Consider the following 62963-nt stretch of genomic DNA (forward strand, 5'->3'; position numbering starts at 1 on the left):
AATTTAAATGATCAAGGAGTTGCTGAATTTGAGCACTTGTGAGCCCCGTAAGGGCTGCTTCATCAGATGCAGTAGCAACCGTCCTTTGCGATGGCTAAGAACCAGGCTGTCCACCTGTTTTGTTTGCCCGAGCAGGAGGAGCAGCTCCCCCTACCCCTTCCACCTGTGCGGCCTCCACCTTGACCAGCTGACGCACCGCCACAGCCTGGTCCACGCCCCCCTCGAGGAAGATCCCCCCACTACTCAGGGAATCCATGAATTTGAAAGCACCCCGATTCGTTATGGCCTTCCCTGTTGCAGTGATTACAGAACTTATCACTATTGTCAGTGCGAGATTTGCTTCCCTGCAACTTAAAAGCCACGACATTGGTATGGTCTTCATTGGGAGTAGGCACCTCCCCTCCACGTAAACGGATCCATCAATGAAGCCATATTTTCTCTTCGCCTTCAAGGAAGTACGCATTGCTCTCACCCATTCATCATAATTGTCACCACGGAGTTGAATAGGGGTAATTACATTCCCCAAAGCATCACTGGAAACAAGATGAAACGTCAAGTCCACCTTTGGTTTGCCTCCATCACCACCACCAGTCATGATTAATTATTTCACAAAAGAAAAAAAAAATGCAAAGCAGTAAACTCCCACCCTCACACAAATTGTACGTAAATAATGAATATCACGCACAAAAAAAAAAAAAAAAAAAAAAAAAAAAAAAAAAAACCGGATTTCACTCAGGCTCTTGATACCATGCTAAAATATAATTGGATAATTATCTTTGTAATTCTCATTGATCAACATCGGCCGCATACAATATTTAATTAGGTATACTTGGAGGACAAGGCCAAATATCCTAAGATAAATCACAATATCACAATATATTATAAGATATCTTTTCACAATATTCACAATTATCATATCTCCTAAAATATATCCCAATAAAATCCAATTCTACCCTTTTCTTAAAAAAAAAAAAAATCTTTAGTTTGTAGGATATATTGAATTCTTTGTATATCATGTGATTTTATTTGTAAAATGAATTTTAGTATACTCCGTACTTCGTATTAGATTTCCTGTGCATGCATATCTCTGCACTTATAATAAAAGCCTAATGCATGATCAAAGAAAGGTCTTCTTAATTAATTGCCACAATTAGCACATAAAGAGAGAGTAGATGTTGGCCTTTCTTGCATTTTCTTCTACAATTAATCCTTAAGATTAAAATGGCATGCTTCTTTTGTAAGACATGTGCATATAATTTATGAATGCATAAAATTATACTATCGAGAATATTTGAATATGTAATGAATTTCCAACACCAGCATGTACGAAATGTACCTTCATTAACTCAATGTACTACATAGGTCCTTTCCTACTTCTAATTCCAAACACATAATAAATGAAGTATAGAATATTATTATTACATCAATTAACCACGTATTTAATTAATCACTAGCTAGTAGTATGTGCTATAAATAAAGTCGGCTGTCTTTAACATGACACGACATAATATGATACGACACGATAACATATTCGAAACTAACACAATACCACAAAATTATTGTGCAAAAACACAAAGTTAATACGACACAAAACCAACCTGTATGTAACTCGCATTGATCGGTCATCATAGACTCATAATATGTAATTATCCTATATTTTATATAGCTTTGATAAATTTTCTGAGCATAATAAAATGTATACGACTTATACAAGACCAAATAGAACAAAATGCCACATAGCACATTTGCCAATTCTATTTAAAAAAAATCATGCAACATATATACATCAAAACATGCATTGATAGATTTCATATCTTATTTCTTTTGAGTTTTGAACTGTGTTCTATTCATCTGATTTCCACTTATTTGAATTTATCTTATTTTATCTGAATATATCTGAATTTATTAGACCTTATCAGCAAAACTTATTTTAATTGTAATTTGTACCTGGATAACCCTTATTAAAACTTATTTTTCCTGAATTGAACTTATCTGAACTTATTACATCTTAAATAAGTGAAAATAAGGTGAACAGAACAGACCCTTAGTTTTGAAGTACTTCGGCAATCCCTTGGTTTCATATTACATACCCCGTGTTACCTTGTAACATTGTAAGTGAACTATACTTGTTATGCACATAGATTGTTACGCAATAAGACTCCGAAGAATAACGTTATGAGTAATTTTAAGTCATACTCTACTTCTTAAGTTCAAAACCCGACATCTCTACACGTAACCAACTAAATTAGTTGATATTTACTTGTAGCAATTGAGAATGTGAAACTCCATACACCATATGTGAACACAATAAAAGTTAAAGAAGAGGCAATTTACGGCATGGGAGCAATGCAAGGCGCTAATTGAGCACATAATTACATGGCTTACGAGACTAGAATTCGACATTTGACTGTTTATAAGCCAGACAAGTGGACACATGCATTTTTCTTTTATTATATTTATTTGATTTATATTAATATTTTAAATTTGTATGCTGAAAAAAGGTAGTTCACGGATTAGTCGGTCCAAGAAATATTTTACAAGATGCTCTCCTTTTGACTCTGGGTCGGACACACCTTTTTAACGTAGACCTATTCCTTTTTATTTGTTATTTATTTTTATTTTACCTCTCTTTTCTCTTCATTTAACTACCACTAACTACTTTTTATGAAATAAATTAAATTTCAACTAACTACTTTATTTATTTTTATAACAAAATCTACTAGGCTACCACTAACTATTGCACTACACTACTACTCTACGTATCAGTTTGAATTTTGGTTTTATTATCTACATATATAGACTTACCATATGAATATAGTTGGGGATAAATCAAAGTCATGCGGCTCAATGCCATAATTATATATGAATATGTGTATGCAAAGTTTTGAGTCATAATGTTGTCTAATTTAGTCTAAAAGAAACGATGATATGAACTAAAGACTCGGATTCGAGTCACATATGTTGGCTATAATATTTTCTTGCTCATTACGTGCTATCCATTAGTTAAATCTTTTATTGGATTTAAAATTTTTAACAATAATGTGTATTTGTGTATATATAGTGTAGTAAAGCTTGAATTTGTAACCTTTGTGACTAAAGATCAGAAAAGAAAGTTTAAAATTTATTTCATTACATGGTGCCATTCTTTCACAAATTAAAAACACAGTAAATATATATATTTATACGTCTTAAAAAAGAAGTATACGTAATAGGAAAACAAACCTATTACGACTCAATACACCGAGATATTATCGTCTAATTCAATACTTTGCCTAGACGTTTGTGTACATGCGTGGAGTTCTTAACAAAATCTCGAATTACTGTTTGAGCTACGGATGACATGCTTAATGTTTTGCGATTTGAATTATTAATTTATACATAAAAGTCAAAAAAAAAAAAAAATGAAAAACTACTATTTTGCTAGGCAAATTAGCGTAGCATTGAATTTGACCCATATTATATGGTAACTCCAAAAACCTAATCTAGAGTGACATATTTAAAGATGTCACAGAGTTTGAGCACCGATAGATGATGGATGAGGTTTAATGGTTATCAGCTTATCGTCGTTGCACAACTTGAATACTTTAGTATATGGACTGCGCGCCTCACCGTCAATTTATTAATCTCAAATTTTTCGCCTGCAATTTTTTGCGCAAACTTAGGAATAAGGTGACGATTTTGAAATATATACGGCCATATAGTCATATACCATCCCATTTTGCTGCACGAATTGGTACCAAAACTATATGCTAACAATTAACAATTTCATTTGTCCAATTGCATTGGTTAGTGCTTCCGTCGCTCTCTTAGCTTCCTCAGGTGTAGGGGTTCGATTATCATAGGTGAATTATGAAGGAAAACCGCAATGGATAAGGGATACTGAGCACGTTGTAGAAATATGTTGCTTAATGCCCCGTTTGGTGGATGTAAAATGTTTTCATGGAAAATGATTTTCCCATCATTTTCCATTTATATTTTTATATTATTGGTTGTGCTTCCGTCGATCTCTTAGCTTCCCCAGGTGTAGGGGTTCGATTTTCATAGGTGAATTCTGAAGGGAAATCATAATGGATAAGTGATATTGAGCACGATGTAAAAATATGTTATTTTAGTTTTACGTACTTTCTCAGGATTTTTGGCAATTAATATTGCAATAAGTACTTTTTATTTATCACGCAAACTCATTACTTCAAGTATAAATTAGGGGGAAAAAAGTTCAAACCGAAATCAAAACATATCATGAGATTCATGTTAGATCACTTTTTTTATTTTTTTTTTTGATTTTTTTTATTATATAGCTTTTACTTTTTTGATCTTCTTGTTGTTGCTTTTAACATCATATCTTAGAACTTTATTAATATGGGACTCAATCTTAAGCAATCCTTGTCCCTTGAGCATTAATTAGTGTCACATCATTAGGTCATTGTACTTTCAGTTGAGATAATAATAATAATAATAATAATAATAATAATAATAATAATAATAATAATAATAATAATAATAATAATAATAATAATAATAAAATAATAATAAAAAAAAAATAATAATAATAATAATAATAATAATAATAATAATAATAATAATAATAATCATCATCATCATCATCATCAAATTACAAATTGAACAATCAAATTTCAAATTGAACCTTTATCTATAGATTAATTCTTTTGAAATTTTTGATTCTTTAACAAATAACACAAAAAAGAAAATTAAAAAGAGAGGAAAAAAACAATAGAGACAGTTTACAAATTACAAAGTGCATGTGCAAGTAGGACCCTGGACCAGAAATCTGACGTTAAGCAGTTTGGCCTGGTAAGTCTACTTGGGACAACTTCCATGTGCAAGATTCAACCTTGCTAAAACAAATCCCTTTTCTTAACTAAACTAAATCATAAACTAATCAAGATTACTATACTACTATATCACATGAAATTTTTTATATTTTATGGGTTGGCTTACTCTTCAATTTAGGTATTTAATTTACCCCTTTACTATTTTTCCTCAATTTAAGTTGGTGCTATTTTTTAATCAATTAATTCATTAATTAATGGTGATTTTGTCATTTTGTAATAGGTTAGTTAATCACTACCCCACATAACCTATAGCCTTGAGGATTCTATATAAGTAAAACCTTTTACCATTCCCTTACCACAAAGCAAATAGCTTTCTAGTCATTTTTCTTTCAAACTCTCCCTTCTCTTTTTCCCTCTCCCTCCCAAAATTAAAACTCTTGTTCTCTAAGAATATATGGCTTCTCCTACCATGTTGGCCTCAACCCTTTTCGTCTTTGTCATTAATCTATGCCTTTGCGGTGTCTACGGTGATGGCGGTTGGACAAATGCCCATGCTACATTTTACGGTGGAGGTGACGCCTCTGGTACAATGGGTAGGTTCACATATATACTGTCTAAACATTATACCTTTAGCATTTTGTTACATAGTCATGTACACAAATTCCTTACCAACACTCATAACCAATGTTGTTGTTCAGAATTAATTGTCACATTGTCGCAAATTGACTTTTATGGTTATGTACACATATTAAGAAGTTATTAGTCACTCCACTAGTCCACTGGTTACCAAAACTGACAAATAAATTAGTGTTACTATAAAAACAAGTAATATTGTAAAACCAGTACAATATGACATGCGATAGTTAAGTACTCCGTAACTAAGTAGTGAAATAATAAATAAATGTAGACTGTACTCACTATATATAGTTTTACTACAACAATAATTAATTTGGGACAGAAGGAGTACGTAGTTTATGTTTATAATTATCTAATTAGTTAGCGTAACGAAAATGCAGGGGGAGCATGTGGGTATGGAAACTTGTACAGCCAAGGGTACGGGACCAGCACGGCGGCACTAAGTACCGCGTTGTTTAACAGTGGAATGAGTTGTGGAGCTTGCTACGAACTAAAATGCAATGACGACCCAAAATGGTGCATAGCAGGAAGCATTATAGTGACTGCTACCAATTTTTGCCCACCAAACTATGCATTGTCTAATGATAATGGTGGATGGTGCAACCCTCCTCTACAACATTTTGATTTGGCTGAGCCTTCTTACTTGAAAATTGCTCAATATCGTGCAGGAATTGTCCCCGTTTCATTTAGAAGGTACAATTTTTTTTTTCCCCTTATGTACTCGCTATTCTCTCTAATGTTATTGTTCGTCTTAATTAGAATCTTTTCGTGAGATAAATTAAATCTAAGTGGGTAAAACAAAAAGAATTAGAGAAAATGTTAATAATGCGAAAGTATTTTTCTTTAATATTTTCAATTGATAGGTGTTAAATTGTTAAATGTTTTTTGAAAAGGAAGCTACAGTCATATGGTTAAGTTGAATTTTGGATGCAAGTAGGGACTAGGGACATTCTTGTAAAAAGAAAACAAAAAATTGGAAAAGAAAAGTCATGACACTTAGGCCCTTTTTTCTTCATTAGATTTTAAATGAACTTTTATATATATTAATCGGTCGTTGTTATCAAATGACTTAAAACAAATTCATTAATTACTTGTAAATATTTTTTACGGGCAAAATAATTTTTTACTGATTAAAACTAATTTTTATTGTTGTTTTTTTTAAATGACAAGTCTCTTAGATAGGGTCATATTTGGTATTTAAATAATTTCATAAAGGGTTATTTAAGCCAATTGTTTCTTGGGGTATATAATTCTAGTAGTCTAATATGGTATGCTATGAATTTTCAGGGTACCCTGTGTAAGAAAGGGAGGAATAAGGTTCACAATCAATGGACACTCCTACTTCAACTTGGTCCTAATCACTAATGTTGCCGGTGCCGGTGACGTCCACTCGGTGTCGATCAAGGGTTCGAAAACCGGGTGGCAAGCAATGTCAAGGAACTGGGGACAAAATTGGCAAAGCAATGCTAACCTCAATGGGCAAAGCCTCTCATTCCAAGTTACTTCTAGTGATGGAAGGACTATTACTAGTAACAACATTGTTCCTGGCAATTGGCAATTTGGTCAAACTTTTGAAGGAGGACAATTCTAATTACAAAAAAGAAAAAACCAACAAAAATTTTAAGGAAATGAAATTATTTCCTAAGAAAATTTTCTTCAAGAAATTAGGAAGAGAATTTTAGAATTAAGAGGAGTTTTTTTCCCCTTAAATAGATTATGGTCAATATTTTTGCTGTGGTGCCTATATTAGCACCCGCTAAAGGCCATTTTATTTATAAATAGATACATAGGCTCTTGTGTTTTTTTTTTTTAATTTTGGGAGTCTTTATAAGGAATGATGTTTTTGTTGCCTGATTTTAATGGGCAAAAACATCGGTTCTTTTTTACTCGCAACATCTTGATTTTAGCAAGCGTTGTAACTCTGTTTTACATCCTGTAGTATGAATTTTTTATCAAGGTAATACGAAAATCTTTCAGTTCAGCTGACTTCTTCTTATCTCTTTATTTTTGTGTGTTTTTGTGTTGAACGCTAATAGAATGACTCATTAAAAAAACACACATGAAAACTATCATAAGAATCTGCTTAGGATGCCATATAAAAACCATTCCAAACCGTAATTGAAAGAGAAAATCAAGTAAAGAATACTATTAGTCGGCAGCGGCAACACACACGAATCCTCTTCTAGTATCTTGAAAATGTGAAATAAACTAATTTAAACATGTCTGATTGAAAGACCTGCAAAAGATCAAAACATCTTGCAACAATAATACGATAGTCATGTTATTGTAAAAGCATAACTAAAAATATTATAAATGCTTAATTATAGCCCGTCAAAAAAATTTAGAAGTTCAAGTTGCACCCTTATGTTCAAAGTCCGCCCAAAATTAGGCAGGATTGGACCATCTTGATCACCTCTAGGATGAAATATAGAGGTCATCAACTCAATGAACTTTCAACTTCATGTAAAGTAGAGTATGTTATTTTCCAATTCCTTCAACCTTTTAAGTAAGTTTCTAGTTAATCTTTATTTAAAGGGATATTTTTTGTGTTAGGTGTACAACTCACTGAAGGGTTTTTAATACTTTTTACCTATCATTGTAATAAATAAAAATAAACACATTTTGATAGTTCGTATCTTTAACAGAGATTCACCATAGAAATATCCCAATAAGAAAATCATCCACAAAATGAATCATATGGAAGGTATGTTAGACTATGAAATTCACCTCATTAAGGGTTTTTTTTTTTTTTTGGTTTGATCTTCTCTAAATTGTTAAGTTTATAATTTTTCCGAGAGTTTGGTTTACTATGATCTGAATAATATTTTGGATTTGGTTAGATTTAAATTTATATTGTTCTCAATCGTTTTCGGTATAATTTTGTCTGAATTAATTTTCTAGATTTGTATACTGGCCTAATTAAATTATTCTACTCTAATATGATATGGCTTGATTAAGTAATAATACTATAAAGTGGAGAAAACAAAGCCTAATTGAATTTGATCTTCAAAAATCTTTGTATAATTGTATAAAACCAATTGGTAATAACATGTGGGGTAATCCATGTTATTTATTTTTTTCATCAGTTGTTCATTTTCCCTATTCTTCTATATTAATTGAAAATTCTCCAGTTACATACTCCCTTCGTCCTTTTTTGTTCTACATACTCACTTACATTTTATGAGGTCTTCAACATGTATGTTTGATCAACTATATCTTTAATTACGTACTAAGGTAACTTATAAAAACTTGATATTTGGATACACATTGAAACAATCCTAATAAGGTCACAAATGATAGTTTTAGATTTGCACTTAAGTAGCAATTTACCGCCTATTCAAAGTGTTTTTTTTTTTTTTTTTTTTTTGACCCAATGAATAGTAGGTGAGTAGGGAAAAAAAAAAGTAGTATAAAATTCTTAACAGTCCTCTATTAGACCTTAGTTTAATCCTAATTGAAAAAAGAAAATATTTTTATTGAAACAAATAGATAATCTATGACACCAATAATAATAATAATAATAATAATAATAATAATTATTATTATTATTATTATTATTGTAAAATTGTAAGGATAATAAAATAACCAATTAAACACAAAACATAATACCTTGATCATCAACCATGATTTAGAAGTGCATGTGGAGATGGGACCAATTTACTTAAGCAATTGAGAAGTCCTACCATGTGCATTCATTAAGTACTCAAATACGTGATATTGGCCTACCTAAATCAAATATTATGTCATTGAATTTAATTTAATTAGTCATATTGAGGCATTGCAAGCTAAGATAGTCATTATCATTTATAGACAACTTTAATTTGCTCATACTATACATAACCCTACCTAATGCCTATATAAATCATACCTTACTCGATAATGTACTACCAATCATCACTTAATTCATCCCCTACTTTGTTTCTAATCCCTAGCTAGTCTACCATTAAAGCTAATTTTGTCATTAACAACGACATAATGACAATCCCGTCAACATTATCTGCTACTTTACTTTCCTTCATTTTGATTAATCTATTATCGCTTTATGGCGTTTTCGCAGACTTAGGTCATGCTACTTTTTATGGCGGAGAGGACGCATCCGGCACAATGGGTAAGCCTAATATTATCTAATTAGAATGCTACATTTTACCTAATTAATACTTAGTACATACTGGTGGTTTAATTTTCAGTCAATTAGTCCATTATCCATCGTTAGTTTTATTGGTCATTACTCTACATCCACTACAATACCAAAAAAAGGTTATATATATAGAAAGTGAAACAAAAAACTTAAAGAAAGAAATATAATTAGGGCTCTTTACGAACAAATTGATTCCATCGCCATTTATCATGAGTTAAGTTAGTTGAAAGTTAACTTATTGGTTGTTGTCTTCAATTTTTAGATTTTAATAGTTTTCGAATTTCTATTAACTCAAAACTGCCTAAGAAACACGCCGTATGTTTTGTATAAAATTGCAAAATAGGAACAGTACACACCATATGTTTTGAAGACTAACGTGTCATTTTTTTACTAGTTCATTATTTTATTCATTATATTGGAATATGTAGGGGGAGCTTGTGGATATGGAAACTTGTACAGCCAAGGGTACGGGACTAGCACGGCTGCCCTAAGTACCGCGCTATTCAACAGTGGATTGAGTTGTGGCTCGTGCTACGAACTTACATGTAACGGAGACCCGAAATGGTGTCTTCCAGGGAGCATTATTGTGACAGCTACCAATTTTTGCCCCCCAAATTATGCCTTATCTAATGATAATGGTGGATGGTGCAATCCCCCTCTTCAACACTTTGATTTGGCTGAACCATCTTTCTTGAAAATTGCCCAATATCGCGCTGGAATTGTTCCCGTTTCTTTCCGAAGGTAATTTTATGACCAACTATTACACAAGTAATTTATTATACAAAGTAACTAAATACTTCGTATATATCATATTTAACTAACGTTTTCATAGGAATTTCCTCGTATTATATATAGAGGTTTTTATACATAGACCATTAGTGCATGATTACAAATTATAGTTTCCTGTACTACATGTTGGCTAATTTTTGATAATTTTGCTAATTATTGTAATTCTTTGTTAAAATGTCTTGTTAAGAATACGTTCATGTGAAATTGTCTTATTTCATTTGACAAAGAAAATCTGAGAAATACGAAGTAATGAAATAATTGAAGTGAAAAAGACAACAAGATAATACAAGAGTACGTTTTTGAAAAGTCGCACGTGAACACTTCATTTCCGGCCCTACGCTCTTAATCAAAGTTGGTTGTAATTACAACAATTGTTCGGTAAGACGGTTATTAGCTTAATTATTAGAAGATGCTTGTACGAAATCTTTTGTGATTTTCGGGTGTACACTAATTTTATTGTGATATCACGTATTATGTTAAGGTTTAAGTATCAGTTTAATTGTTAACGTGTTTTGACTAATCTTTGTAAATTTAACATTTTTACCGTAATTTTACAAATTACACTCATCTTATATTAATTACTGTACAACTGCCTTAATTAAGAGTTTGTGATGCTTTTAAAAGTATAAGATAACCAATTTAGTAAATTAGTTTAATTATAACATTAAATAAAAATAAATAAATAAATAAGGGTAAGAACTTATGGCCTACCTTTGAATTTGTGTTGCTTACCCTCTAACTAAACACTTTGACAGGGTACCTTGCGTGAGAACAGGAGGAATAAGATTCACAATCAATGGACATTCCTACTTCAACTTGGTCCTAATCACCAATGTAGCCGGAGCCGGTGACGTGCATGCGGTTTCAATCAAGGGTTCAAAGACCGGGTGGCAACCCATGTCTAGGAATTGGGGTCAAAATTGGCAAAGCAATGGTTATCTCGACGGCCAAAGCCTCTCTTTCCAAGTTACGGCTAGTGACGGGAGAACAATCACTAGCTACGATGTTGCTCCTGCTAATTGGCAATTTGGCACGTCTTATGAGGGTGGTCAATTCTAAAAAAATAAAATCAATTTAATTAACAATTGATAACAAGGAATCGATAATATTTAAAAGGAGAACTCGAGTTGATTTTATCTACGTCCAAATTAAGTTGCCAGACTTGCCTCATAAGTATTTCATGCTAAATTACGAATGTCACAATTAAACACGGACGGATACAATAGCTTATAATTGCCGTGGTGTATATTGCCTCCCGCAAAAATTCTTGTCAACTTACTCCTTGAACATTAGATAGATGCTTAGGCAAGCTAAGGTGTTCTTTTTCTTGTTTTATTTTCAAAAAGCTTATTTTGCCTGATAGAAACTGAATTAATTGGCATTAACAGCCAAGATTTTCAATCAGTTTCAATATATATACACGATTAAAGCCTTGTAACTATGATTATCATGAATGAATTTGATTGAGCTTGATATTTTTGGAGTTCAAATTAAAGAACAATATCTTTAATTTTTATTTTCTTTTGTTGGATTTTTAAGGAGCCACTTGGTACAATATGGTCATGGAATTTGGTTACTTATTTTGTATGGTCTATTTAAAGTTTTCCAAAAGTTATAACAATTAATTGACATTTTGGATTGTTTTACTGGTCTAAGCCACAGGGGAAATAAATCAATAATGCAAATGACGGGATTTGAATCTATTTTTCTATTTTACACACGCACGTTCTCAGTGTTAAGCACTAGGTCAAAATTTCATTGATAAAATTTATGCGGAGTATTATTGCTGTAACTTTGTCATGCGACATTGTTAATCCATCTTACCCTTAGCATAGAAAATAATTTTAAAAAATAAATATAAAGTACGCGATAAAATGAATAAAACTTTATAGCATTTGTTTGTTTGAAAAAATTGTGAACTCTAAAAGTTACATCATTTTCCTAATGTTAGTAAAATATGAGTTATAAAAATATAGGGAAGGTATGTTTAACATACTTATGTTTGGCGTTTAGAAACATAATGATGGTATGATTAGCGTTTGGTATAAGGGAATCAAGATTAGCTGATTAAAGACTAGGATAGGGATTGAGAATTAGTTGTTGGATATTCATAAAAATATATCACTGACTTGCAATTGTTTGGCAGTAAATGGGAATGTATAGGGAATTTGTAGAAATACTATTACTAACATTTTTTCTTATTTATTTTCATAATGGCAATACTGTCATTTTAATTTCCAATTCCTATCCCACCCCTAAATACTACCCACCATGGATTATTTTCATCGAGATATAAACATTTTATTCCCATTTCATTCCCCTTAACTTTTAATCTCATTTTTAGCTAACAAACATAGGATTATGTTAAAAATAGAATTAAAACCCCCATTCAATCTCATTTCATATTCCCGCTCAGTCGCTTACCAAACCAAACACCCCGACCCCTTAGTATAATTTAAGTTTAAATAATCTCATAACTTATTGCATTTATGATAAAGGAATAAATTACTTAATTTTTTTTTACATCGAAGTAAAACTTTTCCGTCAAATTAAAATTCTTTTAAATAAGTTCAAAGTTTTATTTTCATGACAAATGATATTTTAATAATAAAATTAGTTTGAAATTTGAAAACATACGATTAATTATTATTTATGATTACTTTCCGTGTTCATGTTTGACAAGAGGAACCTCTGGTTTTTTAAAAAAAATAATGAAATAACAAATCTAACCTTCATTTATTAAGTGAAATGATAAAATTATCCCTCATTTATTAGCTTAAATGACCGTATTATCCCGATTTTGTAATTTATTACATCAGACTTATAAATTTTATTTTTCTGATTTGATAGGTGGGAGTGATGGGGTGGCATGGGCAAAGGGGAATGAGAATAGGAGCCCTTTATTTCACGAAAATAATACCTAGGGGCAAGTATTATAAGGGAATAGAAAAAATTAGTAAATGACCAAATTGTCATTAATGAAGAAAATAATTATGTTTGTAAGGGTATATTTGTAAATTATTGTTTATTCCTTATCTACTTCATCCCATCCAAACGTAGTACTCCCTTCGTTTTTTTTTATTTGTATCACTTTTTTTTTATGGGTATTTTTTCTTTAAATGCATCGCTTCTATATTTGGTAATTTTATATTATCATTTCTCTCTCTTCCATAGTCGCCACTTAAATAATAAAAATATCTATCCTCTTTCACATACTTTCTCTTTCATGGTCCCATCTTACTTTTACTATAATAATTTATTCACTCATTCAAAATAATATATTACTCTCCTAAAACTCCGTGCAATCCCAAGTGATGCAAATAAAAAAAAAATGGAGGGAGTTCTATTCTCAAATCTCAGTTTCACCCTCTAATCCACTAATCCCCCAATTTCACGTGCCAAACACCCTGTATATAGTTATTATGTTTTGAACATCAGAAGTTTTTCAAAACCCATTATGTAATTAAACGTTTTAATATGTATGGTATAGATATTATATTTATGATAATATTTGTCGTAAATTAGGATAATATTTGTATATTTTTTGTATCCTTATCGTACTAAGTTTCCTAACAGGATTAGGACTAGTCTTGTAAAACTCTATATATATTGATTAATGGTACACACTCCAATTTGAAGAGTTTTCTCGAAATCTAACATGGTATTACAGCTTAGGTTTTAGATCTCAATTTTTTTTTTTACTTTTTTCTAAGAGTTTTTGTTTTTATTTGGGATCTTCTTTACGCCTACTTCAAGCTTCTGCTCTTTTTTCACTTCATTGATTTCGGTTTCACCCCAAGGGTAAGGACTCTGAAACACCACCGCCTCCACCTCCTCCACCTACAACGGAATACCACCCAGCTCTTTTCTTTAATAATATAAAAAAAAATGAAATCAGTTTGCAAAAACTAACGATACTCCCTAATGTATAAGACTGAGTGAATTTGTATGGGTTATTTCCCCCAAAATTTTCAGACTTTGGCGGACCTTAATTTAGTTTAATAAAGTGTCTTTCCGTCTTTCTAAAAAAATAATAATTAAAAAAAATAACTACTACGTATTTCCAATGTTGAAAAAAAATAATAAAAAAAAAATAATAATAAAGTCTAAAATAAATAGAAAAGAGTCTTGCTTACGACTTTGTTATGTAATACGCTCACTGTCCTTCGAAAAAAAAAAAAGTAATAAGCTCACTTAGCACAATAACTTGGATAAGTAGTAACCAACTAACCACTAACCACTCTTTCAATCCTTACACCTTTCAAGTATTTCTTTGCTTGGGTCATTTTCTTTATGTTTGCTCTTTTGTTTTCTTTAAGTTCTTAGGCACATCCGCACATGGATGATGCTTTCTAATACCCTTCACATTTTCAAACAGTTAACAAAGTGAAAAATAAAAATAAAATGAAATAAAAAGTGTTAAGTGCCCTTTTTGAAAGCTTATCTTAAGATTCTTAACTAAGATTTCCAACTTTTTTTTTTTAGGCAGATTTACATACAAGCACCATGCCTTCCTTTATATCACTACTCGTATATATAAGGGCAAAGGTCCGAGGTATTAAATTTTGACTTGATTGGCTTGATTCGAATAACAACCGATTCAGACTTTAAATCATATAGAGACAATAATTTAACATGACTTTGAAATAAAATCAATTCAATCCAAATCTCATCAACCCTGACTCGAATACTCGAATTAACACCTCTTCAAAGGTTAGGACATACCATAGAGAGAAGCATGTTGCTTCCTTCTATCCATTACACCGTTACACTGTTATAGTGTACATGTACGTAGTATATAAAAGGTCGAGCTTGAGTTATAAACGGTGATTAACTAATTTTGATGGTGTAGCACTGTCATGGTAAAATTCTTCCTAAGACCATAAGTTACTAAATAATTACTCTGCACTGTATATGAAATAAAGTAAAAAAAAAAAGTCAAAATTGCAACAAATTACTCAGTACTACATAATTGCAAAATCTGAAATCATCATTCTCATAATAATTGATTGACTAAATCAGATTACTACAGAGTACAAAACACTCGAGCAATCACTCTAGTCTTTACATACAGAAGAATATGATATAATCCAAAAGCTTTATAATATAGCTATTTGGAAAATTCATATTTTCATAAAAATATCTAATTAACTAATTACTCACTTAAAAATAAAAATTACCAAAAACAAAATAAAGGGCTTTAGCGGGTGCCAAACATTAGGCACCACAGCAACTCCAAGCCACAAATATGGCCAACCACCTTTCCCTATCAATTTCTCTCTCCTCTTTCCAAATATAATTACAAATTTTAATTTTTTTTAATTTTACACTCTTCAAAATATTTAATATTTTATAGGAAAAATAGGCAATATGTTTTAATTAACTTAACTAATTTAATTAAAACTGACCACCCTCAAAAGTTTGTCCAAATTGCCAATTAGCAGGAACAACATTGTTACTTGTAACAGTCCTTCCATCACTAGCTGTAACTTGGAATGAGAGGCTTTGCCCATTCAGTAAAGAATTGCTTTGCCAATTTTGGCCCCAATTCCTTGACATAGGTTGCCACCCGGTCCTCGAACCCTTAATCGACACGGAGTGAACGTCGCCCGCACCACCAACGTTTGTGATTAGGACTAAGTTGAAGTAAGAGTGTCCGTTGATTGTGAACCTTATCCCTCCTTTTCTAACACAGGGTACCCTGCCAATTTTTCAACCATGTAACGTATTAGTGTACTACTCGACTACTCGTATAATTGTAAGTACCAAAAAAAAAAAACGTTACAACATAAAAAGTCTATTTACCTAATTAGTTAAGCACTTCGGCAATTTAAAAACGTCTAAAACAACATTTTTTTTTTTTTTAACATCCACTTTACAAGTTAACAGTACTCCATGTTACTTTTATACGAGTAGTTACTGTTAACTTTTTACTCGATTTGAAACCGAGCAAAAAGTGATGAAAAATCAAGTACGTGTCAATTTTTGACGATGTAAAAAGTATCTCGTTTGATAGGTGGAAATAAATGAACACGACATTAAAGTAATATACCTTCGGAAGGAAACAGGGACAATTCCAGCACGGTATTGGGCAATCCTCAAGAAAGAAGGCTCGGCCAAATCAAAGTGTTGAAGAGGAGGGTTACACCATCCACCATTGTTATTAGGCAAAGAAGGGTTCGGAGGGCAGAAATTGGTGGCAGTCACAATTATGCTACCAGGGCGACACCATCTCGGGTCGTCATTGCATCGGAGTTCATAGCATGAACCACAGCTCAATCCATTGTTAAACAACGCGGTACTTAGTGCCGCGGTGCTAGTCCCGTACCCTTGGCTGTACAAGTTTCCATACCCACACGCTCCCCCTGCATTTTCATCATAATACAATTAGACATGTATCACCACGGGACATAATTATGTGTCGAAAACTACTCCCTCTATTCTAAAATAATTGTTATTACCATTAAAAATATAATGTGTGACAATGTAACAACTAATTATGATTAATTGGTTAACAAATTAGCAAAATGCTAAATGTATAACGTTTAAAACACGTAAGTGTACGTGTCTAATGTTATACTCTGCAGTTGTGAACTTACCCATAGTGCCAGAGGCGTCACCTCCACCGTAAAATGTGGCATGAGCATCCGTCCAACCACCGTAACCGGCATAAGCGCCTAGTACGCAAACATTGATCAAAATGAGAACCAAAGAAACTGAGAATGTAGGATTAATTGCCATTTTTTTCTTGTAGGAAAAAATGAGAAATAAAGAAAGGCGGAGGAAAGTAAAAAGAGTGGAGTATTAGGCTAAGTGTTGCAAATGAATTTTGATGTTTTGAGTTGGGAGAAGTGTTACTTTATATAGGGCAAGCAAAGGAAGCAATTGCAAATGTGGTAACGACTAAAGAGAGTTGTAAAGGAATTGACCACTCAGAAAATGACAAAGGTTTTTAGCCTGCAACTGTTTCAACTTGAACAACTGCCGAGAAATTAATATTATTCAAAAAAAAAAAAAAGACATTAAATTTACGGAGTATATCAATACTATATTTGATGTATGCTCTTTCCTTATTATTGAAGGGTCTAGTATGTTTTAGAATGTATTGGGCTTAGAAGAGCTTAGGTTCGGGCTTTTTAACGAGTGTTCATATTTTTTTTTTTTTTTTTTTTTTTTGACATCTTACATTTAGAGAGTTAATGTACTCCGTAATAAATAAAGAACATTTTCATAGTTAAACATTTTCAATGTTAAGAAATTAAATAAACTTCCCTTTTGGCTTCACTATGTTAGTTTTACTTGTAGGCCATTTATTTAATTCTTTGCCATTGAAAATAAGTACATTTTTATTCAAACAAGTGATGTCTTGCAATCGTTAGAAAGACTTACTAGTAATTTGAATCAAATTTTCTATTGTAGATTCTCCAATTTTAATCTAAGTATAATTCACATTAAACTTGATATAAACGACCCGATTGTTACCTCTTCTTTGATGTCCTTATTAGATGCCTATGAATGTGACTATAGAATCAGCTAATGTAGCTTGCATATGATATGAGTAATAGAGAAATGGAACTACCAACTGTTTAAGCCATGGACCCCCATCGGCACATGGCAATTCCCAACCGTCTTGATTTTATTTTTCAATATCATCAATTTATCAATTATATATATAAATTTCCATTTATTTATTACGTGGCTCTTTTATCTTCTTTTAATTTTAATTTTAATTTTAACTTTAATTTCTTTTTCATAATAATAAATATTGATAATTTACTACGAGGACTACGTATTCATTGTACCTAATACTACTAGAGTCTGTTAGATATAAGATATATCACACTTCACACCTACCAAATTTTGCAATTGAATATTTGAGAAGTATATTCATTTTTAACAAGCAACAATTTGTGCCTGAATTAGTGTTTCCAATTTCCCTATCAACAATTACTTCTTTATTTTATGGTAGGTAGCAATTAATGTACATGATACTGTAAGAAAATTTAATAAACGAAGTACTTACAAATTTATTTTTTTGACATAATTTCCTTAAATTGTGTCCTCTTATAATCTGATTTCATCCTCACCTCTAGTAACTTTATTCAATACAGTTCCATATTAATGGTTTAAAAAAAACATATTAAAATATATATTATGGAAGATTGAAATTCGAGTATGTAAGTTTAATTCAAAAATTGTCTTAAGGGCTGCATATAGGATAATAAAATCGGTGTTATTTCTATGTGGCTGGGCACACCGTGTGGCCGGGGTTATTATAGAGATTACTTATTTAGGGATTACTTAATCAATAATTACTCAGTCGGTTAGGGGTTACTTATAAGGGTTACTTATTCAGGGTTACTTAGTCGGTCAGGGATTACTTATAGGAGTTACTTATTCATGAGTTACTCAGTCGATCAGGGGTTACTTATCCAGGGGGTTACTTATTCAGGGGTTAATTATAGGGGTTACTTATTCAAGGGTTATTCAGTCGGTCAGGGGTTGCTTAGGTTACTCAGTCGGTCAGGAGTTACTTGTAAGTAACTCGAGAATAAGTAACCTCGGCTATACGGTGTGGCCAACCACATATAAAAATTTGTTAATAAAATATTTATTAGTGATGATAAAAATTATCTTTTTTTTTTTTTTCTGTATGCATCATTGTTTGACTATCCTTGTAGCAATGCATTTTTGATTGAAAACAACATAATTATCACCCTATTTTGTGAGAAATTTTCATGCACATGGAAAGTCCGACTATAATATGTGCATTTTTTCAATTTTATTAAACTTTGACTTGAACTTTGGTGTATTTTGGACTTTAACTACTCTTATCTATTCAATCACCGTCAGGTTTAATATTACACAAGTTAAGAGTAATTCAACATACTTGCACAGTTGTATATAAGAAATTCTCCAGTACGATTTTAGTAACCTATGGTTGTAAGCGCACGATACACCCCCAATATACCTTCGACAATTGTATATAGGATTCTAACTGTCTATAGTAATTCAACATTCTTTACTCATAATCCATAATTAAAAATACCTCACACTTTAAAATGGCGAATGAATATAAATTGAACAATATATTAAGAAAAATTTGCAAATTACCACCCACAAAATATGCCAATTTCGAGATAACCACAAAAAAAAAAATATTTTAAAATACCACCCATTAATTTAAAAAAACACTAAGATGACCACCCAACCCATTTAGCAATTCCGGTAGAATTTCCGTCAGTGGGCCCACTTTTTTTTATTTTTTTCCTTTTTTTCTGGCTTTCTCACTCTCTCTCCCCGATTTCACTCTTCTTCTTCCTACCTTTTCCTTTCTTCTTCCCAACCACCACCCCTACCATTGCTCCCTCACCCCAATCTCCCCCATTTTCTCTCTTGCTTTGCTGCCCAGTTGCCCCTTGCCCCCATTTCTCTCTCTTTCCTGCTTTTGCTCCTCCTCATCCTCACATCTCCTGATTTTGCTGTGAGCGGGCTGTGAAGTAGAGAAGCAGAGCTGGGTTGCGGTGGCGTGGTTGCTGCAGCGGTGATGGTGGCTGTGATGTGCGAAATGGTGGCGATGGTGATTCAGGTTGCTGTAATGTGACGCCGCTGAAGATTCTGGGTTGCTGCTGATTGTTGCAATTGGGGTGCTGATTGGTGGCAGCGGGTTGATGTGGCTGCGCATGCCGGGCTGCAATTTGATGTGGTTGGGACGGTTTGTTCGCCGGGGAAGGGGATGTCGTGGTGGTTGTTGGGGTTTTTCAATTTTGTTTGCTCGAAATTGATTTTTGATTTTGATTTTGATTTTTGATTTTGATTCAATTTTGGGATCTGATTTTGATTTTGGTTGGTGTTTGATTGATTTTTGGTTGTTTTTTTGATTGATTTTGATGGGGGGATGTTGAATCGTGGGATTTTAAGAACCCTAAGTTGGGATTAATTTGTTGCTTGATTTGATTTGGATTAATTTGGGGTTTTTGTTGTTCTTGCTTTGAAGTTGACGAAATGCCCAGATTTGATGGAGGAGAGAGAAAGTGGGGGAGATTGGGGTGAGGGAGCAATGGTGGGGGTGGTGGTTGGGAAGAAGAAAAGAAGAAGGTAGGAAGAAGAAGAGTGAAATCGGGGAGAGAGAGTGAGAAAGCCAGAAAAAAAAGGAAAAAATAAAAAAAGTGGGGCCCACTGACGGAAATTCCACCGGAATTGCTAAATGGGTGGTCATCTGAGTGTTTTTTTAAATTAGTGGGTGGTATTTTAAATTTTTTTTTTTTTGGGTGGTTATATCGAAATTGGCATATTTTGTGGGTGGTAATTTGCAAATTTTCTTATATTAAATACTTCGTAAAAAATAATTAATCTAAGTTTCAAAGAAAAAAACTTTCTTAAGTTGGGAGTTGACTCTGAGTTCACTCTAAAGTCCACTCCTCACCATTCATCAATCAACCATTTTACATCAACCATACCAAACACGCAAGCCCTAGCTAGAATTAGTTAAGCATTAAATTACGGAGCCATGACTCATTAATTATCTTAAAATACTCTAAATAACAAGGGGTTAATAATATGTACATAACTAACCCCAAGTTTCTTTTTTATACCCAAAGTCTAATTATTTTTAAATTTTTTTTAATGGAGGTGGTTTGTTAGTTGTATCTAACATGGCACCACACCAAAATTCAAGGTCAAAATTAAAGCATGTAAACCAAATAATATGCACGATATCCTTGGGCATCCAATTTGTGTGCTTTGAAGTAATTAGTCGTGATACATGTGGGAAATCAAAATGCTTAAAAGTTAAAACAACAAAAGACTCAACAAATCTTCTTGAATTTGGTGGTAGAAAGGGGAAATTTTCTTTAGTTTTGTCAATAAATGTATCAATTTCACACCAAATGTCAGATTTTGTATTGTATTTAATTAAGGTGTGAAATTGTTCATAATTTCTTTCCATAATATTTCTCCTTCACTACTCAATTACTTATGATGACTAACAAAAAATTAAGATTGGTCTAAATGACATCAACTATAACTCTGGTGCAAATAGCAAAATAACCTCGAGCAGCCATGCACACATTGCACCATAAATTTACATTGTTAGATGCAACAAGTAACATAACATAAGTTGTGTAGGTAATTATAGTCAATTATGTCATACTAGTTCACTTGATTGTCATAATGATTATTCATTTATGTGAACTTTAATTCAACAACTAAGGAATGATTAACTATGGTTCAATTCCTAGCAATATATATGGTCGCAATTTGGCCAATAACCTATAAATTTCTTTTTGGTTTTACAATCGAAGTTTCAATTACCAAGAATTAACATACAAATACAAAAACACGATTATTTTGGGGGTGGGGATTTTCCTTACCCAGCCTCTATTTTTCAATGGACCTTGTAAGCATGCGTGCTAAGTTAAGCAAGATACTAATGTTAGCATGGGCAAGGTTCAAGTCCAATAGGGTGCTTTAGCATTTTTAAAAATTACAAAATAATAATGGCTGAGAATGCAACAACTACGTCTATAATCAGTCATGACTCATGAGATTGCGATTACAAAATCTTTCTAAAAGATGTTTTAAGTTTTTAATGTGAGAAAAAGATAAATGTACAGTTACATTCCGTTTAGATATATCGTACTCTTTATTGGGGTTTTTCGTGGCGAGAAACTGTTTCAAATATTGTCTTTTAATTATTGTTAAGTACTCCATTAGATATAGAAATATTGTACCATATACACAATATACATGCATGTTGATCGATAATAACAAGACATTTTGGGGGTTGCATGCAATGGCGGATCTTGGCCGAAAACATTAAAGGGGTCGGGATTCAAATATTTAACCTCCTGCTCAAAACTAATCACTATGTCCCAATATTTTATAAGTAAATATAGGTTATTTTAGTTCATTATCTAATTAATTACAATAATTTAGGGGGGGCGAATGGCCCTGGTGGAAGGTCTCCCTCGCTGCATGTGTGATGAGAAATGTTTCAGTCAATATTATTATTGTAATTAAGAATGACAGAAAGAACGTAATCATATTATGCAAATTGTACTCAATCATGCAATAGTATCAACATTTGTTCTTCATATAATCTTTTCAATTATTTGTAATGTTACATCAACCAAATACATCTTGATTCTAATCTATATTTTGGTCAATTTTTTTTGAAAGGAAAAAAAAAAAATTGACCAAAATATAGATTAGAATCAAGATGTATTTGGTTGATGTAACATTACAAATAATCACAAGATTGCATGTGGGATTCTTCCAAAGCAACCACCTCAAAATGTTTAAGTACTATTTTAATTGCATCACTAACTAATTAATAATTTCCATCAAAAATTAATTAATCAAATTATATATTAGGATGCTTTCAATTAACGTCTAAATTACAGTAACTTTGAAGTGATTAAGGGCCTACCATGTTAGAAGCACATGCAAATGCCGTTATTTTCCGGTTCTTCCATATACATCCTTTTCATACAATCTCTTTAATATATGTTGTTTTGTTTTAACGAGAATACTAGAGAATAAAGGCTAATATTTTGAAGATTAATAATTAATTTTGGATTGACTTGTGGAAAATGAGAACTAAATAGCAGATATGGATGTTGTAGAAAAGAAATCTTGTACTCCTATTCTTTTCAACCCATTTGATATGCTTGAAGGGAAATATGAGATGGGATATATTTATCCTTCAAATCTTTAAAGTATAATAATATAAGATTTTAAATGGATTTGATTGGTGTGATTTATCTTAGCCAATCAATGATATCACTAAAGCCTATACATATGTGCCAAGTTACAGGTAAACGGTTTTATACACCCGAGTGCACATGCACAATTTTCATTGTATACCATTTTTTAATACAACTACTAACACAATCAATATTATTTCGATTTCCAGTTACAAATTACAAAATTCATTGATAGATAATAAGCACACAATTTGAACATATAATAGAATATAAGAACATATAATTCGCATCCAAAGAAGATATATAGAACAAAAAAAATTACATATAATTAAACCGCAAGAACATATACTCCGGTAAATAACATAGATCATAATGAAAGAACATTGATTTTAAAAATATATAATTCAAACTCGGAGAACATAGGTTGTCGTCCGAGTGCACCATACACATCTATTAACTAATACTAAAACAAAACGTTGCTGACATCATCTCTTCTCCAAATTGTACACATGTCACTCTGACAGAAAAAAAAATTCCCGCCAATTTTTTATGATGATATCATCATTTGTTTTTATTTTATTTTATTTTTACTTTTACCTTTATTTTTTTATCTAATAAACCTTTCATATGCTTTATCCTTTGTCCCTGTCGAGTCTTTTTTTTTTTAAGGTCGTATGTTAATATTTCAATGTTTAAAAGTGTTCATATATATATATATATATATATATATATATATATATATATATATATATATATATATATATATATATATATATATATAAGTAATTTGTTACAGTACAAATTACTTATTATGTATACAAAAAATTTACGAAATAGAAAACTTTCTTTCTCCGTATTAAAAACAAATCTCACAATGTGTTTGTTTAAAACCGTCATCACACGGAAACTAAACTAGTTGTGCACTATTTAATATATAAATACAGTTCAATAAAATAAGTTTGAATCTCGATCTTCTAAACACACTCCCATAGGTTTCAGTTATGCAAAGAAAAAAAAATAATAAAATAATAAAACGGGAATGGATATGGTTGTACTGAGATCATATTAAAAGAAGAAACTCATAAAAATTTACCTAAATATATTGTTTATAGAACTAATTTTGATGAGGTCTTAAGAATATTAGTGCTAAAATGAATTAAATTTTAAAGAGCACACTGGCACTTATTTTAATTAATCAAATTAGTGAGTAGCCCGAGCGTTGTCCCAGGTTGCTACTGTTGTAGACGTGCAATCAATAAATTTTATTAAAGGATTTTCAAAATTGAAATTGTCGTCAAACCAACATTGAGTTATTCTTTGAATATCTTTTTTTTATATTTTTTTTTCAAAGTTGAAGTGGTTTGCATTTATATAAATTTTTTTATATATTAATAACATAGTTGATAATTGGCTGTTGAACCTTGTAGTTTGCATTTATATAAATTTTTTACATATTAATAACATAGTTGATAATTGGCTTAAATGGTTAAATAGTCATCTTTGTTATATATGGTTGAGAATTCGAATCTCCTTATCCTTATATTTTTATTCGAAATAATATTGGTTTCTTGGGTGACGTGGCGTAATAGGTAAGATTGTTTAAGTGATGGTGTGACATCATGATATGTTGAAAAGGTGACGTGGCGCAATAAATAGGGGACTACGTGGCACTTTAACTTTTTAGAAACGCCTTGTAATATACTAGGGTTCTGCTCCGTTTAATAATAATAATAATTAATATTTAATAATAATAATAATAATAATAAAATATTTAATAATTATAATAATAATAATAATTAATATTTAATAATAATAATAATAAAATATTTAATAATTATAATAATAATAATAATTAATATTTAATAATAATAATAATGCGATAATAATAATACTACATCCGTTTCATATTATCTGCAACAAAATGAGTTGCACATTTCCCAAGACAAAATTTCTTAAGCAAAGATTAGTAAAGAAAGGGGCATGTGATTAAATGGATGAGAGAGAGTAAACTCCACCAGCACTCACCCCACCACCACCAATACTTTCTCCAACACCACCCAAACACCACCAACATCCACCCAATGAAACCACCACCACCAACACCCACCCTCCCCCGGAGCCACCGACACCGCCTCCACCCACGTCGACCCCCTAAACCTAACATGCCTCCTCCCCCAACACCCCTTCACCCTCGGCGACCTCAAATTAACCTTGCAAACCACCATGAAACCACATACCCCGAAAACCTCAGCCCATACTCTCAAAACCACTGTACTTACCCACCTCGAAAGCATCTCCCATCAACCGAGAAAAACCCACCACCATAAAACCCACCCTTTTTTGAGAAAAAACCGCCCAACAACCCTAAAAATATGAAGACAAAGCTTAAAAATGGTAGGTTATTATCTTCTAATCATCATTTAGGGCTTATTTGGTCAAATTTGACCATAAAATCCTCAAGCTTTAGTGGTTTTGACCATCCTCAAGTTTTAATGATGGTGATAAAAAAAAAGGAAAAGAGAAAAGTAGCGGCCGGTGAAGAAGAAAATACACTGCCGGTTAAGAGACATCATCGACGATTTCGACTCGAGTGGACGTGTCACGTGTGCGGGTTGTGAAATTGTCACTCCATTGTGAAAGAAGAGAGAGAGAAAGAGGAGTTTTGTGGTGGCCGGAGAAGTTTGGTGGCAGTACCCGGAGGGAGCAGTGGTGGTGGTGGTGGTTGGTGAAGTTTGAGGGAGGAGAGAGAAAGAAGAATAAGGGAAAGTCTGGAAGATGATGAGTTGAATTGGTGATTGAATGGTGGTAGTTGAGGGAGGTTGATTTAGTTTGAGGTTAATTAATTTGTGTTTGTAATTTAATCAAGTCTAATTTAGTCTTATGATTTGGAAATTTTAAGTAAGGGTAATATAGTAATATCATACAAAAAATTTTACTATAAGAGGAAAGTTGGTTTGTTGCACATAAAGTGTAGCATCCGTTTTTGGAATATGTTGCAGATAATACGAAACGGAGGTGGTGGTAGTAGTAGTAGTAGTAGTAGTACTACTACTAATAATAATATAATGCGGTAATAGTAATAGTAATAGTTATAATAACAATAATAATAATAATAATAATAATTAATTTTTAATAATAATAAAAATACTAATAATAATTAATATTTAATAATAATAAATAATATTTAAAGATAATAATAATAACTAATATTTAATAATAATTAATATTTAATAACAATATTATTATTATTATTATTATTATTATTATTAATTGTTTTAGGGTTTATTGGTGTCCTACGGGAGAGTTACAACACCAAGACTGGATCCACTGGCCTGTACCTGCAAAACAACAGAGACTCCCGGGGGTGGGAGTTCCGCCTCCGACGATCAAGTTAGAACGTGTTCGAGGAGTAAAGTGCGGAAAGTAAAGTCTCTCTCGGATTCCATGAGAGTATCTGCAATGAGTAATTACTCAGTTTTGTGTGTCAGTGTGTTTGTGAATTTCAACATTCCGTGTTCCCAAGGGGGAACATCTCCCTTTTATAGGGTCTTGAAATGTGTGCCCAATATTAGGTTTCAGAAACCTAGGACTGATTGGGCTTGACTAGTAATTTGGGCCGTTAAAGGCCACTTTCCTAGTTGGCACTCTGTCTGCCACGTGTCGTGGCCTGATTGGTCCACCTTTCACTAGGTGACACGTGGCGGACTCTGGTTGGCCCACGTGGATGACATGTGGAAGAGTTCAATTGGTCCACGTGGCAGGGTTAAAATCCTCTAATCAATAATAATAATAATAATAGTAATAATAATAATAATAATAATAATAATAATAATGAAATCAACTCTGCTCTGCCCAGAAGTTCAAAAGAACAGGGCCTAGGTTAGTTCCCGTGCCATGCACGATAATTTTCAATAATCATTATTAAAGTATAATTATAATTAGATTTTTACAAACAAAAAAAATTATAAAAATATAGTTGACAAATTTTGATTAAAATAAAGGATTACCAAAGATATGTTAGATATAAAATGATGTAGAAAATTATCAAAATTATATTTAGAATTTTTTTAATAGCTATAAAAATATTTGTGTTAAAGATATGTCAAATCTTTATTATTTTAAGTAATTATATCTATAGTACTATATAAAGACATTTCCCAAAATACCCCTCTGAAAATGCAAAATTACATATCTTGTATGCACAATTAAATATTAAATATTTTCCTTATAATAACTACCCTAATTCCTATTAAAAAAAAAAAAAAAAAAAACTACACTTAAAACAGTTATTTATGCCACACAGAAAAAAATAACACCAATAAAAACTGCTTTTTTTACCAAAAATAAATAAAAAATAAAAATAAATATATATATATATATATCACGTTTAAAAATTGTTTTTTTTTAAGGTTAAAAAAACACTACTTAAAAAAAAAAAAAAAAAAAAAAAGCTACTCTCTTTAATCATACACAAGCTAAGAGGCACACGCTTGTACAGTATAAGAATTTTATATTATACACGCGTAGCGTGTACCTCTTAGCTTGTTGTATATAAGGTTAGGGAATTATTTTTGTATATAAGATTTGTTTCTTTAATAGAATTTTATTCAAGAAAAAAAGAAAAATTTTAACTAAGGACACATCAGGAGATGACACGTGTCATGGCTGGTGTGTCTTTAAGTATATAATTATTATATGAAACATTAATTTTAATTGATGATTTACTTTTTTTTCAATTTTTTGAAGTATGTATGATGATTTTCTTTGTCAATGGATTTTATCAAACTTAACAAACCTTTCATTTTATTCGGTCAAAATTGATTATAGGATTGTAAATGTTAAATAAGAGTTTTTTGTCTTATATTTTACCTTATACGGAGTAAAACTAACTTCTAAAATAACTTCAAGTTTTTTTTTTTAATAAAATTACCAAAACAAAAAAAGTTTTTGGTCAGGAAAATATTTTATGAGACGATGACACGTGTACTCTAGAAATACTTTTGGGAATTACTTTAGTATAATATATATTTTTTTTGGTGTTTAGAGAGCCACAAGGGTGGGGGTGAGAATCGATCCAAAAATCTCCTGAAACCGGAAGGAAAGCTCTAACCACTTGAGTTATCCCTTACTCTCGACACTTTAGTATAATAAATAGATTAGTATAGATTTAAGCTAGAAAAAAGTTTGAGTTACTTCAACTACATCTAATAACTTTCAATCTCAAGTTAACTCTCTTACAATCAAGTCCAATAAGTTCAAATTAGTTTATTTAGGTGATTTCAAGTGAAAGAAACACATATCATTTACTAGTCTGATCAAATCGATCAACCAAATCATAACTTCACGTCTCCATTATGAGATAATATCATCAATTGCAAATTGTATACGTACCTTAATTGTGATGAATGTGACAATATCTAATATGACAATGCCTTATCTTAAAGTTTTATCATATAATTTGCCGAAAAGAAAGGTGCACCTTGTTGGTTTAGAAAGCATTGTCAAATTTACTTAGCAATTTTGGGAGTTACTAGGGTGGCTATAACACGAACGATACGCACGCCATACCTAATTAACATTCGAGAAACTCTTTCGGTTTGGCCTTACGTCACAACTTTAGTTTGTTAGTAGCATTATTGATGGAAAATATGTAAACAGATATTTTTTTAGGGATATAAATATCCGCACATTATTCTTAAGAGTTTTAAAAAAGAAATGATCAACATTAATGAAGGTAATTAAGTGAATAAACATTTTAGTGGCCGTAATTATCCAAACACTATTAATAAAAATTATCTCTTACTTTTTAAAATGCAGGGATTACACCTTACCTTTCAATAATACTATCCCAACTTCTCATCACTTTATCCCTTTGTCCCATTCAATCTCCCTCCCTGGCCTCCGGCCACAATCCACCCGCCCAAATTAAAGATCCAAATGTAAATGTCTCCCACCAAAGCACATACAATAAAGTGTTTGTGCCCCCGCTCGCTAGCTAGGAAACATGTCAAAGTATATTTTCTTAAGAAATAGTCAATTAAGGGCTTATTTAGTTTACCTTATTTTTGCTTATCTGATCTAATCTGAGCTTATTTGGTCTGATCTGCTTTAGTATGATATGATATGATCTGATTTGATCTCATCAAATCAGATTGTCTGATTTGATCTCATCAAATCAGATTGTCTGATTTGATCTCATCAAATCAGATTGTCTGATTTGATCAAACTTTGACCTTATATGTATGATAACTATTAGATAATAACTAAGCCATGCTCGGTTCTTAAAATTAATATAGAGTAATAATATTTGATATATATATATATATATATAGAAGTCTCTATATTAATATAAGTCAATAGTCAACCATAAATATATAAATAAATAATGAAGTTTATAGATAGATTAATGATTTTGCAAAACAAAACAAAACAAAAAAAAGTTTAAGAGGGAAAATTCCCTCCAAAAAAAAGTTCTACTTAGTATAGGATATATAGATAAAGAAAAAATATATCAAGTATCAAGTTGAGTCTTATTAGATTCATAATAATTGTGCATTTTATTAATATGTGATTTCAAAAAAAAATTATTTATGAAATTAAAGATATTTAGCGATAAAAAATCACACATAAATAATAAAGTAAGCCAGAACTTATTTTTTGTGATCTGATCTGATCTAATGCGAACTTAGTATTTGTTCTAAGATATGATTTAAAATAAGTAAAAACAAGGTGAACTAGGCATGACTTAATTTAAGAGGCGAATTTATTTTTTAAAAATTTCATACTCCCTCCGTGTTTTAATAAGTGTTACAGTTTGACTTTTTTCACTATCACATAATGATTTTAATTTGATTAATTTACTAATATATATAAAACAAATGTTATTATATAATACATTGTTAGATTCGTTAAAATGTATACTTTCCTATAATTTTACTAGCATATAATTAGATAAATTAATGGTCAAAGTTGTGTCTCAGTACGCGTATTTGGTTAAATTGTAACACTTATTAAAACATGAAGAGAGTAACCAGTATACATTATATTCGTTGAACCAAGCTAAGTGACAAGCTTTCGGAAAGCCCTATAGGTTGGGGCCTCATGAGAATTCCTAAATCCTAATAGGTCAGCCGAAAAATCACACTTTGATCAAAAACATCAAACACAAAGTAAGTAATGAATAATATACACAAATCAAATGGGCGACGGTTAACAATCTCCTATGAAACCCTACAAATGCTGCTACTATTATAGATTTGGGAAATCTTTTTTCCCAGCAAAATCACAACAATCTCCTATGAATGCAAGCTTAGATTGATGATGATATTGTTGTGATCTTAGTGATATTTCCATGAAATAAATAGATGATTTGCTACGCATTTTTGACATGTGATTATGTTTATTATTCAAGCATAACATGTACGATGGCCACTATATAATTAAGTGACCATGACATTAAAAAACCGACATGCATGGTTACGTCTCATGTGATTGGTTTTATTAAGATCAACAATATAAATTGTATATAGACCACAAAAATGGACTTCAACCATAATGAGGAAGTAAGAGATAAGCCAAAATTGATAGTTTGGAAGTAATCTTAGATAAATTTGACGTTAACATGAAAGAAAAGGAGATACTTTATACGAAGTATTGTAGATTAATCTTATTAGCCATTTCAGTGTACGAATTATGTGAAATTTGGGACCTTTGTACAATTATACTCGTTGCTAGTTTTTTTTCCTTAAATTTTACCACACAAAATTAAAAGAGTTCAAGGTAATATCTCAAGAGAGATTTTATTTAATTTTTTTTTTTTTTTTTGGGTAAGGAGAAGGCCCATCCTAGGAAAGGGGAATGTAAGGGAAATCCCTCCTAGAATGTGCTTGATGAGATTCGACCCTAGCCACATGCCTGAAAGTCGAAGAACTAGCCAACTATTTTAGCCTCCTATCTCATTTAAAGCCCTTACATACATGAGCAAAATTAATAAAACGAGCATTATTTTGTTCTTACTTGGTATCATACATGCGAGTATCCCACATGGATAAAGACATAGGTCTTACATGTGAGGGGATCAGATGTGTTATAGCTTAATTCTGTGAAATATCGTAGGTGAGTGTCCCACATTAACTAAAGAAGAAACAAGCGACTCTTTTCTCTCGATGATTGCAGTTGTAGCCTAGGGTCATATTTAACACATGTCATAGACAATAAACTAACACATTGATTTGCACCATCCCTCATCAAAGAGTGCCCTTCAAAGAAGCAACTAATATGAGGTGTCTTACTCGTAGCTTGAAAGGATGTCCGGTTCAATGTCCATGTCAATGTGTACTACTTGGTGCAGAATGACAGAATGTGATCTATCATTAACAAGTTGGTATAACTTAGATTGGGCTTGTTGTCCTTCGCTTCGTTAATGTTTATCGATCGATCGTTTCTAGGAGCTTTAAGTACGTCGAACAACCTCATGACATGATCCTATTTTGTGATGTAATTTTATCTTATCATTTTGAACCCAAACTTTAATAATCTTCATTGTTACTGGCTAGTAATGTATGGACGAGTACCTATTTCAAAAACTTGATATGTGTATTCTACATGCTCTAACTTATTGAAGGTATTGGAATTATTTTGTAACAGTCGGTAATTAACTTTTTGGGCCTAAATACTTGTCATATTTAGGGTTGTTCAGAGTGTGATCTGGACTACACCAAAGATGCGATTTGAAAATTATGGTGCGGTTTTCATTAATGTCCAAACCGTGGTTCGCGATACAGGTTTGGTTTCCTAAAACTTTTAGACCAAACCGCACTATAAATCGCATGCGGTTTAGAATCGTCAAACAGCAAACCGTTAAGCCATTTTTACTACTTTTAAAATCTTTAAAGTATGATGTATTGACAAATTAGAGAGAAAATATAATTGAATGGCTTAGCTTCTCATTAATCGTATCACAAAATATATACTAGCTACAATCTTCCTAACCTAGAATCAAAAGATATCCTAGAATATTAGGAAGTTAACTAAAATACAAAAGATAATATTAGGAAATAAATATCTTCCTAAAATATATTATACGATATATCTCATTACCCCCACCCCCTCAAGTTGGAGCATGCGGATCCAAAATGCTCAACTTGGAAAGAAGATAGTCAAACTGCGATTTTCCGAGAGCTTTGGTAAAAATATCAGCTAACTGTGCCTTTGTCGAAACATGAGAAGGAGAAATCAAGTCGTCATTAATTGCATCCCAAACGAAGTGACAATCAATTTCAATGTGCTTCGTTCGTTCATGAAAAATTGGGTTCTTTACGATGTGTAATGCTGACTCACTATCACAAAACAATTCGATTGCCTTTGGATGTTGAACACCCAAGCTTAACAACAAGGCTTTTAGCCACTTGAGCTCGCAAGGTAACGCTGCCATGGACCTGTATTCGGCCTTAGCCGAAGAAAGAGAAAATGTTAGCTGCTTCTTCGTTTTCCAAGAGATTGGAGATTTGCCAAGAAACACAAGCCAACCAGATAGTGAATGCCGAGTAAGAGGACATGCAGCCCAATCAGAGTCACGCCACCCCTGTAGATTAAGTCACAATCAGAGCTCAAAAGTATACCCTGACCCGGAGTGCCTTTTAAATAGCGTACTACCCTCAAAGCAGCATCCCAATGCTCAATACGAGGTTCTTGCATGAATTGAGACAATATGTGAACCGAATAAGCTAAACCAGGGTGAGTGACTGCAAGATAAATCAAGCGCCCTACTAGCCTGCGATATGAATCCGAATCTAATAGAAGTTCGCCACTAGCCATACTCAATTTGTGGTTTTGCCATATCAGAAACCTACTAGGCTTTGCACCTAATAATCCAGCCTCAGAAATGATATCCAACGTATATTTACGTTGACATAGAAACAAGCCTGCAGAGCTACGAGCAACTTCAATGCCCAAAAAATATTTCAGAGGACCAAGGTCCTTCATCTTGAAACAATCACTGAGATAGCCTTTAAAAACAATAAGAGTAGCGGAATCATTTCCAGAAATAATAAGATCATCAACATAAACCAAGACGTTTATTTGAACATTAGCCTCAGTATATGTAAATAATGAGTAATCAGAGTAAGATTGTAGAAAACCATACTGCTTTAAAGCCGTAACAAGTTTTGTGAACCAACATCGGGGAGCTTGTTTCAAGCCGTATAGAGACTTGCGCAATCTGCAAACCAAAGTAGGGTCTGAACTTTCGAACCCAAAAGGAAGTTTCATATAAACCTCCTCAGCTAGATCACCATGTAATAATGCATTATGAACATCCATCTGATGTAGCTCCCAATTTTTCGAAGCTGCAATGGCTAGAAAAGTGCGGACTGTTGTCATTTTGGCCACCGGGGCAAATGTCTCATCGTAGTCAATGCCTGGTTTTTGATGATTTCCAAACACAACCAATCGAGATTTGAGGCGCTCTACCTCACCATTCGACAAAAATTTGGTCTTGTAGACCCATTGACTACCTAGAGCTCTCTTGCTAAGAGGAAGACGCTCTAATGTCCATGTTCCATTATCTTCCAGAGCCCGAATTTCTTCTTTCATAGACCTTCGCCACCCATCATGTTTTATAGCTTCTCTGAAGGATTTCAGGTCCGTGGTTTGAACCACTGCTGCAATAAATTTCTGATAATTCACAGAAAAAGTGTTACAATTTATATAATGAGCTAAAGGGACGGAGTACTTGGAGTCTGATTGGAAGGACGAGGCGGGCTCTTAGCAACAACCGTGTGTGTAACAAAATCACGGAGTAAAACCGAAGGATATTTGTCTCGGAAACCGCGACCCATCTCACCATGGCTGGAATTTTGTGGCTGTGTGGGTACTAAGAGCTGCACAGGCTGTGTGGGCTGCTCGGGGTGGGCAGTGGCAGCATCATGTTGTTGTGTGCCTGCCTGTTGCTATGCGGACTGCCTAGCAGAATCAGTGGACTCCGCAGCCCCCCTGTGGTCATCTTCACTTTGCCGCAAGGAGGTTGCTGAATAAGCTGCCTCCGTATTTGTCTTGCGGGGTAGGCACCTCATGCCCTTCCTCATTGATTATTTCATGCCCCATTTCAGTATAATTTGCTACCAAACCATCATCACTCAAAGCATAATCCGCAAAAGCCATATGAACATCATTCTCTGTATCACACATTGTTGTATCAACATTAACATCATCCGGACAACTATAAGGAAACACATCTTCAACAAATTTCACATCACGAGAGATAAAAAATTCCTTTGTTTCGAGATCAAATAGCTTCCACCCCTTTTTACCAAACAGATATCCCACAAAAACACATTTCCTACTTCTACTAGCAAACTTATCTCCCCTAGTTTTTTTTATTGTAAGCAAAACACAAACAACCAAAGGTACGAATGGCATCAAATGAAGGAGATTTATTAAATAAAATATTGAAAGGGGTTTTATTTTGTAGTAGAGAGTAGGGGTTCGATTTATTAAGTGAGCAGCGGCTAAAACACACTCCCCCCAAAAATAAATTGGTAATTTGGCTTGCAATCTCAAGGCTCTCCCAACATTCAAAATGTGTTTGTGTTCCCTCTCCATTCTCCCGTTCTGTTGAGGGGTTCCCACACACGAGGTTTGAAAAAGAATTCCAGTTGCAACAAAGTAATCATTCAAACAATTAAATTCAAATCCATTATCACTTTGCACAATTTTAATTGTCTGATTAAATTATCTGTCGACCATAGAAACAAATGTCATAAACATCTGAAAAACCTCAGTTTTATCAATCATCAAATAAATCCAAACAGTTCGGGAATAATCATCAACAATAGTAAAAAAATAACGAGCGCCACACGACGAAATATGTCGATAAGGGCCCCACAAATCACAATGTATTTTTTCAAAAATTCTAGAATCTTTATTATCACTCAAAGGAAATTTATCTCTAAGATGTTGAGAACAAAAACAAACTTCACATCCTTTTGCTAAACTACTTTTATTACTGCTAATGTGAGGAAGCAACTTAACTACTCTCTCAGAAGGATGCCCTATCCGTCTATGCCAAAGATCCAGATCTGACGTCGCTTCAACCACAGACACACGTTGCACTACATCCGGTTTGCTAAGATAGTAGAACTCGTCTCGCCTAAGTACCGTTCCAATCAGCTTCTTCATTCGGTCCTGTATAGCACACATATGTGAGTTAAATTGTACAACAACATTTAACTAATCTCTAATTTGAGAGACGGAAATTAAATTGCAATTCAAGTTAGGAACAAAAAGTACGCCCAATATGGTGATTTTATCAGACAAACAAACAAATCCGACCAAAGTTGCGAGCACATTGTCACCAATAGGCAAACCTATAGGACATTCAATATTGTAGGTGTCAAATAGCCAGCCATTAATGCTATGTTAATCTCATGGCTTACAAATACCATTGATGCCGAGGTCAAAGCCTCCCTTTCTAAATTTCGAGAGGTGAAACCTTTTTGGGATCACCTCAAGAAACGTTTTTCACAGACTAACAGGCCGAGGGTTCAACAGCTCCGGACTTCTCTAGCAAAGTGTGAGCGAACGAAACATATGACTGTTTTGGTTTACTATGGTAAACTTCATGCCTTATGGCAGGAATTGGACCGCCATGAACCTTTAATATCTTGTAGCTGTTGTTCAAAGTGCACGGCAGGAAGGATGCACGAGGCTCGCAAAGATCAAACCAAGCTCCATGATTTCTTGATGGGCTTGTATGCCGGCTATTACTCCTCTTTGAGAACTAATATTCTGTCTCAAGACCCTTTGCCAAGTCTTGATAGGGCTTTTCAATTAGTAACTCAAGAAGAACGGGTTCGGTTGGCCAAGCAAGAACCCGAAGAAAAACCCCAAACCGAGGCACTCGATTTTGCTGCTTGTGCTTCTACTAGTGGTGCCCGTGGTTCCAAGAGTTGTTCGTATTGCAAAAAGCCGGGTCATGAGGTCTCAAATTGCTGGTTCAAATCCCCATGCCCGCACTGTCAGAAGAAAGGTCACGATCCCGCTAAGTGCTATGAAATTACAGGTTATCCCGAAGGGTGGAACCTACGCAATAGCCGGGGGGGGGGGGGGGGGAAGGGGCTCATGCCAACGCAGCTCTGGCAGACCCTCCATCTTCTTGTTCGGGGCAGATCTTCTCCACCGAACAATGGAAAGCTCTTGCTGGATTTTTGGGTAATGCAAATATTCCCGAAAATCATTTGAATGGTAAGTTCGTTGACACTACTTTGTACATGGGGGTTGTGGCGCCGTGATAGTGCCGTCTAAGAAATCGAATTTTCGTCTAGCCTCAAGGGCGGTTTGAATATCGGCTGCCCATTCTTCGTAGTTGTCGCCTTTTAGACGAGTTGGTGTGATAAAGTTCCCGGGTCGATCTTGGGGACCAAGGTAATAAGGGGAATTGGGTTTGATTTTTGGTGGTGGCAGTGGTGTATCATCGCCAGCCATGATTGTTTATGGAGAAAAAAAATTAACCTGCTCTTGATATCATGACAAATTAGAGAGAAAATATAATTGAATGGCTTAGCTTCTCATTAATCATATCACAAAATATATACTAGTTACAATCTTCCTAACCTAGAATCAAAAGATATCCTAAAATATTAGGAAGTTAACTAGAATACAAAAGATAATATTAGGAAATAAATATCTTCCTAAAATATATTATACGATATATCTCATTATGTATTATTTGACTTTTAGTTAATTAAAGGTTAAAAAAAAATAAGTGTTAAATATTTAAATTATGAATTAATAGTCACAAAATAAATAATTTTTTTTTAAAAAAGATATTTGTTATTTAAAAAAAATGTGTCTAAATCACATTTTGAGGTACGATTTGGTTATAATTTCAATATGGTGCATTTGAAAAAAAATGTAAACCGATTTGGTGTGGTTTTCATATCGGACGGCAAACAACACCCTACTCATGTTGTATCGTGGGTTAAGGTCTTTGGCATAACTCACAGTTTGGAACTTAATTTTTATTATTAATTGATTAATATAGATTTTATGACTATTATTGTATGATGTTTAAGGTTTCTCTCTACTCGCGGCATGTAAAGGTGTTAAAATCGAACCGATCCGAAAAAAATTATCTGTTTCAAACTGTAACCGATCCGATTTGACTCGAAAAATTCAGGACCCAAATCCGATTTGTAAACGACCTGAACTTAATCCGAATCCGAATTTAACCCGATCTGAATTTAACCCGACACTGATTTGACTCGACTTGAACTCAAACCGAACCCGATATGACCCGACTTGAACTCAACCCGATCCGAAAATGGCCCGACAAATAACCGATTTAATCCAATATGTTTTAACCCGAACTGATATTAATCCGACCCGATTTTAACCCAGCCATAATTTTAAACTTAACCTATTATTGACCTTTTTTTTCAAGTTCTTATACTACTATATATTTACAAATTTACTAATTATTAATAAGTTAGAAAGTCTAAAACTCTAACAAGTATCTTTTACAAATTGAATTAGTAGTAAAGCAAACTAATAGGTTCTTGTAGCCTTATGAAATTAAACCATTAAAGAGTAGTGCCTTAAAAAGTGGACATTCTTTTTTATATATTACCATATGTGACTATTATCTATCAATCTATCAGTCTATCAAGTTCATTACTAATCGTCTCATTTCTGTACGTAGGTATGATAAGTCATCAATAATTATTCAAGATAAATATTACACAAGAATTGATTGAATGAGAAAACTAATTTTTCACATTTCGTAATAATTAACCATGCAATATGAGAAATGACACATGAATGACTTGATATCGACCCAATAATAAGGTAAAAATTCAATAATTACTCTAGTTTAAAAATGACCTTATTTGGATATTGAATTTGGTCAACTTGACCAAAATCTAGACAAACACGGAAATGATTTGAATCTGAATTGACCAAATACGGAATAAACCTTATCCTAATCAAATCGAACTTGACCGAACCAAAATCATCCGAACCGAAATCGACCCAAATTCATCCGACCCGAAATTAACCCGGTCAAATCCGTTTTGAACCCGATTCGAACTTTTTCGAACCGAACATGAACCGATCTCGAGTTGACCAGACCCATATCCGACCCGGACTCGATAAGCCATGACCCGAATTTGACCCGACCCGATCCGAGTTAATAGAATAATTTTAACCTGAACATATCCGATCCGAACAGACTCGACATGAATAGACCCAACCCAAACTCCATCTGATTATCTGAATTGACACCTCTAGCTGCACGTATTGTAACAAAATTTTGTCACATATTTAATTTTTATGGTGTCATATTCTCGTACTTGTATCAATTATATCCATAAAATATTGTACGTACAACACATTAGTTACATAATTACATTACATGTGCATAAATAGATTCATAAATTCCTTTAATATAGCTCAAAGAGTTAATGGCAGAAGTAATGCTCGCATCCATTAACCTCTTTGACCCAGATTAAATGTAAATTTATTGGCAAAGATAGTGAAAGTTTTCTTTTCATGAAAAAAGGAGGGACATATAAACACGAGGAAGAAATACTTGTCCTATTTTTCTTTTTTACTTTCTTACGGAGTATAATTTTTGGTGGATATAAATTCAGGTAAAGATACTAACTAGTACAACTAGTATCAAGAATTCAGAATTCAGACCCTATATATATCTCCACACAATACCTTAGATATATGTCCCCTATCAACACATTGTAATTGACTTTAATGTTGTTCCATAATTAATTTCATAAAAAAAAAAAAAAAAAAAGTTGTTCCATAATTATGGCTCATAGAAAATGCCAGGGAGCCTCAATTTATCACCTTGATAAGCAAAATTCGTTTATCAAGTGTCAAAATCGTAAATAAATCAATAAAAATGTCCAGTCAACATGACATTTTCGTAATTATATCAACAACTGTGGGTCCCATATTTACTATAAAGTTGATGGTTTATTTACAGTTTTGTCATTTAATAAACAAAAGTTGTTTATCAAGGTGGTAACCTTGTATTTTCTATGAAAATAATGGCTCCATTTTCTTTCTTATTTATTTATTGTACGTATGAAGATTAGGAAAACAAAAATAAGTTAAGCGAGCATATAAAAAGATGAATACATAGTAATGTAAGGATGATTAAGGTTTTGTATGATATCTCAATTCAAGTAGGTTAAATAATACAATGCTAAAATTAAAGGACATCTTAATAAAATAAGAAAAATGTTACATACAGTCTGAAAAACTGAGAATAATTAAATAATAATTATATCAATTCTCAAATTTATATCACTAAAAAATGTGTCTAATGTTTATATGCAACCATTAGAATTAAATATAACATCATTATGAGTGTTGAAATAAAAGAACCTAGAGCTCTGATACCATGTGTGAGTTTTTAGACTAATGCAACTCACCTTGATTAGGGCTTTGGCGCTTATATTTATAATAAATCAAACATGACCTAATTAATGAAATGACGTATTCGTCTTTATATCCTAATAATCACAGTCTAAGAACCTTATAATTTCCTTTTAATATATTTTTACCTAGTGTTTTTTTACTATTCAAAAAATTATTTAATCTTTTTAGTATTAATATTATTATTATAAAAAAAATAAATAAATAAATAAATAACAAAATGTTCCCTGAAGTTGTATGAAAATGGAGGTGTCCTACAAAAACAGGGGTAGCTTGCTATTTGCGTGGTAGTACCCTAGTTAAAGGAACTTCAAAACATGGAAATGTGGTAGTACAAGAAGAAGACGACGTTTGGGTGTTTGGATGGTTGAACGGCAAAATAGCAGGGTAAAAAGGGCCCACTAAAGAAATAGAGAGTAGAGAATAGAGAGGTGAAGGTAAATTAAATGTGACCCAAACAATCCCCATGTGCCTTACCCTTTAGGGGTTAGCATCCCAATAGATGTAGGTCACCTTTCCTCGTGATTCTTCCTCTTTGTTTTTCTTTCTTGTTTGTTTTGTGCTATGCAGTTCCCACTTCCCAGCCCCTTGTTTTTGTCCCCACAATATGTTATGTCATTTCCACCACCTCTTGTTTTTGTTCCGTAGATACTCCCTCCGTTTTTAAATTTAGGTCGTAAGTTAATTTTGATTGAGCTAATTCAGATTTGAGTCATGTTAAATAATTGTGTCTATGGAGATTAAATTCTGAATCATTTTATTTTGTTATTCTGTACGTATTAAATTATTTCGAGTTTGTCAATTTTTGACAACCACTTGAAAACAGTGGATTAACGAGTTGAGTTACGACTTATGAGTATTATAGATTAGATTCAATAACACACCAAATTTTAAATCAATTTATATCGAATTGAGTTCAGAACAAATTTAACACCTACTCGTTTATATTAGTGGGTTGAGACAAATGAGACAATATGCAAAAAGAGACAAAAGTTTCGATGCTCAAACGTTTGGATAAAAAAATTAATATGGTTGTGGATCAGGGCCTCAGGGGTGATGATGGACCGATGGTGCATTTGATGAACAGCTAATGGGCTTGTAAATGGGCTATTCACTATTGGTGACACCCACTTATTATTATTTTTTTTACACAAACTTATTAATTTTTTGAAAGTTACTTTTTTTTTTTGTTTTTTATTTTGAAAATTACTAGTACTAACATAATTTAATTTTTTTTAAAAGAAATTTTAAAGGACCCTATATTTCATCATAATTAAAGTCAAACGATATTTATAATTGACAATTAACAATAACGAAAATAGTTTAACAAAGTCAAACTAGAGTTAACTAGGGAAGGGCTAAGAATCCAAATACATAGATATAACAATTCGGCACATTACCAATTCGTTATCTTAAGTAAAACTTTCTGAGCGAAATAAGTATGATATAATTTTATACATCATGACAAAGCATGACATTAATAAGTGAAGGGCTAAGCATGTACACACAATATGACTCAACACAACGTGCATGTACACTTGTGGTTGTGCTTGGTCACATTTTAGAAAATTACTTGATCAAACTTTAGATCGAATCAAATTTTGGTTGAAAAATTTAGGTCCAAATTTGCAAATTTAAGTTAGGCTTTGCAAATCATATTCACGCTTGGCTTACAAAACCTTTTTCACATGCTCTAAATCTTCTCTTTTTTCAGGTGTTGAGTTCTTGATACAATTGACATAATCCTTACATAAAACATAGCATATAGCCCAAACCCAACTTTTGATCAATTGGTTTAAATGTAGCCTCGTGCCCAAAAATCCCAACTAATATTAATTAATCTTGTTAAGAAATTTTAGCCCAAAAATTGGGCTTGGCATGACTCCTCAGTCAGAAACCGATCACTACTCATGTAAACATGTAGCATTCAAATTCGACCTATGATCACCTATAGATGTGTCACAACTTGACCCGCATGACTCAAGTTTGAAATAGATCTGACCTCACCGAATCCAACGCTCGAATTGACACCTCTAATCACCTATAGATGTGTCAAAACCTGACCCGCATAACTCAAGTTTGAAATAGATCTGACCTCACCAAATCCATTACTCGAATTGACACCTCTAACCTCTAGCCGTGTTAACAAACACTAGTGCTTCAAACTTGTAGAAGTGAGTTGACTCTAGAAGTCAGAAGTCGAGTATCAAAATTCACAATCCAATCGTTCTCTCCCGCAAAACAGAAATGAGATGAGAGCAGCATCACTTCTCAAATTCCTTCCACACCCATCTTCTCTCACTCGCACTCCTTCTTCCTCCTCTCTTCCTCCTTTCACCCCCAATTTCAATCAACCTTCCAATTTTCCCGCCATTTTCTCCAAAATTAGGGTTTCGGCTATGTCGACGGCTGCTAATTTAGGAAATTCAAGGGAGTTCGCTTTGTCTTCTTCTAGTCGTCTCAAAATTCAGCAGGGCGATATCACTCAGTGGTCCGTCGATGGCTCCTCTGACGCCATTGTTAGTCCTCTTCTCTTTCTCTCTCCTCCTTGCTTTTGCTTTTCATTTTTGTTTGCATCTCGATTTTTTATTAGTAATGTGTTTTTTGTAATTAGCACTGTTGATCATGGATTATGGATTTATATAATTAATTTTTTTGTTGTTTTTGCTTAATTGAATTGCGATTATACGGAGGAAACCCAATTTGTTGCAGTATTTTTATCTGCTTAATTTAATCTTTGTGTTGCATGATTCTGTTGTATGATCGAGTTTGAAATTGCTATACAAAGCCCTTTAAGCCTTGAATAGTATAGTTGAATCTATGAGTGGACATTATTAAGCACTTGATGAGCATTACAAATCTATCGAAGCATAATTTTGTAGTAAATTTTGAATTTATTATGAAGTATAGCAAGTTAGAGCTTGGATGATACATACAAAGTAACAACTAACAAGTAATGTATACATTATAATATATAATGCAAGCAATGTGATACGAAGTAAACTAATTCCTAAAAGAGTTTACTTTATATGAAATGACTATACAACCTCTAATCATGGATTCTATGCACTGTGTTACCTCATCTATGATTTTTTTTAAAAGCTCATGACATGAATTTTGGCGCTCGCTTAGCATGCGAGAGTACGGGGATTGATTCCCCGCATCTCTATATTTACCTGTCTTTTTCGGATGATATCGTTTTGGTGGATGAAACTAAAGATGGGGTTAATGCCAAGTTGGAGCAATGGAGGCAAAGGTTGGAATCTAGAGGGTTTAATCTAAGTCGAAGTCAGACTGAATATTTGGTATGTCGCTTTGGTATTCAGAGGGGGATAAGTGATGAAGTGGTGAGTTTGGATGGAAAAGAATTGATCATGAGTGAGTGTTTTAAGTATCTTGGGTCAATCATCCAGAAAAATGGTGACATTGATCAAGACGTGGCCCACAGGATTAAGTTAGGGTGGCTTAAATGGAGAGCGGCTACGGGAGTGTTATGTGACCGAAGTATTCCCTAACAGTTGAAGGGAAAATTTTACAGGGACTTCCAGTATTGCTTTATGGTACAGAATGTTGGGTTTCTAAGAAGGAGCACATTAAAAAGATGGAGGTTACATAAATGCGCATGTTAAGGTAGATGTGCGGGAACACTCTAAGACATAGAATCAGAAATGAGGTTATTCGCAAGAAGGTAGGTGTGACAGGTATTGCAGACAAACTAAGGGAAAATCGTCTGCGTTGGTTTGGGCATGTAAGACGGAGATCCGAGGGTGCACCAGTTCGAAGAGTGGAAGAGTAGGACCATGGAGGGGTTAAACGAGGGAGAGGGAGATCGAAAATGTCTTGGTTGGAAGGAGTTCGGAAGGATATGAAGTATATAGATTTGCATGAGGATGAAGCATTGGATCGTAAGGGATGGAGGAGGAAGATTTTTGTGGATGACTACATGGAATAATCAAATTTGGTTCATGTAGCTGACCCCACTTATGAGACTAAGGCTTTGATTGATTGATTGAATGACATGAATTTTTGGAAAATAAAATAATGCATTACAGTTCTCATCCATGAATTCCATGAATTGAAACCAAAATATATCATGAGTTTAATTAAATTGTGCCTCGGTTTTCTTGTTAAGTGATTTTCTTTTTTGTATAGCTAATTGCTAGCCAAACCGATAATTTTTGGTGAATGTTGTGAAGAACACATGTTGTTTGATGCGATATATAGACTAATCTTGGCATGACATACTTCCATTGCTAAGCTTTTACCACTGACTTTATATGCAAAATATATATTCCATCAGTTTAGTAAAAAAAAATTAGAAATTTAATAAAAAAAAAAATTACCAACGGTTATATTGTTTTGAGATCTATAAATAGACACCCATATTGATATATTTTTACATGTTTCACTAGTTTTCTTCTCCTTACCTTAGTTACTTATACTACTTTTTTTTTTTTTATATTCTCTTACTCTATAGATATGTAGTTTAAGAAAATTTTGAAAAATGTGAGTAAGTCTAAGACAAAATAAGATAAGGTAAGAGAGAGTATAAAATGATTGGTGAGTGAGTGTGAGAAAAAGTTGAATCGAGTAAAGAGGATAAGAAGGTGTAAGTATTATAGGGTAAAAGAGGTAAAACGGTGAAGAAGTATACCCAAATAGACTAAAACAAAGTTGTTAGAACATAAAGAATGGACAAAAATGAATAGTGGGTAAAACTAAAACAATGTATAGTACTTCGTAATTTTTTAGTTTATTCTTTGCTAATTAGTTTGTCTTCTTTTATACCAGCAAATATTAATTATTTTTTAGTTATTTTATTATTCTATCTAAAGAAAATGGACTATAATTATCCTTATATTAATAATAATCAAGATTAAGGAAACTAGCAAAATTTTGTTAACTTCAATTCTTCTTTAACAATTACATCTACAATTATATGAGTTTATGTGAATGACGAGAGAAATTATTCTAATTTTCTAAAATTTCACCTTAACAATTTCCTACACAACAAATTCCGTCACCAAGATTCCATAATCATTCTTCCCCACAAATTTTTGACCAAGCATCTGCCAACAAATTACCAAGGAAGTAGTTGTCAAGTCAATTCCTCTAGCCCTCAACTGGTTGAGGATGATGTGAAAGAACATCAAAGTGTATGTAAAGCTGTTATAGCTAGCAAATATTGCTATTATTTTTTCACTGGATTACTTTCTTGATTTTTCTTCATGGGGTGTTAGTGAATTCTTAACTAGCAAAGTTTACAACATATCCCACTTGACCTTCATTTATTCTTACTTCACCTTTTGTTCTTCCAACTACACGTGTTCCTCCTATTGAATTTGTTTTTCCATCTTCCTTTTCCTACCATGTTCAAATTCCAATCTTTATTTTTGGAGATCAATATCATAATCTCTCAAATATGCATGTATTGAAAAATCTTTGTCCAAATATATGAGTATATGGCAACCTTTTATGTATAGTTTACGATCTTCCTTTACTTCTTCATTTATCCTTACACCTATTTATGTCAAACTTACTCATAATGTTTTTGAGTACATCTCTTTTGCCAATACTACCATTATGCAATAGGAAATTCAACTTTATCTTTCCCTGACATACCAATTCTACTTGAATGATGCATCATTTTGTTGTTGTGTTGGATTTGATGCTCTCGCTGTTAAGATAAGAGTGTCTTAAGAGCGTCTTAAGAGCATTTTCTAACCTTTGTTTATCTTTATCATCTTCATATTCCTCTTTATTAATGGAATAAGGGCGACATGATTATATATATGAAAATGTTGTGGGAAAATTCTCTGTATAGGAATATTTAGATTTTTAGGAAATGAAATCCCTCTCACCAATCACCAAATGTGGATGAGATTATGAGAGGTTAAAGATTGATCAAATTATTTGTGAACTTTCTTGCTACAACCTTAATTATTGTAAAACGAGGATGATTAAGATTCATTTATTTGTTAAATCTATGAATAACACTTTATTATTATGTAAAATGACAATATCTACCGTAATACTTCGTTATATATAAATATAAGGCAAAAAAACCTTAGTCAATTAGCAATAAAGGAAATAAGAATATTATAATTAAGTGGGAGAGTGGAAAGAAAAATGTACAAGTAGAAAAATATATCAATATGGATGTCTATTTATAGATCTTAAAAAATATGTGTTGGTAGTTTTTTAATTTCTTATTCTATACAAAATTGTTGTAAAAAAAATTATTGTTACATATATAATCCTTGGGAAAATTTGAGCAAGAGACGCATGTCACATGCAGATCGGTCTGTGTACTAGTATGCAGTTAGGACAATTTTATTTTGTGGGATGGCCCATAGCCCACCCCCACATGAATAAAGGCGTGATTTCGTTCATGCCATGTTGTAGTTTTGGTTTTGTGATTTTGTCACACTGTGAATTGGTTATTTGTCATAGATGAGATCCAAGGTATTGTGTGTGTGTGTGCGTTTTTTTTTCCCTCTTGTTATAAAGTCATGTTATGGCTTAGAACAATAATGCGCAAAAATCACAGATAATAGAGATGCTTTAGAAACTTTGGTGTTTAGGCTGGATATAGCTTTTCTTGGTCGATTAGAAAGTGATGCATTAGGATTTATCTTGACAAATAGTCCCTCTTGTTTAGGATTCACTCTTGTAAATGCATGATAAGCTGATAACTACTTGTTACTTAAAACTTAATAAAGGTCGATGTGGGCTCGCTCTGTCTTTTCACAGTGTATTGACTTGTGTGTCACACATACATTTCACCCTGAGTCCTTGAGTCAATATAGGCTTTTGTTTTTAAGAGGCCATAATTTGATAGGTCAATGCTGCGAATGAGAGAATGCTGGGTGGAGGCGGTGTAGACGGAGGTACATCAATCATTGACCATTTCTGTAGAATAACTTGATGAGCTGATTTTTTTTGGATATGATTTAAGTATCTGCTAATTTTCTTTGTTTAGCCATACACAGAGCTGCTGGTACAGAACTCAAAAAAGCATGTTATAAAGTACCTGAAGTTCGCCCTGGAGTTCGCTGTCCCACTGGAGAAGCAAGGATCACTCCGTAAGTGTCTAAGTGTCTTAAGTGCCCCTGTTCGTACACACTGTTGTGCATAAATAGTTTTGTAAATTGTGTGCTAGTTATGTAATTTACTAACATAATTTACATCATCTTGCAGTGGTTTCAGATTACCTGCAGCTCATGTAATTCACACTGTTGGTCCAATATATGATGTTGACAAAAATCCCGAGGCCTTGCTGAAGAATGCTTACAAGTAACTTTTGTGCTTCTATATGTGCCATTGGTCATTTCTTTTTCTTACTTATTAAGTCATATAACTTGTGTCTCGTGCAGAAATAGTTTGCTTGTTGCGAAAGAGAACAACATTCAATATATAGCCTTCCCTGCCATATCTTGTGGTGTTTATAGGTATGTTTGCTAAGTTGAATTTGATAATCCTTCCATAATTTGCTCTTTCTTAGGAATAAGTTGATTAAAATATCCATTGTATTTTTTGTAAGTGCTGAAGAAAGTTTCTAGATATGGGATGACAGTATGTTTTTTGTAGCATCTGATGCTTAATCATGCTGTGCCCAAAAACATTTAGCTTACATCAGAGCTTGATAGCATCAACATTCATGGGGCTCCCCATAATTTCTCTCTCCTCACCTCATTAGTCCACATCACTTTCCACTAACTTTATCATATACCCTTTTCATTTTACAATTCCATACCTACATTCATTAACCTCCCCATTTACTTTCTCTCTCTTATTTTTCCATACCTCACCACCTTTTCTCTCTCCTACTTTCCATACCCCCACCAAGTGTTTTGGTGTCCAAGTGTGCAAATTGGGCCCACCTGAAATTTTGGAAGGCTTCCCATCAAATTAACCTCCCCAAAAATATTTATCAAATGGGAAAGGAGTAACATTGGTGGGAAGTCCCCATTTTCATTTTTTTGGCAAATGGGGAGCCTATTTTCCCACCAATGTGGATGCTCTGAGTGCCATGAATTTCAAAGTAGGCTTACATTTTGCAACGGGTGGAGTATATAGTTCGTAAATTGTTTGTTTTTTTATTTTTAAATTTTTTTTTAATTTTTATTTTATTTTTTATATTTTAAGGAATCATTAGGCTGCTGAGATGTTAAGTCACTCTTTTTAATATTTTAACTTGGTAAGGAATTTCTCTTCTGCAGATATCCTTATGATGAAGCAGCCAATATTGCCATATCCACAGTTAAGGAATTCGCCAATGACTTCAAGGAGGTACCAAATTGCTCTATCAAAGTCTGATATTTCTTTCATTATTATAGTATCTTGTCAAATTGCTCTCTCTCTCTCTCTTCCCGGTTACGACAACAATATCCAGGAGCAGGGGCATCAGGCATTTTCATTTACTAAGGAACTATCATATATTCTTATCCAGTCATTGACATTCTTATCCTGTATAAATTATCAGATTTTACTCAAACCTGCCCTCTTGTGCTCTTGTAATTGGTAATTAGCTTCAATATCTGGAGTTTGGAGTCACGACTCACAAGTTCCATTCCCCAATTCCCACCCATTTTCCGTGTGATGTTAGTTGGGTAGAATTATAGATAACAAACAGTTCATATCATGACTTGCTGCTAGCTGCTGCGGCATTATGCTACAATGGCTGCATTATAATCTGATGACAACAATGAACTTTGAATAATATATGCACTGCAAAGTGCAAACTAACAAGATTGATCTTAATCTCTTTTCAGGTTTATTTTATACTGTTCTCTGATGACATATACAATGTCTGGTTGGAGAAAGCAGAGGCGCTTGTTGGAAATTAAGGCTATTCTTCTCGACTTCAGATATGTGCTTAGATAAGTATGTACTGCCAGAGTTACTCCGAAGTTGACATTGAGCTGCTGAGAGGAAATATGTATTAACAGGTGTTGAAAAGTCTAAGTTGAGCTTAATTTGTTAGCCAATAATAATATAGGTTCATCATCGTGTTATCTTGTATTTCTTCTTGCACCCTTTCTGCTCTCTTTATATGAAATCACTAGTATGTAAGAATGTAACTGCTTTGAGGCATTGGGTTTCAACAAACACAATATAAGGCATTATACACATTCATGCTTCAAGCATAGTATCAAAGCAAAAGGTTCGCCCCTTCGCCTCAGCATCGTATAAACGTGCATATCAAAGAACTAGGTGGTGCATTTTTACTTTGTTGTATGAAAGAAGTTAATCAGAGTAATGCTTAGCAACAAGTTTTTCAAATGCGATATGAAAGCTATATAACAAAGTCTAGTTCTGAACTTTAACAAAAGCCTACTGATATCCTGTACAAATTGATCTAAAGATCATTCATCTTTGTCCTTAGATGTACTTCGAGAGAGTCTTCTAACAATATCCTCATCGACAACTTTGTATTGCCTTGAAAATCTTTGGTGTACAAAGCCTGCAAATTTATCAATCTTCTCTTCATATCTGCTGTACAGAGCCGGAATTGTAACAAAAATTATAGTGCCTGTGAACAACAAATTTCAGAGGTGAGAGGAAATACAAAATTCACAAAACACTAAAACAGAGCATTTCTAAAGCAAGTGATATCACCCAACAGATCCAAGTAGTGTGCCAAACATACTCCAAGAGTCCGATGCGAGAGGAAAAGATTAAAGAACCTTAAATTCTAAAAAAATAATAATAATAAAAACAAAATTTTAGCAAACACAGAATATCATGACTCTGGATTCAAAAGAAATAATAACCAAGAGCCGAAAATAGAAAAGGGGAGATAAGGCCAGAACAGGCGAAGGTACACCATGATCTTCGGCCACACGTGGTGGGTAAAGGTAGTTGTTGCCCTTGTTGGCCTATGCAACTACAGGTCGAAAAACTGAAAGGGGTTCCAGATTTTGAGGGTAACTTAGTAATTACATACCAACACCTGTTTTTTGTTCCCCTACATGTGTCGATTATGCTTTAAATAAATACATTTTACAAGATGCCCTCATGTTAAGCACAACAAGATAAGATCCAAAACAAGGTTAGGGGAAACTGTAACCAGAAAACCAGTGTCAATACGCTTGCAGATGTTGAAAGCAAGTAAGACAACAAAGGTACAGCTTAATAATCAGCAGGCAAGGAAAATTTCCTAAATAAGCACAAAATATTTTATATCAACCAGGGAGATTAAAGTATCAGTTGCATGGTCAAGGAAGAACTAGTAGAAAACAAAAGCGGATTATCAGTAATATAGCCAGAAATTAAAAGCTTCTTGGAAGATAACAGCATCTGTGGAATTGTATTGGCATTGCACTGTATTCCAGGTAAAATTTGTCAAGGAACCTTATACAAAGAGGGACACTATAGATAATTAAGAAGGGGATTGCATCCTGATGTGAATCAAGTGCTCATTCTTATAATTATCTTTATTGCTTTATTTAGACAATAACTATTAAGACAATAATAAAAACATTATTTAAAAACTCACTTGTAAAACCCCTACTTTAAGAGTAAGGTAAAACCAAAAGAGTACCTAAATAAAGCAATAAAGATAGTTATAAGAATGGGGACTCAATTCACATCACATCCTAATGTAGGCACCAGGTAACAGTAACCCAAATCAGTTGGTTGACGAAATTGAATATCTGCTGCAAAAAACTAATGTCTTTCCAGTGGCTTAACGACCAATATTCCTTTGGGCTTGTAAAATTGAGCCAGCGTGAAATAGACTTTACATCATAGTAGAAAAGCCCAAAGAAAGTGAATATTGCTGTTGCTAAATTTCCCTCTATCTCTGTTATCAATAAAATAAGATATCAGAGCAACTTTTTATACTTCATTACTCCATAGTTACCTTTAAATTCTTCAAGACAAAAAGCATCTGCACTGTATAAAGTGGGAATGTATGCTAGATTAAGTGATATAGCAAAGCCAAACCAAGCTGTTTTCCAAAATAAGGTTATTGATAGTGAAAACGTATAATTGCTATCCCGACTAAAGCAATGTTGAGCCCAGCGTTAGACGTTGAGGTAAATACACCTCTTGCAGGATAATCAACTGACCAAACAAACCACAAGCACGTTCTAGCTACTAGTTTGTTCTAAATCATAATAACCCAAGCAATATGACATGTCCTCAAAGATCGACACAATTCCAGCAATATCAACACATAAAACGCGGCAACATGAGGCATATGAATAAGCATGAACAATCAAGCAAAGACAGATGATATTTACGTGGAAAACCTAAGAGAAGAATAAAAACCACGGGACGATTAGGGAGTACACCCAAATTTCTCTTATTATAACAATAGAATGATCCACAATAGCAATTCCAAGTCTTAAAAGTGGGCACTCAATTTACCCAACAAAAATCATCATAAGAGCTAAAAAATGGAGGAAGAAATTGAGAAATATCACCAAAAAACAGGGTTCTCTCCAGTAGCTGTAACTCACAAACCGTAGCAATAAATGACAATCACACCGTTGAAAATGAAGGTTTAGATGTCCCAAATAAGCTATCAAAATTTGAGCTAAATCAAACCGCGGATGAGCTTCGATCGGAGGTGATTTCTAGGGCTACACGGTGAGAAACGCGAATGGGACTGCTCTTTGTAAAATTTCTGTATTCCACTCTTTCTCTCAACTAATTTGCTTCCAACTGTTTACTCCCTCTACTGCAGCAAGTAGTGATTGATGTTGCCCACTCCTTTTCCACGGAAAAAGGCACTCCAAAGTCAACAAAAGAAGCTTCTTTGAGAAGCTACAAAATACTTGGGCCAAAAACTATGTAGTTGCCCCCAAAATTAATCACCAAAATATATGAACTTCTCTACATAGGAAGAAACCCATAACCCAACAAATCTCCCCCTCCCGACTACGTCGAGGTGGTTGTAATTCCGGCAATCGATTGACAAGTCTCAAACTTACCTCTTGGTAATGCCTTCGTCATCATGTCGGAGCCATTGTTATCGGTATGGATTTTCTCAAGCTCAAGACACTTAACATCAAGAACATCCCATATCCAATGATACCTCACATCAATGTGTTTCGACTTTGCATGAAAGGTAGATGTCTTATCGAGATGAATATCACTTTCTTGGGTTATGGGTCCCCCTTCCCATGTTGAGAAGCCCATATATTGATGATTAATTTTGGGGGCAATTAGATAGTTTTTTGCCCAAGTATTTTGTAGCTTCTCAAAGAAGCTTCTATTGTTGACTTTGGAGTGTCTTTTGTTATGGAAAAAGAGTGGCTACAAAGTCTAAGTGAATTACAAATTGCTGCAGCAAAGGGAATAAATAGGTGGAAGGAAATTAGTTGAGAGAAAGAGAGGAAAAACAGAGAGTTTACAAATACCAGTCTCATTCACGTTTCTCATTGCATAGCCGTAAAATCACCTTCGATTGGAACTCATCCATGGTCTCATTCAATGACAATGGCGTGATTGTCATTTGCTGCTATAGTATGTGAGTTTCAGTTGCTGGATAGAACCCTGTTTTTCTGGTGATATTTCTCAATTTCTTTCTCCATTGTTTAGCCCTTATGATTGTTGTTATTGGGTAAATTTAATACCTACTTTTAATACTTGGAATTATGATCGTGTATCATTCCATTATTATAATAAGCCTATAAGAGTAATTTAGGTGGACTCCCTAATCATCTCGTGGTTTTTACTCTTCGCTTTGAAGAGGTTTTCCACAAATATATCGTGTCTTTGCTTGATTGTTCATGTTTTTTCATATGTCTTATGTTGCTGCGTTTTATGTATTGATATTGCTGGAGTTGTGTTGGTCTTCGAGAACATATCATATTGCTTAGGTTAGTGTGACTTTGAACAAACAAGTAGCTACCTCAACATATCATAGTGCTTGTGCTTTGTTTGGTCAAGTGATTATTCCGCAAGAGGTATGCGAGACAGCCATGTAACCCAATGTGACTTGGTGCCCGACCATGTGGATGTAGAGTGGTGCGGCTCGATGGTGGGGTACAAGTCTTTGGTAGTGTTGTGTGGGAGACCCTCAATGCGACCTCGCGATTGAAGATCTATGATGTTGAAAGCCCACCTGATATTATAATGGTCAAAGTGGCGTGTCCCGTGGTGGTAGCGGTGGTACAAGATAGGAGATTTGTCGTGTTGCAGCCTTGCGTCTAAAGTCCTCTTGATGTTATGGTTTAGGCAGCGTGTTCCGTGATGATAGCAGCGGTGCAAGATAATAGATAGTTTCGCTTGAGGGGAGGCCATGAGTTATAAGGTCCTTGGTGTGAGGGGACGTTTATTGGGTTGTTCATCCCAAGTCCCACATGGAAGAAATAAGAAAGGGATGACTTCCTTAGAAGTGGAAGCACACTCCATTAGTATGAGGTCATTTGGAAAGATCCTTAAAAACAAATCCGTGCGGGCTAGGCCCAAAGCGAACAATATCATACTAATGTGAAGTGGAGTGTGCGTGTGGCCCAACAAGGTGGGTGACCCCATAGAACAAAAATGAGGTATTGGTCGCGATCGCGAGAACGGTCGCAGTGTAACGGTAACAGAACCAATGCGTTCATCGCGGATCGGGTTGCGATTATCGCGGTAGAATTTTTTTTTAGAGCTATCAAAGAAAAAATATTTTTAGATAATTTGTTTAAAATTTTAAATAGATATTTTCTTATCCAATAGATTTAAATTGAACTTATCATAAAAAATTAATATATGTCGCTAGTAATTATAGTCCATAACAGCTCCATCTTTCTCAAATCAAAATATTAAAAGTAAATAAGAGGTTGAGTAGTCAAAAAGTCAAAAAAATATTAAAATATAACCAAAGTGAAAACCATCACACAACTGTCCACCTTTATTTGATTAATAACAGTTGTCCCACTTACCACATATTTACCTCGTTCATATCACTCTATCAGCCCTCAGCCTTTCACTTTCTTCTTCATTCTCTCTCTATTTATCTATCATGCATTCATGCGGTTGCTACGACTTGCTACACGCTAGCAACAATGGAGTCCGCCACAAAACTCCAACCAACTCACATATTCAAGCTTTTTTCGGGCATTTCAGCTGTGTAACGGTCGTATCGGTCGAAAATGCGGGATTTTTTAAAACTCCGTTACAAAACGGTAAATCTCGTAACGGCAGACTTCAAATCCGTTACATCTCGGCCGCATCGCGATGTAGCGGGCGAGTTTTTATTCTATGGGTGACCCGGCCAACACGTAGCCCCACAAAGTTGGGATTCGTCATGTTGCCCTACTACCCTAGTATGCCTAGATCTCACTAGCAAACAATTCTCTCCCGCTAAAATGGATTTTTTCACCCTTACCAGTTCACCAAAATCAGTCATCTCAAAGGAATTTCGCTCTTCAGCCAGTTAGTTGGTAAGGCTGCATAGATCATGAACTTGTCATATCCCAGCAGCAGCCGGGTCCCAACTTTTTCCTTGACAAAATCCAACCCCTTTCTCCAGCAATGAGAATAGGTAGAATGTAATGGCTGCCCTGACTCAGATTACATAGCATCGTTTACAGACAGCCAGTGGACCAAACAGGAAAAAAAATTAACAAATCCTTGAGCTATCTTCAGCAACTTTAAATCATGAGAAACCAGAACACGTTAAAGAGTTTTATAGTACAGCTACAATATGCCATCCAGACTCCAAAAGTAGCACAAGCATAGACAGCTATTGAACAGATAAAGTTATCCTATCTTAATATTACAATGTAAACCAGTAACCCAGTAATCCAAGCAAGCCCAAAGTGATAAGGTATAATCTAATCCCTGAGAGCATGGAATTGAACCGTAATTAAATCTTGCTTCTTTGTTACACAAACAGCAAATTTCAATACACTAGAACACTTTACCAAAAGTACAACAGGATCATACATTGTTTGGTTCTATGAAGTGCTAGACAGTAGTATGCATCTGGATGAAGTTACTAGCAAGTTACATTCCCACAGCATCAAGGTAATTAAATTGTTTTTGGAATAAGAAAAAAAAGGTAACGAACTAAAACTATTAACATTCATGAAGCAATAAAATCTTGCCCATATTAGCATCACCTCATAAAACACCATTCATGTAAAGTATAAATTACCGTCCTTGAGGGGTTCATGAGCCTTCACGAGCCTCAAATCCCTATGAAGATTCTAACACCTTTTCTCTTACAACAGATTCCTTTTACCTTGCAAAACGAGCGCTAATAACTATAACTATATCACATGAATCAAGATTCATTCCATGAAGTCATCTAAATTAATCCTTCTCTACCATTCTTGTCCATCAAGTGCCATGTGCTCGCGGAGCCCCTAAGCACTTCATTTCTTTTGTACATCATCAATCCAAGTCAACTTTAAAGTTTAAATCCAGTATCGCGAGTCTCAACCAAAAATGATCAAATTTGGTTAACATAAACTTCCCCTCTAACTCCAAATACTTTGCACAATAACTAATTAACATCACAAGAATGCATCAATCACCAACCAGACTATCCAAGCACGATTGCACTCATAAATACAGACAAGTATAATGATGCAACTTATGCAAAAAAACTATATGTGCAAAGTCTCCAACCACTAAAACATCTAGTAGCATCCAAATTGCAAACCAATTTCACCAATTCTTCATATCAGAATCATTTAAATGTAAGCATCACTTGTTGCTTACATACTTGAATTTTTTGCATACTTTTATCATTTAAGAACATAAAATTTTCTAAAAATAGCAGCAGCAAAATAGAAAAAAATCTTGGCCAAGGTAGAAATTTCTATGCAAGGCATCAAATATAATACATTTAAAAGTGTAATATAAAAGCAAGGATAGATCCCCATACCTACATAAGCAAGCGTAAAGAAAGAAAATAAGCTACCAACAACAGAAAAGAGCCACAACGCTGCCACCACCTGAAATAAGAAAGAATCTTGGTGAGAAACTTTACACACAAATGACTTGTAGTAATTAATAGGAATAGTAAGGGAATAAGGGATTTAAATGGCACACAATAGGCACAACAAATCTACAATGTTGGCTGAAATAATCACAACTTACCAAAAAAAGGGTAATCAATGTGGCAATTGGGAAAAGAGAATGATGATTTAAAATTGGAATGAGGAAATTCAGTTTAGTGATAATTAATTTTAAAAATTTGTATGGAAAAGCGAAAAATGTAATAAATATTGGCACGTTCACCAAATAGAAAAAAGGGAAATTGATGGAAAATTTTTAACCATACATAAAAAAAAATGAGAAGAACTTTTTGAGCCATCCTAATTGAAAATGGAACAAATAGGATCGGAGGGAGTAGAACAAATTTCTATCCGAAAAAGCAGTGTAAATTTGAGATAGTATAAAATATATATTCAATATGTAAGGAAAAACAACTGCTTCTGCTGAAATTTGTACAGCAGATAAACCTTGTAATTTGAATTGATTAGACTTGACAAATGGACATTTTGAAAAGTTCAACAGGTAAGACCAGCACGTCCCATGGTTTCAAACATGGGGAAAAAAAATCTTGCAAGACGTATTCATACATTAAAAATTAAGGCTCTCAGCTTCTCACAGATTGATATCATACCTTAAAGAACAGTCTGAAGTCCTTGCCAAGTGTGATATCATGTGCCATCAACAGAAAGTAGTTAACTTTGACACGAAAAGATGCAGCAGCAGAGGTAACTAAATCTTCTGACAACTCTAGTTCAGGCAGTTCTTCCAACTGTCTGCAGGAAATCAGATAAAACCTATATGGTCAAGCTTCTAACCCATGGAGAGCTGATAAACTATGAGACTGTGGACGAGAAAATAATAATATGAAAAAGAAGTGAAGGGAAAGCCAGACCTATTTGTAACAACAGCATAATTTGAGCGAAGGAACTGCAAAACTATCAAGATGAGCAGAACATCTGAGCTTACTGATAGGAATGGTAATCCAGACTGCTCAAACAATAGCCATGCAACAGTAGCAACAACAATGACCCCACAAGACAAGTGCCATTTCTTCCACAAGATCACATCAGCAGCTAAGCACAGAGAACGGAATATGAATCAAACAAATGCAACTTCAATGACGACAGAATCTAATACTTCTAAGTATCAGCCCTAAAGTCAAAAGTCAGAAGTCTCCAAATCAATTAAAAGGGTCTGGTAGGACTACAAAGCTTGAGACTGTTGTAAAGTATAAAGGAGCTTTCCTCAAAGAATCACCATAGGGTAAAAAATGATCACAAACTCCAGAAATTTCCATCCTAAACCCAAAGCTTAACAATGGGCATATTTTGTGCATACCACAACAATCTTGACACCTCAAGAAAGCACGGAACAAACAAAAAGCACACCAAACTCATTTGTATTCAACAAATAACAGTGGTACTAGTACATATCATGGGCCTGTAGTGTTTCGCCTTACTAGTGCTTCGTCCTACTCGCACTTATTGAAGTAGCATGGATGCATATTAGGCCACCCCCCCCCCTCCTCAATCGCGCTTATTAGACCGGCCCCCCTCCTTAGTCCCCAGGTACATGTGGATGGTATCATGAGACTGAAGAGTTTGTCCTCCAACGGTCTTCAAAGTAAAATGAAGGAGCAATACAGTTATTTATCACCCCATATTAAGAAGGGCAAAGGTCTAGATTATCTTATTTGGTGTTCCTTCCACCACTTCTCCAAAACCACCTAACCTCCCACTAGAAGGCAAGACATCTTACAGTAAACTGAAAAGGTGAACGATTTAGATTCATAGCACCAATCGCTAAGGTGCATATACATAGGTGTAAATGTGTTAAGGAAATCGACATATCCGTCCTTGAGGGAAAAGACAAGTAAATGGATTACACGAGTTCTGCAACAGCAAGATAGTGGATGGATTCATTGGTTTATAACTTTATACTGGTTTTTTATGAACGCTTTTCAACATGCGAACTTGAAAAGGACCTGTTTCTAAGTCTAGGAAAGTTTTAATTTTGATGCTCTTATCTAGAATAACCAAAGTTTCATAATTCAAAAACGATAAAGCACTCTTTGCAACCCTTCAGCAAAAGCCTTCTTCAAAATGCAATTCAATAAGAATCACATATGTAAACAGCAAAAACACACATAAGTCACTACACACAAACTAAATCAAACACGAGTAAAAACAAAATAATGATCATACTCCGCAACCTAGAATCAAATCCCGTATACATAGGGGTGGGACTTCGGTCTGGCGGTTCGGTTTGACCTCGGTTTGAGTCGGTTTCGGTTTGGAGCGGTTCGAATTAAAACGGTTTAGTTTAGCTGGCGGGTCGGTTTGGTTCGGTTTGGGTTAGTCACGGCTCGGTTTGGTTTCGGTTTATTTCTTTGCGGTTTAAATTCAGTTTGGGTCATAAGCGGGTCGGTTTATAAACGATTCGGATTATGTCGGTTCGGTTTGATACGGGTCGGTTTAAGGGCGGGTTTACCCGGGTCAATGTCAGTTCGGTTTACAAACGGTTTGGATCAAGCCGGTTTGGTTTGAAATGGGTCGGTTTAGGGGCGGATTTACCCGGGTCAATATCGGTTCGTTTTATAAACGGTGCGAATCATGTCAGTTCAGTTTGAAATGGGCCGGTTTAGTAGAGGGTTTACACAGTTCAATTGGTTCGGTTTATGAACGGTTTGGATCATGTCGGTTCGGTTTATAAGCGGTTTGGGTCATGAATTCATGATTGTTTTAAAGATCGCGTCATGACCATTTAATGAGTTGATACTTATAATACGATAAATCGATAATTAAGAATGTACAAGTATTCAATTAGATTGATCAACAAGTGTTTTAAACTTTTAAGTTTTAATAATCAGATATGTAAATATGTTTATCGATTGTAGTACATACCAATAATTCAACAAGGCAATGATACTTATGATAGTATGATAATGATACCAACCGTACATTCGTACGATATGATATACATAATAATTAATCTATAATTACATATACATTAACAATATCGTATTGAATCAATTTTCATTTCCAAACATTGCATTTCTTATAAATTATAACTTACACGAGATTAAATGGATTCGTTATTTAGTTTGTTACTATATTTAGATTACTAACTCAAACAACTTAATAAGTTAAATGGACGAAATCACGAAATCACTAATTAAAGTGGTGATGAAATCATTATGCAATACTAATGTACGAATAGTCAAATATACAACGGTTAGATTGAATGCCCATGAAAAACAATGGTTAGATTTTCATTACTTTATTAGTTATTAGTATTATTACTTATTAAGTTATTATTAGTTTATTATATATATTGATATACAGTCACAGACTCACAGATATATATAATATACATATAAACTATAGAGATGTCAGATATTGATGTGCATTAACTCATTAAGTCATTAACGGGTCGGTTTAAACGGTTTCGGTTCATAAACGGGTCGGTTTAAACGGTTAGCGGGTTACAAATGGTTCGGTTTAAACGGTTTTTTTTTTCGGTTTAAACGGTTTCGGCTTATAAACGGTTCGGGTCATTAACGGGTTTATAAACCATTCGGTTCGGTTTCGTTTCGGTTCGGATTTGCGCAGTTTGGTTTGTTATCGGTTTACGGTCCGTAACGGGTTGACATTGAGCGGTTCAATTCGGTTTCGGTTTGATATTGAACAGTTCAGTTCGATTTTCGATTTATATTTATCGGTTTATAAACGGATCGGTCAGTAATGGTTCGGTTCGGTAACGGGCGGTTTCACGGTTCGGTTTGAAAAGTCCCACCCCTACGTATACATCATTGCCCTTTGTGACTTTCTAAAAAACAGCAATGATAAAGTATGTAATTCTTACCTTGCCCACCTCCCATTATCTGATGCATCGGCTTCTGCCGCCCAAATAAACGGTAAACTGAGCTACAAGACGTTGAAGTAATACCACCCACATCCCTCTTTTGTTCACCATCCAGCTCACTATTACTCTGATCTTGTAAATGCTCCATTATCAAACACCCTAAAAAATTTTGCCACCAAAAATAAAATCATTAATTTCTTAGAAAATTAAAGAAAAATATGAAATACCCACTTGAGGAAATATGAGTTGAAGCATCAATGGAGATCTGAGCGTAACATTTACTCAACCAAATTTGTCAAATCAGCAACCCCAATTGACCAAATAACCTTGATTTTTCAACATTTTTGTTTCTGGGTTCTAGCAAGATTGAAAATTTATGAAGAAAAAACTTTTTGGGGGGGTTTATAAAATTTTTGGGTCAAATTAAACAAAGGAAAAGAACGTCACCCAATGTGATTTTCGCTTTGATCTAACCAATGTAAAGGGTTGAAGGTCAAGATGACGATATTAAAAGTGGAAGCACGTTTGTTTTAAAATCAAATTTAGCAAAATTTTATTCGATTGAAGGCTAATGAAATTTGATTAATTAGCTTGGGTGATGCAATGTACTTGTGTATGTTTGTTGCCTAGCTCAATTTGTCAATCTAGTTTCCGACAGTAGTTATACAAATTGCGTTGTTAGCGGTTTATGACTATGGGCCTATGGGCCCTACCTATTCCATCAAAAAGAACTATTCCTTGCTTTCAATAATGGGTATTCGATTTTGTTCCGAAAATTAATTTAAAATTAGTACGAAGTACAAGTTAATATTAGGAGAAAAATCAAGTTTATAAGTCTGATGTACAAAAAATTGTAACTAGGGTAGTATGATCATTTCAGCGAAAAAATGAGAGGTAACATTGTCATTTCACTTAATAAATGAAAAATAGCTTTGTCAAATCATTTTTTTTAAAGGTGATTTACAAAAGTGGTTGGGGCTTGCCCCTCTCCTTCACCAAAAAAAAAAAAAAAACAAAAGTGGTAAATCAACATGATTAAGTGGATCTTCCTCAAATATTACTTTGTACTAGTGTACATAGTAATATAAAGTATGCTAACAATGAATTATATCCTGACAAATAGGCGGTGAAATGTTTGATTAATGCAGAATAATAGTTAACGAAATAATAAGAACGAGAAAACAATAAAGAAGATTAACAAAGAACACAAGTATTTACGTGGTGTTTGATGTCGAAGGCTCAGGTTGGCCAGTCATTGCCACATATGCCCCCCATGTACAGGTGAAGCTATATGAGAACTAAACAGCATGTGAAATTGATCGTCGTGCAGCATTCGACTGAAAGATCTCATCCCATATTCAGTTGATGGAATGTCGTGTGAGGGCACTTGGAAGGGCTCTATGTTGTAACCGGAAATATATGTAGATTGTAGTTCTGGGCGAGTACTTTGTTGGGTACATATAGGCACCATTTCTACATATATCTCAGTGGGAACACCCTTCATTGCAACAACGCTCCTCAAATCTTTCAAATGTTTATTCGTAAAAACAGGTAACACTTGAACCCATTGCCAGTTTCAAACCTTATTTTAATGTTTATTTCAACATTCCTTGGGTTTGAACTATACTACTATGAACCTCGTTCATCAAATCATTGAAAGTCATGTTCGGTTCAAGTGTTAGTGGTTCCATATTTACTCTACTATACTCGACACGGGGTCCATCGAACAGAATTTCACCTCCCCACCGGCATAACAAAACTACATTTTGTGCAGTCATATCCTACATAACAACCAAAACACATTACACTTAAAGGCACTAAATCATCCCTAAATCGCCATAATTAAACAACAATGTAGACATACTTTTCAATTACAACAACTTAGTATTACTAAATCAACATTAATAAACAATAATGTAGGTTATCACAATCACTCAAAAACTAACCATTATCAACCATTATCAACATTATCAACAATTACCAACACTAACAATTCAGCATTATCCAAACTATTATCAACACTAACAATTCAACAATTACCAACACTAACAATTCAACAATTATAAACACTAACAATTCAACATTACCAACACTAACAATTCAACATTATCAAGATTTTAACCACAATTCCAAAAAATTAAAAACCAATAACATAAACCCTAGATTTTAAAAACCAAAGAGAGATTGAGTAAATACCAAATTCGGGTTGAAGTGAGGCTAGGTTTTCGGGGCTTTCGGCGGCTGGTCGTCGGAGTGAGACAGCGGTGGAGGTGGCGACCTGAAGGAAAGGGTTTTGGAGAGAGAGAGAGAGATTAAGTGAGGGAATGGAAGTGTGGGAATGCAGAAGGGAGAAGCTCGCTCCCTGTTATAACCGCAAGAAACGCTGCCTCAGGCAGCGTTTCATTAACAACATTAAACGCCGTTAAGAACATTAAATGATGTCTCAGGCAGCGTTTTAAGGTATTTGTTTTTTTAATTACGAAATTTAAAAAAAATAAAAAAAAGTCAACAGGTAAAACGTTGTCCCAGACAGCGTTTTACACATTGAATTTTTTTTTTTTTTAAAAAAAACCAGGGTATAAAACGTTGTCCGAGACAGCGTTTTACCCTGGAAGCTTAGTTTGGGAAATAGTTTTTCCACGAGTCTAGTTTGCAAAATACTTTGCAAAAAAAGCTTAGTTTGGGATAACGTCCATAATCAAATGTATTATACAATAGTATAAGTTGTTCTTTATCCTTGGTGAATAAGTTGAAATTCGAGTAGAGCACTAATCATATGTGATATTATAAAATAAGATTTCAAATGAGTCATAATTTGAGGTGATTTTCATCAATAGAATGAGGAAAATAAATTATAGCAGGATGCTTACCAGTCTGAGAGTCGTTTTAATGATATTTTAGCTTTATTAATGATGCCAGGAGAATACCATAAAAGAGATCAATGTTCTTTTTCTCATACTAATTCTTCATATCTCCCTTTTTCTACACTCATGAAAAAATAATCTTCTAATATGCATATATTTTTTTCTCCACTAGATTGCTTGATGTTAGTGAATTTTATACTCAAATAATAAGTTGTCTACAAACTTAGCTTTATGATACTCTATTATTTACTCTCAAATATGTTCGAAAGCTGCACTGAGTTAAGAAGTCTTAATGAAGAGGTTCGAACCCTCAACCTTTTATAACAAAGATGACTATTTAACCATATAAGCTAATTATTAACTACTCCGTATGTTATTAATATGTAAAAAAATTATATAAGTGCAAACTACAAGGTTCAATTAACAAAAAATAATAAAATACTCAATGAATAACTCAATTTTGGTTGGACAATGACAATTGCAATTTTGAAAAACCTTCAAAAAAAATTATTGATGGCTCATCTACTACAGTAGCAACCAAAAAAAATTATCGATGGCTCATCTACAACAGTAGCAACCCGGGGCAACGCCCCAGCTACTCACTAGTTTTAGTAATTAAACTACTTTAAGATCAATTGTTTTCTTCGTAGACACTAAACACTATGTCTCTCTCGATTCATTTGTGATACATATGGTATTATATCGAGTATGGGAATATACAAAGATGATTGAAGTTCACATGCATGTAGTTTTAACCGGTTAATGCAATTTT

At 33.7% G+C, this 62963-nt stretch overlaps 5 protein-coding genes across 7 annotated transcripts; 3 read left to right on the plus strand and 2 right to left on the minus strand.

The window, feature by feature from the left end:
• The first annotated feature begins 5136 nt into the window (after positions 1 to 5136).
• On the plus strand, positions 5137 to 7398 carry LOC110704464 (expansin-A8-like). Its single transcript, XM_021882248.1, has 3 exons — positions 5137 to 5386; positions 5810 to 6122; positions 6717 to 7398. Exons 1-3 carry the CDS (start codon positions 5248 to 5250, stop codon positions 7018 to 7020), a joined length of 756 nt encoding a protein of 251 aa, XP_021737940.1. The 5' UTR covers positions 5137 to 5247; the 3' UTR covers positions 7021 to 7398.
• A 1871-nt stretch (positions 7399 to 9269) lies between these two features.
• On the plus strand, positions 9270 to 11797 carry LOC110704465 (expansin-A8-like). The gene is made up of 3 exons (XM_021882249.1): positions 9270 to 9537; positions 9996 to 10308; positions 11112 to 11797. The coding sequence occupies exons 1-3, from the start codon at positions 9405 to 9407 to the stop codon at positions 11413 to 11415; spliced, it is 750 nt and encodes a 249-aa protein (XP_021737941.1). The 5' UTR covers positions 9270 to 9404; the 3' UTR covers positions 11416 to 11797.
• Positions 11798 to 15325: 3528 nt separating this feature from the next.
• LOC110704466 (expansin-A4-like) lies at positions 15326 to 17203 on the minus strand. The gene is made up of 3 exons (XM_021882250.1): positions 16956 to 17203; positions 16409 to 16721; positions 15326 to 16057 (listed from the first exon to the last, which is right to left on the minus strand). Exons 1-3 carry the CDS (start codon positions 17095 to 17097, stop codon positions 15754 to 15756), a joined length of 759 nt encoding a protein of 252 aa, XP_021737942.1. The 5' UTR covers positions 17098 to 17203; the 3' UTR covers positions 15326 to 15753.
• A 24490-nt stretch (positions 17204 to 41693) lies between these two features.
• On the plus strand, positions 41694 to 48661 carry LOC110704467 (macro domain-containing protein VPA0103-like). Its single transcript, XM_021882251.1, has 7 exons — positions 41694 to 42034; positions 46357 to 46405; positions 46498 to 46600; positions 46716 to 46811; positions 46892 to 46966; positions 47738 to 47807; positions 48290 to 48661. Exons 1-7 carry the CDS (start codon positions 41768 to 41770, stop codon positions 48362 to 48364), a joined length of 735 nt encoding a protein of 244 aa, XP_021737943.1. The 5' UTR covers positions 41694 to 41767; the 3' UTR covers positions 48365 to 48661.
• Positions 48662 to 48719: 58 nt separating this feature from the next.
• Positions 48720 to 59976, minus strand: LOC110704468 (reticulon-like protein B16). 3 transcript variants are annotated; one of them, XM_021882254.1, is made up of 6 exons: positions 59615 to 59976; positions 59328 to 59486; positions 56356 to 56536; positions 56095 to 56236; positions 55351 to 55420; positions 48720 to 49050 (listed from the first exon to the last, which is right to left on the minus strand). In XM_021882254.1, the coding sequence occupies exons 2-6, from the start codon at positions 59473 to 59475 to the stop codon at positions 48884 to 48886; spliced, it is 708 nt and encodes a 235-aa protein (XP_021737946.1). In that variant the 5' UTR covers positions 59476 to 59486; positions 59615 to 59976; the 3' UTR covers positions 48720 to 48883. The 3 variants fall into 3 exon arrangements, with proteins under 3 accessions (XP_021737946.1, XP_021737945.1, XP_021737944.1); XM_021882253.1 differs by having other exon boundaries at positions 59610 to 59976; XM_021882252.1 differs by having other exon boundaries at positions 59559 to 59976.
• Between the last annotated feature and the right edge of the window lie 2987 nt (positions 59977 to 62963).

The sequence above is a fragment of the Chenopodium quinoa genome, unplaced genomic scaffold, assembly GCF_001683475.1.
Source record: "Chenopodium quinoa cultivar QQ74 unplaced genomic scaffold, ASM168347v1, whole genome shotgun sequence".
Classification (NCBI taxonomy): Eukaryota; Viridiplantae; Streptophyta; class Magnoliopsida; order Caryophyllales; family Amaranthaceae; genus Chenopodium; species Chenopodium quinoa.

Bases quoted from the DNA above. Each gene is read 5' to 3' on its own strand.
- LOC110704464 (XM_021882248.1), top strand. From the start codon at position 5,248: ATGGCTTCTCCTACCATGTTGGCCTCAACCCTTTTCGTCTTTGTCATT. The intron at 5,387-5,809 runs GTAGGTTCACAT...ACGAAAATGCAG, and splicing joins TGACGCCTCTGGTACAATGG to GGGGAGCATGTGGGTATGGA. The intron at 6,123-6,716 runs GTACAATTTTTT...ATGAATTTTCAG, and splicing joins GTCCCCGTTTCATTTAGAAG to GGTACCCTGTGTAAGAAAGG.
- LOC110704465 (XM_021882249.1), top strand. From the start codon at position 9,405: ATGACAATCCCGTCAACATTATCTGCTACTTTACTTTCCTTCATTTTG. The intron at 9,538-9,995 runs GTAAGCCTAATA...TGGAATATGTAG, and splicing joins GGACGCATCCGGCACAATGG to GGGGAGCTTGTGGATATGGA. The intron at 10,309-11,111 runs GTAATTTTATGA...ACACTTTGACAG, and splicing joins GTTCCCGTTTCTTTCCGAAG to GGTACCTTGCGTGAGAACAG.
- LOC110704466 (XM_021882250.1), bottom strand. From the start codon at position 17,097: ATGGCAATTAATCCTACATTCTCAGTTTCTTTGGTTCTCATTTTGATC. The intron at 16,722-16,955 runs GTAAGTTCACAA...ATGAAAATGCAG, and splicing joins TGACGCCTCTGGCACTATGG to GGGGAGCGTGTGGGTATGGA. The intron at 16,058-16,408 runs GTATATTACTTT...AAAAATTGGCAG, and splicing joins GTCCCTGTTTCCTTCCGAAG to GGTACCCTGTGTTAGAAAAG.
- LOC110704467 (XM_021882251.1), top strand. From the start codon at position 41,768: ATGAGAGCAGCATCACTTCTCAAATTCCTTCCACACCCATCTTCTCTC. The intron at 46,601-46,715 runs GTAAGTGTCTAA...ATCATCTTGCAG, and splicing joins GGAGAAGCAAGGATCACTCC to TGGTTTCAGATTACCTGCAG. The intron at 46,967-47,737 runs GTATGTTTGCTA...TCTCTTCTGCAG, and splicing joins ATATCTTGTGGTGTTTATAG to ATATCCTTATGATGAAGCAG.
- LOC110704468 (XM_021882254.1), bottom strand. From the start codon at position 59,475: ATGGAGCATTTACAAGATCAGAGTAATAGTGAGCTGGATGGTGAACAA. The intron at 56,237-56,355 runs GTCTGGCTTTCC...GATTTCCTGCAG, and splicing joins TATGCTGTTGTTACAAATAG to ACAGTTGGAAGAACTGCCTG. The intron at 55,421-56,094 runs GTATGATATCAA...TTCTTATTTCAG, and splicing joins ACTTCAGACTGTTCTTTAAG to GTGGTGGCAGCGTTGTGGCT.